This window comes from Mesoplodon bidens, assembly GCF_964165515.1.
Source record: "Mesoplodon bidens genome assembly, chromosome: X".
Taxonomy (NCBI): domain Eukaryota; kingdom Metazoa; phylum Chordata; class Mammalia; order Artiodactyla; family Ziphiidae; genus Mesoplodon; species Mesoplodon bidens.
The window spans coordinates 40,146,789-40,218,877 of NC_138163.1; the positions used below are offsets into that span (position 1 = coordinate 40,146,789).

Below are 72,089 nucleotides of genomic sequence, written 5' to 3' on the forward strand. Positions count from 1 at the left end.
TATAAAATCCAGTATAATTGAGGAATTAACAATCTGTTGACATTCACTAACAGCATTTGATCTACACTCAAAGAAAACCCTCAAAATATCTAACACGAGTTCATCTTATATATGTACATAATTCACTGAGGTTTTTCAGTTACAGGCCTACCTATTTACCTACCTTCATGCCCCCTCCCCCCAAAATAAGTTACCAGTGTAAATTAAAGAAACACCTTAATCCCTTACTCCTTTAATCTTCAGTCAAAAGGAAGACGAAAAGGAAATTAAAATGTATAAGAAATTAAGGCTTAAAATTATTCTTTTATTCCTCATTTGACAAGAACAAAAAGCCAGCAGTAGTATATGTGGTTCTTAAACTTTTCTGAGTCACAGATCACTTTTGATATTCTGGTGAAAACTATGTACTCTCACCCTAGAAAAATGCATACACACATACACGTAGAAAAATATTACATGTAATTTCAGCTTCCTACATTCTCTGAAGCCCAGGTTAAGAACCTTAATAAATGAAAAGTTTCTTACATAGTTAGGTAATATTCACCATCCTAGGCTGTGATAGTAAACCAGTTGTCAGTGATATATAGTCAATGTATAAACCTATTAGTGGATGGATCTAGAGACTGTCATACAGAGTGAAGTAAGTCAGAAAGAGAAAAACAAATATCGTATATTAACGCGTATTTGTGGAACCTAGAAAAACCTAGACACAGATGTGGAGGACAAACGTACAGACACCGAGGGGGGAAAGTGGTGGGGGTGGTGGTGGGATGAATTGTGAGACTGGGATTGACATGTCTACACTAATATGTATAAAATGGATAACTAATAAGAACCTGCTGTATAAAAAATAAATAAAATTAAATTTAAAAAAAGGGGATGGAGCACTTAGAACTCCCATGAGTTGTCAAAAAAAATCTACGAGTGATATAATATGTTTTCATTATCTTTTGGAAGCAAACTGGGATATAGGACTTTCTAATTTGGCTGCCCTCATTCTTGACAAGGTTCATAGGTTTATCTCCTGTAAGTATGTAAATAAGTTACCACCCATAAGTAGTAACTTATTCAGAGAAGACAAAATCATTCTACTTGATCTATTAACTAGAAGTAATCAAAGCTTCTGGATTCCATTTTCTAGATTTATCACTTACTGGCCATAGGATCCTTAGTTTTCTGTCTTACTTCACTATTTGTAAATAAAGAATGTAACCACTAAGTTCACCTAGAAAAAGTGAGCCATGAATACATGAAGTTTTTAGACACATGAACCAAAAGTATTAAGCTACAGTCATCATATTATATACACAGTCCATGTTTTTCATATATATGGCATTTCTAAAAAAGTGAGGCTTTCAATTTTAACACTGTCTTTTAAATATATTGATTTATTTTCCCCAGCTTTATGGAAAGGAAGGATTATGTACTAAGAAAACGTAAGCAAGTGATATTTAAAAACTTGTATAATAGAAAATATAACTATTTTCTAAATAACCAGTTCAAAATAAAGCCTTCAATATATTAGAAAAATATTATTTTTAATATTTTATTGTGAAATAGAGGCAGCTATGCGTGTGTTAAGATAATCTTAAAAGAAATATAATAATCACATTGCTAAACACTAGTAGATTCACATTTTTATATTACATTCCTGCTTAAATAGGAAAAAAAGCTCATCATACTATTACGAACCTAGTATATACGTTTTTCTACTCAACATTCAAATAAATAAAAATTTCCTCTATTCTAAAATAATCACGTTACACAACCACATATTTTTAAAAACTAGATCTCATTCTGGTTTTCTACTGCCACTAACAGTAGGTATTTCATGGTCAGTCTCTTTTTTAGGATCTACCATATTTTTATATCTTTCCCCACGATGTCTTTCCAGGTATGGCCCCCAGTTAGGAGCTGGTCTGCAGCAGCTTACAATGCGCTGAAAAGCAAAGAAAAAAAAATGAAGTTTTAGAGTGTTAAGTCTCCTTGCTAACCAAAATGAAATAAGAACCATAGAAAAGTAAAAAATGATCATCTAAATTCTTAATATACTGTCTACCAAAAAAAAAAGACACTCAAATGTAACCAATTGTTAATAGAATTGTATTAACTACAAAGCCAAGATAATTGAGTATGTAAATGATTTCAAAAGAAAGTGTTTTGTGAGCCCATTCAAGCAACAATATCACTTCGTATACTTTCACTGAATTCTCAGACATTTCTATCCTGGCCTTAGGGTGAGGGTTAAGTGAGGATCTAAACCAGTGTATGCCTGGGAAGTTTCAAGAACCAAAGAGAGGGTCAAACCATTGATCTAGATCCACAAAGCACTCACCTAGATCTTGAACCCAATCTGCCTGCTGAGCCTGCCCTGTCATTGTCCTATTGAGATGTCATAATCAACTCCCCTAGACCTCCATGGAAGAGGGATAACTCAGGGTCTAGACTGGGTTCAAGAAATTTACCAGAGTTTTTCCAGCTTTAACATGCTATTACAGTATGTATTATAACCAGATGAAGTTTTAAGGGTGAAAATTATAGATATAAAGGAAAAAGGTCATTTGCTTTGTGTCATCTCAGTAGAACTCAGTACGGGTATAGATACCATAACTTTTAAAGTATAAATAATATTAACATGCTTACTTGAAGGATGGTTCCTTCAGCTTGAATTATTTTTATAATAGCCATAATTGGAATCCAAATAATGCAGAAAATAATCATACACCAGCCTAGAGCAACTCCCCAGTCAGGGTATGGAATTTGGGCATAACTAGGTCTATGAAATTGTACCAATGACCAGATCAAGATTGCCTGTGAAAGTAAAATATGAAAAGAAAATGGTAAAGATTAAACTTTATTGCACTAATGATTTCATTTGCACTAAGTATTAGCAATTTGATTCCATTCCTTATCAAAAGCAATTAAAATGAAAATACATTCAAGCCAACTAAGATAATCAGGTAACTAGCCAGAAGATAAAATACTAAATGAACCAATCTAAATAACTTGTATTTGGCTCTGAATAGATTCTTCCAAAATTAGCACTTCCATATACTTATAAAAGATACAAATACTTGTACAACATGTATTTCAATAAAATACTGAAATACAACACGTATTTCACTTATAATAGCATGGTTTTAATCTGTTCTGTACTAGCAAGCATATCAGTCAATTCAATGAGAATGTAAAGTACACTTGAGTGAACATGCTCTGCACCTTGCTTAGCAGTTGTTTCTGTTATTTTCTACTACACAGAGTACCCCTTACTCCACACCCAAAACACACACGCATTCACACATTGGTACATAATTACCAAAGAACCCTTCACTTTCTTATTGAGAAAAAAAGAAGCTCAATATATGTGTGGGCAAAACAGTGACTCTTCAAGATGAAAACTAAGGCCAAGTTTTTAAGAAAGTGTTAAAAAAAAACCTACTAGAATGTTGCAGCATTAAAACTAATTATTTAGAAATCTATAAAGCAAACAAAACAAAATGAGCAAAAACTATAAAATCATCTAGTAGTTCCTCTAAATTTACCTGTCTTGAATTTTATAGATATTTAAGTTTAATTTTAGAATTAAATAGATTAACTTCTTTCATTTCATTACAGTAATTTAAGTTTATTTCACAATTACCATAATTTTACATAACTACAAGAGAATGGCTGAGGGATAGTGGAATCTAATATATATGACTTTATACAAAATAGATGATAATGTATATCATTTAATATCTAATACTTTTGCATTTTAAAGTAAATCCAGTTGTCAAACCTAGTAATCAGTGAAAATTAACTGGCTAAAAAGTCTAGCTAGATCTTCTAAGTTGGTAAAGCACTTATATTATTATGGAGACTTGTGGAGACTTGTGAAGTAAGGAAAACAATATTTAGTAGCACTGTGAAAATCATTTAGCAAGAATATGGAGCATACAAATATTTTATTTCAGCACACCCAGTTCCCAACCGCTCACTACTTGAACCTGACCTTATAATGTTAAAAACACCCTCTAAAACAAATTCTAGATCAAGTTATGTAATGGCCTTTTCTAGGAAAACCTTTGAAGCATGGGGGCAGTGAGAACCAAAGCATCCTCTCTAAGGCTTTGCCACTGCCCCACCCCCACCATTATCTCTAGTCCATAGAAATTCTCTGTCCCATTAAGTGTTTATTTTGGCATTCAGCCTTTTACTGTCCTGAGCTTTTATTTAAAGATATCATGTCTATATGTCATGTTTCTCCAAGAAGACATCTTTTGCTTTCCCCCAGCTCCTTAAATAGCACCAATTTTTAACATAAACTATTGCCTCTATTGACACACGTGAGTTTCTTTTAGTAATTTCAGATACTAAACACTTCCCATAAAAAAATATGCATTAACAACTGAGTGTTGTTTCTTAGCAATTAGTATGTTTAGATTGAATTCCTTGGAGGCAGAGACTGGGTCTTAAGCAGAGAGGTTAAGAACATTGTAGATGGCTCAGCATATTTTTTAGGGAGTGAACAAATGACTGGCTTTTAAAAATGTATCCTATTGATAATTTTTAAGTATCTAGGACCTTTAAGTCTATAGGAGCCTGGTTATTTTCTCAAATGGTAACTGTTTAAGCCTATGGCCTCAAAAATAATACTACAAAGAAAGGCATTGTAATTTAGGCAACTTGGAGGCGCCAGTCATGAAGTAAAAGTTGAAAATCATTACTTTATGACATTAATTTGCCTTACTGTATTCAGTGTGAATAATTCAAGTTTACCTTAGAAGTGTTTAAATATATATATATATATTATTGATACCAAATTCATGGCATGTTAATACTTACCGTCAAAAGGACAGGCGTAATGAAAAACCAGCAAACTCTCCACCATAGCCAGAATATCCACCTTTTTGCTCCAATCATCATTTCTATATCTTCAATGAATCTGTTGCCTCCTAAAAACAACAAAGAGTGCATTCAGCCCTTATTTATACTTTCATTCATTAATCATTGTGGCCCCAAGTTAGCTTTCTATGTCTAAACCTTTTCCAATACTACAGCAATGAAGAATATATATACCTTTAACTACCTTTTATTCATAATAAATTTTTGTCCAGTATATTACACTTAGCTATTACAGTAAACATAATGAGAAGGAATCAAACTAAGTCATTTTAGTAAAATGTGTAGATAATTCTATAGTCACTATTTACCATAAATCCAGATGATCCCTATTAGTTCCAGTATAGCTGCAATCAAAATGCCCCATCCAGCACAGAAGTGGTCAATCAGATGAACCCAGTAAATTCCAGCCTACCAAAAAAAATCAGTTACTTTTAAGTGTCTTTTTAATTATTTCTATGATTGATGAGGTACTCAAATTGAATCTACTAATTTGATTTTAACATATGCTCCTTGGTTTCACCTCTGCCAAAATGCGAAAAGGAATGTTTTCAAATGTAAACACAAACGTGGCTTTAAATATCTCAAACAGGATGTACCTTTTATTCTATACTGAGTCACTGTTAAAAAATAAGCATTTAGAATAGTTGATTATCAAAATGATATGCAGTGTGTGCTCTGTAGTAGCTGCCAAGAAATACAGCCTATGTTTAAAGTATATAACTTTATTGTAATTGGGGAAATTGTCCATTATTGGGCTTTTTCCCCCTCTGCAAAATATACTTACTATTGAAATTGTGTTATAATGGGGAAAAAACCTGGGCTAAAACTCAGAAAATCTTGATGCAAGTCAGACTTGGACTTGTCACTAAACATCCTCTTAAACCTTGGCTTCCTCATTTAGATTATAAAGTACATTCCAACTAATATTTTGTCTATGAAAAAATACTGTAGTATACCTGAGTCACACAGACGAGGCCAAGGAGAAACAAAATGAAGCAGCAACCCAAAGTGATGGGAACCCTCATTTTCTTCATCACTTTGGGAAATAAATCTTGAATCGTTGTTGTAATCGTTTCTTCAGAAGGGAAAAAATGACATGTCAACTCATATGCCAATAATTTTAATCACAGAAATCAACTTCTATTAATCAAACTTACAAATATGTGTTGAGAATATACGCTGGGCCCTACTTCTTACTTTTAAAAATCCACAGGGTCCTTTCTCTTGGCAGTGACCGCTCATCAGTTCTGATAAAAATCAAATGGAGCTCTATTTGTTGTTTTTAGTCTGTTTTATAAGGTTTTTCATTGGTAGCAATTGTAAGGTAACAGGTTCCCAAGGGCTGAGGTAGTTTGAAAGAGGGTTATAGGGAAGGAAGAATTCTAGTAAAACTTTTAAATAAGGTGAATATTTGAATAAATAACATGGAGACAGAAAGGCCTTCTAGGTTTAAGAAATAAATGTGTTCGTGAAACAGGGTACTGGCTAAAAGTAGAAGGATATATGAGTAAAAGGATTAAGAAACATATTCGAGATTTTTGGAGGGCTTTGAAAGTCAACTAGAGGAAGCTGGACCTTATCCTGTAAACTATTAAAATGGTTTATGTAAGAGCACAATATGATGAAATTCAGAATCTTTAGGTGTGTACCCTAGGGGAAATCCCTATGTGTACACAGAACCATGTGCAAGAATAGTCACTGCAGCAGTGTGTGTAATTTTTAAAAATTGGAAATAATCCAAATGCCCATCATTATGGCAACAGATTGTGAATTAATTAGCACTATATGTCTGTGTCAACATGGATTCATAATACATATAAAAAACAACTGTCAGAATGATATGTATGCTATGAAACTTCACATTTATGTGAAATTTTAAAAATTTATATGTTATTTATGGATACATATAAAATGTATACAAACATGGTCTGAATAACATACATAATCCATGGTGACAGTTGCTTCTAAGAAGGAAGAAATGTGAATTGTATTAGACAGAGAGACACAGGGGACTTCAAATTTATCTATAACAGTTTAGTTTTCTAAAAAATATCTGAAGCAAATATAAAATATTAATCTCTGCTCCTTTTGGGTGTCTGATACATGAGTACTTTGGATTTTTCCATATTTAAAACTTAGGTTAAAAAGAACTTTCAGAAAGATGATTCTGAGAGTAAAAGCTAGAGGGAGGCAACAAGGGTAAGAAAAGGATGTTTTTAAGTAGAGGAAACATGAGTAAAATATAAGAGGGATATGTTAACATTGGGAGTATTACTTACCAACGGAAGCAAACTGCGAGTCGAGACCCAAAGTCAAAAGCATGAAGAAAAATAATATGGACCAAAATGGCCCACCTGGGAGTTGAGCTAGAGCTTCTGGATAAGCAATGAATGCCAAATCAAAACCTAAGAAAAAGGAATGGCATTTTAATTTAAAATTAGTTGCCAAGAAAACTCACATATTTGAAATTTTCAAAATAAGATACTAGAAAAATCTCATTTTAATTTGGCAGCCCAATCCATAATATACATTCTTTAGCAACTGTTTGACTTTCACTTTTAAAAGCGTTTGACTGGGTTGTTCTACGATGTGATAATGTGAACATGTGATGTGAATTAAGCTAGTGAGATAAATTTTGTAAATGGTACATTTCTCACATAAGAAATCTTAACTATATCAATGATTTTGTTCAGCTGATTTTATTGATTTTTTAATTAATGAAGAACAATTGTCTTAAACTCCAGAAACCTAAATTAGGTCACCTTAGCCTAGAAATTCTAAAAAAATTACATTATCAAGAAAGATATGTTCATGGAATTAACTTTTTAGTCTTTAACTCTCTTTCCAAATGTTTACCCAAAATCACTATATGTAGTGCCATTTAATTATTTTTTTCACTGTACATTTCACAGCCGTGTAGTGCCATTTTATTTTTTTTATTGAAGTATAGTTGATTTACAATCTTATGTTAGTTTCAGATATACAGCATAGTGATTCAGTATTTTTTGCAGATTATACTCCATTATAGGTTATTACAAGGTAATGGGTTTAATTTTAGTGCCGTTTTAATTAATTTATGGATACCTGCAAAATTGTATGTAATGAAACTATAAATTGAATCTTATTTTCTATTTGTTTTTTTGTCTGTTTTTATTTTTGACTTATTTTAAACATTTTATCAAGAAGGCACATTTTTTTTATACAGCAGGTTCTTATTAGTCATCAATTTTATATACATCAGTGTATACATGTCAATCCCAATCGCCCAATTCATTCTATTTGATGTATGTTACCTTTAGAGACGCTTTATTAAAAAATTTCAGTCATGTTATATGATACTCAGTTTTAAGTATTTGAAGTTTCTCCAACCTCCCAGAGGACTGACCTAGAAGTCAGGAGAATTAGCTTCTAGCCTAGGCTCTGTCACTTCCTAATGATTCGATCTTCTGCAAGACATAACATTTCTGTGCATCAATCCACTCCTCTGTAAATGAGGAGCTGGATACTAGATGATCTCCAAAGCCCTTTCTAGTCCTAACATTCTATTCTCATTCATCAATCTCTCCATCAAATGATACTAACCATAAATAGAAATTTAATAAGAAAGTCCTACTTAAAAGAACCCTAGAATTCTGTTCCTGAGAATCTTTAGCCAGGTAATTAAGCATCCCTAGTTAATGTCTTTAAAGTTAGGAAGTTCACTAATCAGATTCCTTCCAAGTTGGACACAGCTGTATACTCAGTCAGTTGTGTTTCTATCTGTATGACATTTGTGCGTTTTAAAAATTCAGACCTAATAGTGTAATTTTACGTGGATTAATTTTTATATATAGTCTCTCATATATTCATATATACATATTAACACACACATGTATATATATGTATGTGTATATAGATATACATACACGCAAATGAAGATAATGCATGTAAAGTGCATAGCATGATGCCTGATACTTGCAATTGTGCAGTAAGTAGTTCCTATTAAGGACTAAACAAAATTTGGAAAAGATATTCTTAAACAAGTGTTCTGGAATGTACCGTTGTTTCTCAGATCATCTAAGAATTATTAAATCATTAAAACAATCAAGTTATATAAGATGAAATGAGAAAGAAAACACAATACCCTAAATCTTGAGTGCTTTAATTGCTGTAAAATATATCAGTGTTTCTTAAATGACCTATATTGAGTTAATCAAAGTTAATAATATATAGCATTACATACCTGATTTTACAACTTGAGAGACTTCCTTTCCAGATATATGAGCCATGTGTCCCAATATAGAAAAAATAGCAAATCCAGCGAACACACTAGTGAGGCAATTTGTCAAACAAATTACAATGGCATCTGAGAAGCAGTTGTTATTGAACTTATTGTAAGATGACAGAGCAACTAAACCACCCCAAGCCACTGACAAGGAATAAAATATCTGTGTGGCGGCATCTTTCCAAACCTACAAGAGAAAATAATATTTAAAAACACACTCTTAATTTTTCATTTGTATAAAATATTTCGTATATACAAATGAATAAATATTCATACAAGAACAAAATAAATACCCAAGTACCCACTACTCAGCTTAAGAAATAAAATGTTACTAGTCTATTAAAGCCTCCCTGTGCCCCTTCCTGATCATATCACTCTTCCAACCTCAGTGGTAACTGCTATCCTGACTTCTGTGTTTATCATTTCTTCAATTTTCTTTATATTTTTACTAACCTAAACAATATGGCATTTAGTTTTACATGTTTCTGAGTTTATAGAAAAGTTTTCTTAAAGCATATAAACTTAGACAACCTGCTTTTTCCATTCAGTAGTGTATGAGATTTATCCATTATCAACTTGAACCTTATGAAATTTCAATTCTGTAAGTCAAAAATGAAAGAATATAGGCAAATTCATATGGTTCAATTAAATGTATGTAGTTCTGAACATTTTTTCCCACTGCTGTATTGCCCCACTAAATATTGCCAAATTATGCTCCAAAGTAGTTGCATCACTTTGCACTCCCACCAGCTGGTATGAGAGTTCCCATTCCCCTACATCCTTGCCAACACTGGTCAGAATTTTTAATACTGTCCAAACTAGTGGCTGTGAAATGAGTTTTGATAACCCTAAGTACTTTATAAGGTTTAGCATGTTTTTATGTGTATATATTTATTCCATAGTCTTTTCCTGTGAAATTCCTGTTCATACTTTTTGCCAATTTTTTGTTTGGGTTATTCGCCTTATTTGAGCTCTAGGAATTCTTTATGTAGTTCGGATTCTAATCCTTTAGCTGTTATATATGTTAGCTTTTTTCTCCCAATTTGTGGCTTACATTTTTCACCTCTTGACATTGTGTCCTTTGACGAACCAAAGATTTTGTTTTAATGTAGCTGAAGGTATTCATCTTTGCTTTCATGTATTGTTCTTGATTTCTCTGACTTAAAAAAAGAATCCTTGGGCCTCCCTGGTGGCGCAGTGGTTGAGAGTCCGCCTGCCGATGCAGGGGATACGGGTTCGTGCCCCGGTCTGGGAGGATCCCATATGCCGCGGAGCGGCTGGGCCCGTGAGCCATGGCCTCTGGGCCTGCGCGTCCGGAGCCTGTGCTCCGCAACGGGAGAGGCCACAACAGTGATAGGCCCGCATACCGCAAAAAGAAAAAAAAAAAAAAAAAAAAAGAATCCTTAGCCCAAGGTCATAAAGCTACTATCCTATATTTTCTTCTAAAAGACTAAGAGTTTTGCTTATATCCTTAAGTTTTCAGTTCACCTGAAATTGATATTATGCATATTAAATTAGAAATCCCAACACACTGTTTTCTAAATGGACTATCAATGATCTGAAGATAATTGATATTATCAATTATGTCCAAAGATAATTGATATTTTCAATTATATCATTTGGATATCAATTTTATATCAGTTGGATAGTCCATCCCTTTCCCACTGACCTGCATCCCCACCTCTGCCACATATCAAGTTCCATATGTCCATGAATCTGTTTCCGAGATTACTATTCTGTGCCACAGGTCTGTGTGTCTATACCTAGGGTAACACCACATTGTTTTTATACCTATAGCATTATAATATTGTTTCATATCTGGTAGGACATGTCTTCCTCACTTCCTCAGAAACACCTCACTTTTTTGCCTTTTCTCCTTTGCATAAATTTTAGAATAAATTTTCAAGTTCCATGGAAACTGTGCTGGGAATTTGGTTGGAATTCTATTTACTCCACATATCAACTTGGGGACAATAAAAACATTAATTCTTAACAAGGGTGGTACTAGGCAGTTTTTGAAGAATGATGATACATTTAGGCATCCCCTCAGTCATCCAGTACCCTCATTCCATGTTTTGATTAGAGCCCCACGTGGCTGGCCTCATCTCTCCATCTAATTCGACCCCTTTATCATTCCCCCTTTCACAATTTACCCCTCCTATGTCTCTGCTAAAGGACAATAACAAATCTTAGAAACTAACCTAGGTAAATCCATTTTAATAGTAAAATTCTGTAGATATAACATTACCCCAAAGAACAATCTAACTGTGAAGACTTCACATAATAGGGCTGGCATATATGTAGGCAAAAGTGTGTTTTTAGTCCATCTGAAAACAGGACTGGTCAGTGGAAGGCAGGCCGTATAGCATGGTGACTAACAGTTCTTGCTCTGGAGTCAAAAAGAATGAAGCCTAAATCCAGTACATCTCACTTTCATTGAATTTGATTTATTTAACATCTTCAAGCCTGTTTCATCATCTATAAAGTGGAGATGATGATGATGATAATAACAGTAGTAATAATTATGTGTCCTAGGAAGGATGTGAGAATTCAATGAGATAACATATGTAAAGCAATTAGTAGGATACTCAGTGATAGCTATTATTGTTTTTATGGAAAAGAAACATAAACTGATACTCGGTTTCTTTTGTGGAAGTTAAAAACAATAATTTTCTCCTTGAAAGATATGTAATCTATTTCCAATTTCAATTGAAATAAAGTCGTTAGGAGTGAAATAAATACTTACTAGGTCTTCAGAATACAGCTTGATGTTAGATTATTATTACATTTTATTTCTCACATGATTTTGTTATATAGAAGTGAAATATATATATAATATATACACTGGCAGGAAGCCAGTAGGAAGTAAAATGGGTGGATAAATAGATGGATAGATAGACAGCTAGATCACAGTTATTTCACTTACGTATAACAAAATCATGTGAGAAAAAAGTGCTCTCTTATTTCTTAGGCAGTTGTACATATTAAGAAATGAACAACAGGCTTGTGTTGGTCTCTCAGCTGCTTTGACTTGATACATTATGTATGCATATGTGAGTGGGGGGAAGGAGGCTGGAGGTCGTGTGGCAGGTCTGGGTTGTGTAAGAATGCTACTGCATACCATGATGTACCTAGGCTGCAAATAAAAATGAAATATAGTTCCAAACATAGTTATAATCTCTGTATCTACCCATCTCATAGCTATATACAAGATTATTAGTTGAGTGATTAGGAAACCTTAATTCAAGATGCAAAAGCAGGCTAAGTAGATTTAATTAAATGTGACTCTTCTTGGGTCTCAACTTCATCACTGTAAAATGACGGAGTTAGTAAAACAGTCACTGGAGGCCCCTCTAGTTATAAATTTCTATGGTTCTCTACTCTCCTAGAGATATCAGTAGAGTTCAAATACTTAAAGAAAAGGAAAAAATATATACTTATGATTGCATGTTTAGAATATGGATTGGAGGGGAATAAAAAACATCTAAGAAAAAATTCTCATTGCCAGCAAACCCAAAGAAGGCATGAGGGTAGTGTTTGTGTTGGGGAGAGGAGGTAGGATGATTAAACTGTATGTTTCATAAGGAGCTTTAGGCTTAGCTCTGATGTTTTAAAGCCAATAGAGACACCGAAACACAGACCAGTATAAAATAGTCATATAAAATTTTCTGGATAGTTTCATGGAGCTATAAAGCCCAGGTGATCTGAGGCTTGTAAAAGCCACTTAAAGGAATATCAAAGGGGCTTTTCAACTGTGCTCCAAGTTATGAGGTTTAAAGAAAATGGAGGGTCCACTTCTTAGGGAAAATGTTGCATCTACAATAATATAGTATTATATAACAGCAATAATTAAAATGCTTGTGTGCTCATATTTATATAACGGTTTACCATTTCAAAGAACATTAACATATTTTATCTTGTTTAATAACCTAACAGAGGGAAGATGGTGAGTCCCAACTTCCATTTTATTTGCTTCTCATCCATTACCAAAAATGGTCTAGTTGGAAAGAGACTAACAGACAAGATTAAAAGATATGAGGCCCAAGATAAATGAGGAAATCAACAGTGGCCTACGGACACATCAAACTATGTTAATCTCTAGCACATAAACAATAAAAGTTCATGGTTCTAAGATAATTTAGGGTTTTTTGGTTAATTATTGAGTGAAAATTATTTGGACACGCAGAAGGTAACTGAAGGCCAGAGACTGACCTCTCAATTTTCAAAAAGGTAAAGGATGGATTTCCATGACTAAAAACTGATAAATTTAACTTGCTTACCAGAAATGTTCTACAACAAATAATTAAATATCCAGATTGTGAGTATTTAGAAAGTCACAATTGCTGGAAATTAGCATGAGTTCCACAAAGAATACCATAGCAAACTAAAACTAATATCCATTTTGGCTAACACTACTAATATGGTAGATATTATAGTGTTTCTTGATTTTAATGTAATATCGTGGGGTTTTACCTGACCAGAAGCTTAATGTGTTCCAAGAATGTGACATGACTACTAAAAAAGTGAAAGTGTTATTAGCCTGTATCAATAGAAGCATAGTATATAGAGTACACTTACTGACAGTGCTGTCTGCAGTCAAAATTGTAAAAGATTTTATGTACCTATGATACACACAGCCATTGTCTGGAGATGGACTAATATTATAAGGGGTTACCAATTCATATTCATGGCACATATTTATGTGTCTGGTACAAGTAACAGTTCTGTTTATGGAATGCTTCATCCATTTCAAATTTATGTTCTAACTTCATAATATTAACTTTTGATACTAACTTTTGAAGACAATTAAAATTTATATTAGACCATTAAACCATCAGCTATAATCTTTAAATCTACTACGAGTTTATCTGATAAGTCACATAGCCCTAGTCATCAATTTGTGGGTACTCATGCATGAAATATTCTTTTTCAGATTAATAAGCCCCAAATCCTTTTGGTCAAATAGAATCAGTTTGAATAAAATGACTTTGAAACTCCTATTGCTAAAAATGATTGTCTCACTTCCAATAAGAGAGCATTAGTGCCATGTTAAATAGTTAAATCAGACATCCTAGGGGACGGAAACACTAATAAACTTAAGTACATATTCTTTTGCAAGCTACTATATTATGACACTCAATGGCAATCAAAGATTTTCAATATCGGCTTTTAAGTTTTACCTCCTCAGATAATTTGAAATCCAAATTGTCTTACCTCAGCTTCCCTAAGTTTTGTAAAATTTGACTGTGCTCCAATATAGTATGAAATGCCTTTTGATGCACCATCCAGAGTTGCCCCTCGGATCAGCAGGATGAGCAAGACAACATAGGGGAAAATAGCTGTAAAATATACCACCTACCAAGAAGAACAACCAAAAGTTAATGTTATTTTTTTAAACCATGGTGTATAATTATATACAAATAAAGTTATTAGCCAGTTGAAATTAGTAAAATAAAGTATCAAAGATTTCATTAGGTTATTAATGTCTGATAATACTAATACCAATGTTGGCATAACTTTCTCTTTCTGTTCTCACCACTCTCAAATGATCCACTTTCAAAACACTCTGATGTATGAAGCAATATTTACCAGGTTTGTGTTGTAAATACACAATACATTAGCAACGGTGACTTGGAATCTAGATCGAGTGCTTTCCTAAATGTATCCTAATAAATGTCTGAGGGGACTGAATAGCACCTCTTGGTAAATTACTGCATTGATGTGGGAAGGGAAATGATTTTAAACCCTGCAATGATACTCAATCCCCAAGGAGAAGGAAAATCTCCTAGTAGGTGTCCAAATCCCATGAAAGTTGATTAAGTGAATACTTAATCGACACTTGCTATTATTATCCTTAAAGCTACCATTAAGAGAGTTTGATAGCACACATATATACGTGTGAACTGCTTGTGTCCTAGATAATACATGGTTCCAGATGAGCAGACTGCCTTTGAGGCTGGCTTTTCATTAATGTGGATGATTTCTTTGGTCCATAGATGTCCTATGTTTGATAATATGCCCAAGGAGATGATTTAAACAAGTCATCCAGAGACCAATAAAAATTAATTGCGTGGCTAAATGGCTTTTAATGGATTCTTTCAATATTAACATCAAAAAGGAGCCAAAGGTTTCAAAAATGTGCAACTGCAACATTATTTTGGAAAGTTTCCACTGACTTTGTGATGTTCGCTGTGTTTTTCTGATCTAACAGCATGTCTCGTTACAATGTAACATTAATTGACTGTGCTAGATATTGTACCAGAACACAAAGATAGTATCCACAGTTATTCCTGTCGTCTGTCTTTAAGGAAATTTCAGTCTAGTAGTTACAAACACATACACATTTACTTTTCTGAGTACTGTCCAACTGCTCACAGAGAAAATTTCATACTGTTCTCTGAAATTGCCACCATGTTCTCTGAAAGTTTAAAAAATAAAACAATGAAGTGGGAAATGTTTTTCAGAAGAGGACTCTGCTGAGACAAGGTTCTGAGTCAATTTTGGCAAGCTTTAAGAGAACAATGGCATAGTTTTTTTCCTTCTCTCTCTAACAAGGGGAATCCTGACACTGTCACCCTATATAACATATATAACAAGGATCTAAACTTTCCAAACCAAACATTGCAATATATGATTCCATTCAAGATGCTTCTTTATTATAGTAGGACAGAAATACTCCCAAGCCTCAGAATGCTGTATCAGCTAGAAGGGCCCAAGTTTAGAGAAACTGCACACATCTAGTACTAATTTTTGCTTGCTTTGTTTTATTTTTAATAATAGCAGGGTTCTTATGTATTTTCTTAGAGCGAGGCTGCCTACTTAGAAAGCTTTTCACACATTTGAATGTTCCCATCATAGAAAAAACATGCATTTGGTACTACCTGGCATTGAACTACAATGAAATTGGAAAACAGCTACATCACTGTCTAATGTGTTTTCTAAATTACCTTCCCAGAAGACTTGATTCCTCTAAAGAGTGCTGCTCCAACTATGAGCCAGGCCAGAAGAAGACAAAGTGCTAAATACCACACAATGACTCCAGTCTCATCCAATCCACTTGACCGTTGGAGCGCCACTTTACTGAAAACACATAAGCCCTTTGATGAACACACAATCACTTGTCTTGATACATTGAATTTTTAAATATCTTTCATCCAGGGAGAAGCTTCATGAGTACTTTATTAATACATCAACGTTGTGTGAGTCTTTTATTGATACAATTGTATGGAGGGGCAAACATAGTTCAGTGAAAAATTAGGCTCTGAACTTTCTGGTCAACTGCAGCCAATCCAAAGTTCCAAACCCTAGAATAAAAGACCCACTCATTCCTTTAGCTATGATTTTCCCCTAATATTTCAAAGCTCCTGTATGGAAAGAAATTAACCTTACATCAGATTATTTCATCTTACTCGTTACGGTAGTTTTTTCTCAAGTTCAAATGATGGAGAAAACATTTAAATTGTATTAAATATTTTCTTATTCATCATACTTGTAGTTATCAAACCTAAATGGTCCCATTATGTATACCTTTTTCAAAGGTATAATTCCATGATTTCCACTAGGGACATATATGGATCTAGGATTTTAATTCTTAGCTTGATATTTGGAACATTTCAAGGTCTAAATTTTAAAAGGGTCACAAAGAGCAACAACATGGAGCTGAGGAAGAGCTCATTACAGCAATAGTCAAAGAAGTTATGTAAGAGTAAAGGGTAGGTATACAGTAAGGAGATAACAGAGAGCTCATTTAAAATTAATAAAAGCAAATATAACCCCAAACATCTATTTTTACCATATGATGACAATTATAAGCAAAATGGATAATGAAGAATCTCAGCCTTAAGTAGCAATTTTGCCCCCAATATTACTCATCACCCAACTGTTTATCATTAGAACTTGCTCATTAGAGTCTAAAAGTTGCATATTTTTCCTTCACAGCAATGCCCTAGCTTATAGCTAATAAACACTGTATAAATCATCACTGAGAACATTGTGCCCAATTCATAACTAATTTATAAATGACAATCTATTAACTATGAGCTAATTTTGCAGGCTACTACTACTCACACAGGCTAGGTAAACATTTGAGTCAAACGAAGTATAATTTGCTCTGACTTGACTCCCCTCTGCCTTTTTTTTCTACTTATATGAGTTAAGAAAAGAGCGGATCAATATTTTATGGTTATAAACATTTTTAATAACATCCGTTTAAGATGTAGATAATTTACTGTACTCACTTCCAATATTGTTCACTGGGAAGCTGCCCTGGCTGATAAACTTCACTTCCATTGATGCAGGTAAAATTGTTGGCGTCTACCCAGCTTTTATTCACTTGGAAGATTTCACCTAGCTTTATACTCACATTACAATGTGTCACTAAAAATTAGAAAAAAGAATACATACACAGACACATACTTAGTTTTAGAAGAGTACTTACCTGGAAAAAAAAAGTTTTAATGATGAAATATTTAAAGTACTGTCTAAATTGTTACTTGGTGAAGGTGGAGTAGAAATCTTACAAATGGAATAAGCCATGCACATTCAGCATCTGAAATCCTCTCTACTACTAAGCTGGGGGTGAGTATGAAAATATCTGCCTTTTTAAGTTGTGGTTCTATTTAGAGTAATAACAGCTATAGAGTAACAATCATTTCAGTTGGGACTTAGTGCTCTAAGGAACTTTTCATATGTGGACTTATTTAACCTATATAGATAAATGACACCTTTAAATTCCTAAGAAGTGTTAAATCTTTATCACTTTATCCTCCAATATACACAGGCAATCCCAGTGGTAATAGTCTACAATATGGATGCTACATTGTCCCAAAGATTAGCAACACTCAACCATCAACTGAAACACTACTACTTTCATAAATAGTGCTTTTCTCTCTTACCACTTTCCCATTTCTTCCTTTTCTTGATGCCCACAACTTAGGCCTGCAAGAAGTACTCCAAGTAGTGGTTTAGCCTTACTGGGTGCCCTCAGAAATTAACATATTGCATTAATCAATTTTCAGGTTATACATGCTTTATTCTGCTTTTATCAATAACCTATGGCTCACTTAAAATTGAACCTAAATTGGTTAGAAAATGATTTAACCCTTTAATCTTCTTAGAAAATATAAAAGAATGATGCAGAGTTAATAATATTTTTTAAATAAATAAATGAATTTTACCTATAGGCGATCTGCTACAGGTTTTATCTGCCCAATAAGAACAAGTTTTCCATGGTAGTTCACGTTGAAAAGAAGCAAACATGTAGTAAAGACTATGGGCAATTATGACATTATAATAGATTGTCACAAAAATGGATATCAGGACCATTGTAATCCCCACACCTGGAAAAGAGAACAATTAAAATAAAAAACAAGTGAAATTTGTTTTCCTAATTCATAAAGCTGCATCTCAATTTCCACAAAATCTATTTTAAAATGAGAAAACTGTTTCAAACAATGTTTTCTCTCTCTCTTTTTTTTTATGTGGGGAGGCAGTACTACTGTCTGAGTAGCTTTCTTCTCAAAATTATTTTGATGATTGACTTTCTGAGACAGTTTTTTAGTTGATCAGAAAAAGGTTCTAAGATCAAAGACCTGAATTAAGCCATCAAATTCACATAAGGGAAAACCATGTTTATTATTCTTTCTTATTAAGTCTGTAAATTCTGGTCAGAGTGGATACTACTAAAAAAAAAACTATTCAAAGCTCATATCCTATGGACTCGCTGACCAATACTTCCCTCTTCATCTATAAACCAGCATTTTTTTAAACATCTTTACTATAATTGCTTTACAATAGTGTAGTAGTTTCTGCTTTTTAACAAAGTGAATCAGCTATACATATATATATATCCGCATGTTTCCTCCCTCTTGCGTCTCCCTCCCTCCCACCCTCCCTATCCCACCCCTCTATGTGGTCACAAAGTACCGAGCTGATCTCCCTGTGCTATGTGGCTGCTTCCCACTAGCTAGCTATTTTACGTAAACTGGGACCAAGTGAGAGAGTGGCATGGACATACATAAACCAACATTTTGACAAGTAGAAGATAAATCCTCTGAATGAATGTCCTAAAAGGAGAGTGTACAGCATTTCTACAAGTGCATGTAAAGAAAATTCAATAACTCAGTAACAATCCAAATTTAAACTTCTGAAATTTCTTTAACTCAGTAGTTTCAAAATACAGCAAGCATATTGAATGTAACTCCTATGTTAAGACTAGCTTTTGTGACAAAGCGAGAGAGTGGCATGGACATATATACACACATATATACACAACGTAAAATAGATAGCTAGTGGGAAGCAGCCGCATAGCACAGGGAGATCAGCTGGGTGCTTTGTGACCACCTAGAGGGGTGGGATAGGGAGGGTGGGAGGGAGGGAGACGCAAGAGGGAAGAGATATGGGAACATATGTATATGTATAACTGATTCACTTTGTTATAAAGCAGAAACTAACACACCATTGTAAAGCAATTACACTCCAATAAAGATGTTTAAAAAAAAGATCACATATATATGGAATTTAAGAAAAAAAATGTCATGAAGAACATAGGGGTAAGACAGGAATAAAGACACAGACCTACTAGAGAATGGACTTGAGGATATGGGGAGGGGGAAGGGTAAGCTGTGACAAAGCGAAAGAGAGGCATGGACATATATACACTACCAAACGTAAGGTAGGTAGCTAGTGGGAAGCAGTCGCATAGCACAGGGAGATCAGCTTGGTGCTTTGTGACCGCCTGGAGGGGTGGGATAGGGAGGGTGGGAGGGAGACGCAAAAGGGAGGGGATATGGGAACATATGTATATGTATAACTGATTAAATTTGTTATAAAGCAGAAAGAAAATTAAAAAAATAAAAAATAAATACTTTGTCGCATACCACACGACCAATTAGTGGCAGAGTGGGGATTTGAACCCATTCCCTCTGAAAAAAAAAAAAAAAAGATCTAAGAGACATATCAACAAAGAAAAAAAAAAGACTAGCTTTTGAGGTAGCTTCCTTAATATTCCAGCACTATATTCTATTCACCTCGCTATAAATACATTTTTGACGTTACACTGAAGCCTTTACAAGTAGTTTTCAGCAGCTAGCACATACCAAAATGATATCCCATCTTCAAACAGAAAGGCTATTGGATGTTTAATAACAATGAAAGCACTTAAAAAAAAAAACTCTCCTAGTGTCCTATTCCATTAGGAGCATCCAAGAAAAAATAGTGACCTGCCCTTCAACTTTTCTGAACGAGGCATTGTAAATGATATGCAAAAGCGAGAAGACAAAGACCGCATAGGAAGTAGAAAAAAAGCCAGAGCCATAAAGTTAATGCACAAGACTGTGTGCCAAGAGCATTCAAAAGGTGAAAACAGGAAAATAATGACACCTTTACAACTCTCTCATATCCTTCTTAACCCCTACCATATCTGCAGCCCAAGCTAAAGAGAAATATAAATTAACATTTGATTTCTAAATTCGACAGTGTCAAATAGTCAGAAAAGCAGCGTATGCCCTTTTGCCTTTCATATGAGGACAGCTATACGCAGGAATAGACCAATAAGCACAATAAGGAAAACATTTTAATACCAACCTTGAAACAATGGTAGAATCCTCCAAACTGAAACTGGACCTAAGCTAGCAAATTGTCCCAGTGAGCACTCTAGGAAGAACAAAGGTAAACCAGCCAGTGCTAGCATAATCGCATAAGGTATCAAGAAGGCACCTAGAAAACACAAAAAAAGAACAAAAGCACTCTTATATGCCCAAGTCTTGATGGCACTTTGACAACTAGCACAACATTTTGAAATCATTGTGATATAGTGGAGTCAGAGAGTACTGGGTTTAGGCTCCAAATTTACTACTGTCTGTGAGAAAATAGTTGATTCTCTAAATCTTGGATTCCTCATCCATGAAATGGGGATGCTAGTATTACCTAATGAGGTTGCTGTGATTATTAGAAACAATAGCCCGGGGCTTCCCTGGTGGCGCAGTGGTTGAGAGTCCGCCTGCCGATGCAGGGGACACGGGTTCGTGCCCCGGTCTGGGAGGATCCCATGTGCCGCGGAGTGGCTGGGCCCGTGAGCCGTGGCCGCTGAGCCTGCGCGTCCGGAGCCTGTGCTCCGCAACGGGAGAGGCCACAACAGTGAGAGGCCCGCGTGCCGCAAAAAAAAACAAAAACAAAAACAAAACAAGAGTCCGTAAAAAGCAATCCAGAGAAGTTGAATGATCACAGGCTTTGGAGCCAGATAGCCCTAGCTTTATATCCTGGCTCCATCATCTACCAGTTATGTGACCTGGGGCAGTTTACCTAACCTCTTAACCTTGGGTTCCTCATAAATGGGAAGAACAATGCCAACTCATCAGTTTGTGGTAAAGGTTAAATCACAGAGCCTGTGTGAAAACACTTGGCGAAATGGGCAGGCACATAGTATATTTTTAAAGTTAAGTTCCCTCCTTTCTCCTTAAAAAATAAACAGTTTTTAAGACTTAGGGTTCAAATGTTAAATGTGGTTCAAAGTGGAAGTTACTGCAGCTAAGTTTAGTATTCTCCATATAGTCATAAGGGTCTTCACTCAACGTTAATAAGAAACATTATTTTTGGTAGAAGAATCTGAACAATTGAGATGCATTCAGAATTAACTTTCAATTTCATAAGGACTAATTCTCCTACATTTAGATTATTCAGGCCCATTTTGGGGTTTTTGTTTTAAACCTTTTATTATTTTACTTTTTTTTCTGCCCGCTTTTAGGGCATAATACTATTCATTAGAACTATGACCCAATTTTTGGTAGAGGCAGGGACAGAATATTAAGCTTATTGTTCAAGTATTCTTGAAGTCTTAAAGTTTAATAAGAAAATGTAGAGATAAGGGAATAAAAATAGGCTTTGGATTATGTACATTTCATATAGCCATGTTACATTTTTTTCCTCATATGTTTTTCCCATTATGGTACTATAACATCATACCTGGGAATTACATTTTTTCTAACCCTAAAAATATATTCTACTAAAAATGGGAGACAATCGGGCTTCCCTGGTGGCGCAGTGGTTAAGAATCCACCTGCCAGTGCAGGGGACACAGGTTTGAGCCCTGCCAGGAAGATACTACGTGCCGGGAGCAACTAAGCCCGTGCGCCGCAACTACTGAGCCTGTGTGCCACAACTACCGAGCCCGCATGCCACAACTACTGAAGCCTGCACGCCTAGAGCCCGTGCTCCGCAACAAAGAGAAGCCACCACAATGAGAAGCCCACGCACCACGACGAAGAGTAGCCCCTGCTCGCCGCAACTAGAGAAAGCCCGAGCACAGCAACGAAGACCCAACACAGCCAAAAATTAATTAATTAATTAATTAATATTAATTTAAAAAAATTAGGAAACAATAAAGTACTTGTTATATACAAGTCACTAGTCACCAGAACATAGGGACAAATATGTTTTTAAAGATGCTGCAATGTACATAACATCATTACTATGACTACTAGAAGTTTAATTCCCACCAATGATAAATATGAAGAAAAAGTAATACAAAATATCCCTGTTTAAACACAACAATAAGCAACGCTTTGCTAGCCCCATGTAAATAGGTTTTTAGACACACACAGAAAAGGATTTTCCTCAATGCTGTATAAGGCTTTTCACCCATTATATTATTTCATTATTAATAACAACCATAACTGGTAAATTATCACTCCAATATAGTGGTCACCAATTGTTAGTCCTGTTGACCTAGACCCTAAGGTAGTCTGATACTTCTCTTTCATAAACTGTTAAAAAGCTCCTACAGATAAAAATGACTCCAGATCTTAACAAGTCTTTCAAGCCTGACCATAATTTTAAATCGAATCTATTAACATTTGACAAATTTGAATTTCATGTTCCTCTTTTACCCTTGGGTAAAAGAGAAAGAAGCAATTGAGAGAGACTAGATCATCTATTACCCAAATGATGTGATCTTTAAAACCTGAGAGCCAATATGATATATTAATTTTTAGAGGAAGTGGTGAAGGAGGTAATAGCATACAATAAATAATGCCATTTTATTTCAGCTAAGTTTAAGAATTCTCTATTAAATCTAGTTTAATATGGTTCCTGGAAATTTATAGTAAGTACTGGGCCTATGTATGATGTCAACTCACAGGGAATTTCCTATTCTAAACTTGAACATAAGAAGCTGGAAAGGAGCCTGAATGCTTCTCTCCACCACACGGACCTTAGGACATAGACACCAAAAAGACTGTGATTCCTGAGTCATCTTCCAGCTCATATTTATACCAAACCCATGATTAAACAATGTATGCTCTAGATAGGGTAATTTATGTCTCCAACACTTAAAGTGTTTGATAAACAGAGCCCCTTTCTTAACTCTCCGAAGGCCAGTGTGAATGTTTAATATAACCAATTAATAAGGAATATAAGATTGAAATATCACCACACAAAATCCTATTGTACCAAGAAGAATACTTATAGTGGCATTGTTTCACTGGTAACCAATTATGAAATATAAGGGGATGTCACCTTTACACTTCTAACAGAACCTGTAATTACAAGTAAATAAAATATGGTAAGTGAAAAGTGGTTTCAACATTACTAGAAGATTGTGCAATTCATTTTGTTTCCTTTTGTGTGTCACTTCGGACTTATTTTTTTCTCCTTGTTCTAATGGAGTCTTCCTTAGTGATCTATGAGGTATAAACTGCATTATTTTGCAGAAATTAAACACCTAGCCTTGATCTACATTCTATCGCATTTTCAAAGGACCTTCTACATGGTCAATCCAATTTGAAATACATGTAACTGAATATTGCAGCTTAAAGTACAAAACCTTCAATTACTTTTTAATCAACTCCTTCCACACTTAAATTTCCAAAATGTAATGCCTGATTTTATTTAAGCAAACAATTTATTTGAGCTTCTTATGAGAACGAGAATTCCCTGCCTTTTGCTTAGGTTCAGCTATAAATTAGGCAAAACACAACTTGAGTGTGAACAGATTATCATAGGAAGGTGTAAATTAAGAAGACTAAGTCATAGTTGAAGATGACATGGGATTTCAGATCAGAAGCTCAGAAGTACTAAATATACAACTTTTATCAAGTTTATATCTGAACATCTTGTGAAGCCAGCTTTCCAACGTGAGCTAGAAACTCATAGTCTAATAATAAAACGCAGTATGCTCATTTCCCATCCTCCCACTAACCCATATTATCATATACCTTTCCTCAGTTGTTATAATATCCTCAGAGGCCATAAAACACCGCACTTAAAACTGAAGAGGAAATAAATTGGGGGGGGGGGGAGAAATACCTCCGCCATTGTTGTAGGTCAAATACGGGAATCTCCACACATTCCCCAATCCCACTGCATATCCAACCATAGATAAAAGGTAATCCGATTTTTTGGACCAGTTGCCACGGTCCTGATTCTCATCATTTTCACCAATATGGAAATTCTCAGATGAAGCCGTCACTTTCTAGAAAAGGGAAAATATCAAGAGCTTGTTGTTTTTTACTATTAAACAATCCACAGACGCATAATTTCACAAATCCACAGAGTGACAGTGAGACAGAGACAGAGAGAGAGACAGAGAGAGATTGAGAGAATGAACCCTGAAAACCATAGCCAAGGAGGACACTTTCCAAGGCTGGGGAGATTTCTGAGGATGGCTGCTTTTACTTTACAACGTTTATCCCATGAAATGAAAAAAGCTCTGTAGGTGGATATTTTTACTACTTCTTCGGGTTAGATCATGCAAATTTTGGTGGAAAGGGTACATGTGGCACCCAGCATGAAGGGCAAATGAAGGTGGGAAAATAAAATTTCAAATACAAAAGTCTTAAAGATGAATTAGGTAAAATCAACGCTCTTGAAATCAGAGGAGATATTTGAGAAAAAGGATGAAATATAGTTTCTACTAAAAAAAAATTCATAGACTCTTTTTCATACTGGCTGGTAGTTTTGATGTTTGGAGTTGTCAGGGAAGTTTAACTTCCCTCCATATCCTGGAGAGTAAAACCATTGCTTTTCTGAAAGCCACAAAATAATATTCAGAGACAAATTCTCCTGTCCCACCAGGTGGAGCAGTGCTCGCTCCACTTCAGAGGACAGGGGAGAGTTCCTCAGGTCAGATAAGGACAGTACATTTTCTCATTTCCCTCCCGCATATGGACACAGTCTGGAGAGGGACAGAAAACACAACAAGGTGGTGGGCACACCCAAGGCAGAGGATGAGGTGACCCTAAGACTTCTAGCCACCAGAGTAAGAACTGCTCTATGTTTCCTCTACTCTATGGGGACATCTTGGGCACACATGAAGGCAGTTGAACAGAAATGTGGAAAACAGGGAACAGCTGCAGAGAGCAAAATCTGAGACTTGCCTCCCCTTGTGTTCCCTTCCCAAGCCCTCCACACCTCCCATAGCTCCCAGACTCCTACCTCCTTCCCTCTGCACTTGAAGAAGCTTGGGCACTTCAACTTGTCCATGGTTCACTGGCTGCCTGGGCTGCTCTGCCGGTCTCGCAGTCTGGCGGAGCTTGACTGGTGGCAGGTGCACACTCCCCCGTCGCTACCTGCCAGAGTGAGCCACGATGCCCAGGGGTGGGACCATTTATGGAGGTAAGCTCTCTCCTCCCCCTCCTGAGCACCCTGTCGTGTCAATTACTGGAAGGGACTAAAGTGAGGCTCCGGTTTTTCCCCAGGTAAGCTGGCATGTAGCAATCCCCTGCCCCGGGCCCCGGGAAAGGGCTGGGCTGTGAGAGAACAGAGCAGTCAGAGCCGAGATGACTGACAGCCATTGACTCAGAGCCGTGCGGTACCTTCGCAATCTTACCTCCTTTCTGGGGTTCCCTGCTTCTTCGTAACCTCCTCTCTTAGTCTGGTCTCTGTCCTGAGGCCAAGTGCTGATCTCCACTGGGGCTGGAGGTGGGGAGGGCATGGTCTGTGGGGTCCATTCCGTTCCCAAGATTCTCCTGAACAGACTGTACTTTCCTGGGCTCCGGGATTTCCCAGAGTTTTGCCCCTCACTAGAAAGCACTTGATCCCCTGGGGCAAACACTGCTCCCAGAGGGAAAGCTCCAGAACTGGGCACCTTGAAAAGCAGCAGGTTGAGATAAGATTACTCACCTGGCTCTACCTGAAAAGAGCAACTCTGAGCCCAAGTCTCAAGCACTTTTTTCAGCCTTCAGGACAACGTTGTCTTTTACAGGGATTGATTTCAAAGAGGCCAAACAAAAGAAATTATTGAGCAGGTTTACGGGAAATTTTAACCCTAACCAAAGACTTCACTTTGCAAGAAAGGCGAGGCCTAGAAAGTAAACTATGAGGAAGCATCCCAGCTTGGCCAGGGAGGAAAGTAGTATTATAATGCTATTTACCAGTGTAGCACCTTTTCATCAGAAAACTCAAAGGATTTAAACTCTATCAGACAAATAAAAGATGATGGCAGTTCTGTGAAGCACAGTACAAATCACTGCACACGGAAGAACCAGCCTCGAGCCAAATCCTGTATCCTATGTTGCAGGTCCTTTGTTCTTCCATTTGCAATACAAACATACCCTGGGGAATCTGAGCAGGTGAGGCAGAGGAAAGTCCACGAGTGAAGTGGGAAGGTAGTAAGGAGAAAGTATCAGTAAGTTTCATCTAATTTTGTCCTGAACACAGCACAGGCTGGTGTGTGTGTGTCTGTGTGTGCGTCTGTGTGCATGTGCGCATGTGCACGTGCATGGACCGATTAGCGTTATATGCTACTGGTGTAACCTAAAGGCTAAAACGAAGGAATGACATTAGCCTGTCTTGGACATAGAAGAGAAGAGAGGAAGGAAGACTTATAAACCTCTTTATGAAAGAATGAGCTAAAAAGCAAATCTAATAGCATTTACCAAACTATCAAAGTCCCATATCAAAGTTCTGTTTGCATGGGGCACTGGAAACAGAGGGTAACCGTGGGAATAGAGACTAGGAATTTATCTATGCCAGGGGCAGGTGGTAAGCAGAGGAAACGACCAGCAATTTTCCCCGCCTGTTATACAGTAGAGAAGCTTCTAACAACTTTGAAAGTTTAAAGGTGTAAACTTTAAGATAGAAGATATTTTAGAGAATGTATTGTTTGTTTACGTGCTTGCTTCAGGTATATTATTCCCATTGCCATGCGTGGATTTCCATGACATGGCTTCTTCCTACCTTTTCAGTATCATCTCTTGCCATTCTCTGCCTCAAACTCTTGAGCTTGTGTGTCCTTTCCTGTGCATGCACATACATGTTGTTACTCACCTCTGTGCCTTTGCTCATGCTGTTTCTTCTTCTAGAAATTCCTGCCTTCCTCATTTGGCTAACTACTACTCATCCTTTAAGACTCTGCTTAGGTGTTACCTCCTCCAGATCTTTCCACAATGGTTGCGCCTCTATTACTACAAACTGGGTTTAGATGCCTCTCCTCTGGATTCCTATGCTATTCAATACTCATTTTACATTGTGTGAAATTATTTGCTTACAGTCCTCTAGACTGCAAATTCTCTGAGGGCAGGGAAACTGTCTTAATCATTCCTGTATTTCCAACGCCTAACACAAAACCTAACAGACACAGAGCAGGCACTCAGGAAATGTTTATTAGAAAATTTGACTCAGAAAAGGCCATTTAATAACTTTGTGGTCAAAGAAGGGAAAAGACAACTGGTCTAAAATCCATCCCCAAAAGATCATAAAATACCAGGAGCTCATTTTCTCTTCTTTGGGGGTCTGACTTATTCACTGATGAACAAACTGTGTTTGTGAATTCTTTTATTTATTTGGGACTTGAAAGAAGTGTAGAAATTGAGTGGGAATGTTAGCACAAGTTCGTGTGCCCGAGGCACAGTGAGGCCAAACAAACCGAAACATCAGAGTTTGGAGTAGAGAAAGGTTTATTGCAAGGCCATGCAAGGAGATGGGTGATTCATGCCCCCAAAAGCCCCCGAGCTCCCCGAAGGGTTTCAGCAAAGCATTTTTAAAAGCCAGGTGAGGGAGGGGGGGTCACGGGGTATGTGATCAGCTGATGCACAATTCTCTGACTGGTTGATGGTGAGGTAACAGGACTGTGTCACAAGGGTTAACATTATCAGTCCTTAGGCCTGGGCCCATGTGCTCATGGTCATCAAATAGTTGACATCTTCCATTTGGTGGGGGGTTTTCACATCTGTAAAACAACTCAGGAAATGTGCATTAAATGCTGTTTTCTAGGTATTTCAGAGAGGAGCTAAAGCAGAGGATATGGGGGAAAGACCTGTCCCAGGAAGGCCCTGTAGGGTCCTGCTCGGTTACAGGCATGAGAGAGAGGAAACTACATAAACTCAGTCACAGGGTAGGAATGAGCATAGTATGGGAGAACATGAAATGAATCTGTTTGTTGGGGTTAGAAATAAAGTTGGAGAGAGAAGGTGTGACCATTCACGTGCCTTTAAACGCAGGCCTAAACCATGGTCTGGTAAGCTATAGTAAAGTGATTGTAAACTTGGGAATCACACATAGCACACTCTATTTTTGTTGTTCAAAAACACCTCAAAATTATGACGAATGACCTTCAAGCATCAAGTTGTGCAATGCTGGACTTTAAACTATGGGCTGTCTCCTCCAGGACACACATACCTCAGCCATGAATCTGCTTAGCCTAAAAAAAAAAAAAATCATTGACAGAATTTTAAAGATTTATTTAGTAGTAAGTCATTAGCAACTAAAAATCAGCTCCTAACTATGACTTTGTCCAGGAAAAGAAACATTAAAATAAAAACTGATCCAGTAGTTATATCCCACATTCTTTCCTCTTCTTACTGAGATTAAATTTATGTCACTATCCATGGAAGTCCCTTCGATCTTATTTTTAGTCACTAAGTATAAAAGGGTATCATTATCTAAGGCTTTCTTCTAGCTATTTGGATGTGAAAATTTTGCACAAATCAGAAGGCAGTTGAACAATCTCACAAACCCAGTGCCTTACTGAGTAACCACACTGTCTTCTAGACTTCATCTGGAAGAACCCTATTAAACTTCACCAGCTGAAAGTATAAGAGAAGGAACCCTACTAGTCTACCTACAGGAAAAAGAAATATATTTCTGGTCTTCCCTGGTGGCACAATGGTTGAGAGTCCGCCTGCCAATGCAGGGGACACGGGTTTGTGCCCCGGTCTGGGAAGATCCCACATGCCACGGAGCGGCTGGGCCCGTGAGCCATGGCCGCTGAGCCTGCGCGTCCGGAGCCTGTGCTCCGCAATGGGAGAGGCCACAACAGTGAGAGGCCCGCGTACCGCAAAAAATATATATATATATATATATTTCTGGAAAAATCCTCTCATAGTAAATGTGTGTTTATGAATTATCCCTTTAAAGTTTATAGTTTCAGACAACCACTTTATTCAAAAAAATCTGACACCCATAGTCAAAACATTAATAATTTCTGAAAAAGTTTCATTCAATCCTAGGAAGTAAAACATACTTAGGAAAGGCAATCACATAGATTTCCTTGCTGCCAGCCAAAGAGGTAATGATTCTCTAGCTATGTCAACTAGTGAAAGGACAGAGAAAACGTTTACTAGTTTCCTACAGAATACTAAAGGATAACATGCCAGAGACCCTTGAAAGGAAACAAAGTTGCCTGAGGCATAATTTCATACTGGTGCTTTCTAAACAGGAACAGTGAATCTGTTAAATTTCATGATTTTTTTTTAACATTCGCCATAGCATATCATACAGCTTTTCTTAGTATTATGTGTACAAATCGTAGGTGTACAACTTGATGAGTTTTCACAAATATAACACTCCCATGCACAAAGTTCAAGACACAACAGTGCCAGAAGCCCAGAAGACCCCTCCTTACCTTCCTCCCGTTTAACTGCTATCTTGAATTTTAACGCGGTAAATTAGTTTTGCCAGTTTTTGAACTTTTCATAAGTGGAATATTATGGCATACACACCCTATGCTTGACTTTGTTTGGCTCAACATTATATTTTGGAGACCCAACTGTACCATAACACAGATCTGTAGTTCATCTATTGTAATTCTGTATAGTATTCCAATGTGTGAATATACCACAATTTATTTATCTGTTTTACTGATGACATTTGGTCTGTTTCTGGATTGGGGCTGTTTTGAAGTGTGCAGCTATGAACTTTCCTGCAACATTGTCTTCTGTACGTGTTTCTATTAGGTATAGAGCTAGAGTGAATTTTCTGGATCACAAGGTATACCCTGTTCAGCTTCAGTAGATGTTGCCAAGCAGTTTTCCTAAGTGATTTTCCAATTTACATTCCTACCAGCACTACCCATAGATTTTTTTTAACATGTTTATTGGAGTATAATTGCTTTACAATAGTGTGTTAGTTGCTGCTGTATAACAAAGTGAATCAGCTATATGTATACATATATCCCCATATCTCCTCCCTCTTGCATCTCCCTCCCTCCCACCCTCCCTATCCCACCCCTCTAGGTGGTCACAAAGCAATGAGCCGATCTCCCTGTGCTATGTGGCTGCTTCCCACTAGCTATCGATTTTACATTTTACCCATAGATTTTTAAAGGTCACATGGAATAGAATGGGCTGTGGAAGGAGCAGAAGGAAGATGGAAGGAAGAGGGTGCTTGGTGGGAACAGAGAAGAAATAATTATTTACCGAGTGGAGTACTGTGTTAAGTGATCTATATTTATGATCTCATTTAATTCTCATAGAACCCCTTTGAGGTAGAAACGAGTATAACCCCCATTTTACAAATGAAGAAACAGAGGCTTAAAGAAGTTACACAACTAGTAAATGATAAGTCTGATATTTGAACCCAGACTTTGTGACTCTAAATACTGTGCTCTCGGACCACTTTACTATGAGAACATGAGGACGAGATGTTAGAAAATGCTTTATCTGTGGCATTCCTGCTGCATAGGGCTTGGTATTCCATCAGCATTAATGGCGATATGGAGTAATTAGGCACCAATAGACCCTCCATATCCAGTAGAACAGTACACATAGGTGAAACTCTGCTTAATTTCATCTTCAGTGAGATTGAATAAGCTTATCTGTATTCCCTCCCTGAAGGAGAAGTCACAACTTAGACAACATCTCTGCTTCCTTCCCAGCGGAGTCTCACATTGCCAATTTTCAAGGGTCATCACTGAGAGATTCGGATTCAACTGACTCACAGTGGGGATGATCAGTACTGGGTGTTCAAGGTGAGGGCTGGATTTCAGTAGTGAGAACTTCAAAACAAAGAGAGACACACATTGTTCTCTAAGGGGTAACAAACACATAGGATTTAGAGCCTATGGAACACTTAGGTGCGTCACTAACCATCCCATACAATGCAGATTTTTCTTCAAAATATCATTTACCAAAGCACTTTTTAACATAAGAGATATCTGAATCACACTAGGCAATGGAGCTAATGTGGATTTTTTTAAAAATAAATCAAGAATGTTCTCTCCCAGGACAGAGAAGGTCTTCCTTCAGGACACCAATATTTACTTTTTCTATCACCCTGAAACTTTGATTATGTACCCACTGGAGGTACTCTTTAAATTGTTAGTAACAATGAATAAACCTTTTAATTTGACTTAGTTATCTGATACTATTGTAATGAGGCATTAAAGGAGAGAAATATTTAGTTTTCACACTTGATACACTGGTACTTCTTTTAAAATCATTGCTGTAAAGTATGCATACTGCTAGTTTGCATTTACAATAATAAACTGTATCAGAACTATGTGCTATAGCACTTAAATATCAAGTCCTTTAGAAATCCAGGTGCCTAATCTTTTGCTTTCCCACCTAAGGAAATCATTTATTTCATATGAACCACAGAATAACTAATCTTGTTAACTTCTTAAATAAAAGCAAGCATTAAAAAAATCGTTTCAGTATGAAACTTAACTGAAATCCACCTGCTAGGGTCCTTTAAGAAGATAAAATCAGGGGCTTCCCTGGTGGCGCAGTGGTTGAGAGTCCGCCTGCCGATGCAGGGCACACGGGTTCGGGCCCCAGTCCGGGAGGATCCCACATGCCGCAGAGCGGCTGGGCCCGTGAGCCATGGCCGCTGAGCCTGCACGTCCGGAGCCTGTGCTCTGCAAAGGGAGAGGCCACAGCAGTGAGGGCCCGCGTACCGCAAAAAAAAAAGAAAAAGAGATAAAATCAACTAAAGAACAGTTATGATAACACTATCTATTTTGATGTGCAGGAATTCTCAATCTTTTATTCTAATTAATAAAGGTCAAATTGGGAGTTGACATTACAACATATTCTAAAGAACTGGAAAAAGAAGGGCTATGAACAAAACCAATCATGTGTATATAGTATAGGATTTATTTCTTCTTGCTTGGCTGAAGTTCTTTAATTTAAAAGTGATGTGCAGTAGAATGTCTAATATGTGAATAATATAATGCAATTCTTTCTTCCTTCACCAGGCACAGCGATGTTCTAGCTTCTTTTGCTAAAACTGATATCTGAGGCCTCCTTCATCTTGCACTTTCTTTTATTGCTGAATTTCATGGCAACTGATTTGTTTGTGTTTTATTACTGTCAAACAGTACTGTTACTGACAACAATAATGTTATTGCCTCTAACAACAATAACAATAACCAGAACAACAGCAATAATATCAGCTACTCTTTGAATAGCTGCCATACGCCACACACTTTATGCTATTTTCAATCCTCACAACAACTCTACCAAATAGGTACTATTCTTATCTTTATTTTTACAGATTAATAAACAGGCACAGAGAGATGAAATAACTTGTCCAAGGTCATAGGGCTTGAAAATGTAGGGGCTGATATTCAAACCCAGTTCTGTTAACAAAACCTAAGTAACAAAACCAGTAATCATACTATGAGGCTTCTCCTTCCCACCTCAGCCTTTCTTGATTATTCTATAACTTCTTTTCCTCCTCTCAGCATTCCACTCTTTTGTTGTTTATTTTTATTTCTCCTTCCTTTACACTGTATCATGCCTAACCCAGTCCTTCTTACAAATTGTTTTCCCTTTCTTGGCAGTCTCCCCTCCTTCTATCCCTCCCCTTTCAGTCAGTCTCTCTCTTTTTTTTTTTATTAGTTTCTGCTTTATAACAAAGTGAATCAGTCATACATATACATCCGTTCCCACATCCCTTCCCTCATGCATCTCCCTCCCTCCCACCCTCCCCATCCCACCCCTCCAGGCGGTCACAAAGCACCGAGCTGATCTCCCTGTGCTCTGCGGCTGCTTCCCACTATCTATCTACCTCACGTTTGGTAGTGTATACAGTCTCTCTTTAAAACACAACAAAGGGTAATTAGTATTCATCACCAGCCTGAACAGATAATGCCTTAAACCTGCCAGATATCTCACTTCTCCAAGCTCCAGATCTCTTTTGGGAGAGGAGTGGTTATTCAGTGTATAAGCCAGTTGGATCAGTTCCATGAACTTCCTACAACCAGAGATCAGTTATGTAACCAGTACCAAGACCTCTGCCAATACACATAGGAGGAAAGGCTTGTAAATAAAATGGAGTTCAGCTCCATAATCGGTACTCTTATAGTTATTAACAACTGTGGGGTACAGCAACCAGTCACTGGTGGTCAGGATTTCAGGCTGCCCATGACCCCGTGTTATTGGGATGCTGTTGTTTTCAGGCTTAGGAGTGCTGATACACCTGTCTTGTAATTACATGACACCAGTTAATGCCTCAGTGTGGGTTACAGACTGACTCATTTGTTTAGATCTTTTGTGTCTAGAAATGAAAGAGCTATATGATTAAGACTTACTGGGAAATATTATTGAAAATGCAGGAAAAATTAAAATACCACCTCTTATGTAATACCTTTTCATTGAATCATTTTACAAATTTGAGTTGCTTATTCCAATGAGGTATGCTAAGTGAAATAGGTGCAAAGTGTATTAGTCCTAGTTTTCTAAATTGTTAAGAGAAAATCACTCACGCTGCTGTCTCATAAATTCTTGATGTGCAAAAAAAGACTCTATGGAGCTAGAAAAAATGGCAGCATTCTATGATATAAGTATTAAATCTTATTACCTATTCTGACTAGGATGTCCTTTAGGAAATAGAAAATACTTATATTGATACCCAGTATATTGAACAGTGGTGGGTACACATGTAACTTTTTTCTGATTATTGCCTTTAACCACAGTGTGTTGAATCTGTGTGTCCTGACCCTTAAAAACACCTCAGGAATAAAACTGTCATTATTTGCAGACGACATGATATTTTCTCTAATCATCAGGGAAAGGCAAATTAAAACCACAATGAGATATCACCTCGCACCTGTTAGAATGTCTATTATCAAAAAGACAAGAAACAACAAGTGTTGGCAAAGATGTGGAGAAAAGGGAGCCCTTGTACACTGTTGATGCAACCACCATGGAGAACAATATGGAGGCTCCTCAAGAAATTAAAAATAGAACTACCATATGATCCAGCAATTCTTCTGGGTATTGATCTGAAAAAAATAAAAACATTAACTCGAGAAGATATATGCACCCCTGTATTCATTGCAGCACTATTTACAATAGCCAAGATATGAAAACAACCTAAGTGTCCATCGATGGATGAATGAATAAAGAATATTATATGTGTATATATATATATATATGGAATATTATTCAGCCATATAAAAGAATGAAATCTTGCCATTTGCAATAATATGGATGGACCTTAAAGACATTATGCTAAGTGAAAGAAGTCAAGCAGAGAAAGACAAATACCACATAATATCACTTATATGGGGAATCTAAAACAAAAACAAACAAACACAATAAGCTCATGGATACAGAGAACAAATTGGTGGTTGCCAGAGGCAGGGGTTGAGGATGGTGGGCAAAGTGGGTGGTCAAAAGTTATAAATGTCCAGCTATAAAATGAGTAAGTTATGGGGATGTAATGTACAACATGGTGACTATAGTTAAGAATAGTGTATTGCACATTTGAAAGTGGTTAAGAGTAGATCTTAAAAGTATTCACCACAAGAAAAAGTTGGTAACTATGCCAGGTGACAGGTGTTAGGTAGACCTATTGTGGTGATCATTTTGCAATATATACAAATATTGGATCATTATGTTGCACACCTGAAACTAACATAATGTTATATGTCAATTATATCTCAAAAAATAAATTAAAAAAGAGGAAAACTATAACACTTAGCACATATAACTTTTTACATCTAACTTCTCGTATGATCCTCCCAATAACACTATGAAATAGGTAGCAAATGTATCATTGACCCCATTTTACAAAAGAATCGAAAACACAAAGGAGCATAGGATTCTCCCAAGATACTGTGTTTTCAAAGGACACCTATGTGAGTGGCAGAGCCAGGAATGAACTCTGGTTCCCTGCTTCCCAGACCTGTGCTCTTTGCTGGAGCCCCACTCTAACCCTCACTTTAGGAGCTCTGTCTTATCCTTGCAACTAAACTGACCTTTGGGACCTAAGTAATGAAATCTTCTTGGACAGGGTTGGTCCAAGACAGAGAAGCCTTATTCAGTGTGCCATCCTACTATATTAAAGCAACATTCTGGTAAAGAAAGGACAACTTGGCACATATACTACACTAGGTGCTTTGGGGCAGCTGTGGGTAAGGAGCTTGCAGTCTTTCTCAGGAGGGTGTTAGAGAGTTGAACAAGAAAATGACTAATCAAGTGCTAAATTGTGAGTACAGACTTAAGTGCTTAGATGATTGGACTAGCTGGAGAGAGTGTCACAGGAGACTTAGGATAAGCCTTGACTGACAGGCTTAGGGTTTATGGGAAAAGATAACTAATCAGGCAGGAATGAGCATAAAGCAGCATAATACAGGTCTGACTAAAGCAAACAATTTTGTGTGGCTCAATGTAGTGGGATTACCAGACTGCAAGGTTCATGAAGAGGGGACCTCATCTTGTTCATCGCTGTATCCCTGGTGCCTTGAAGAAGGCTTGGAGCATAGCAGGCTCAATAAATATGTTTTGCTTGCTGAGCCTGAGAATAGAGATGCCTGAATCTGGATTCCACCTTGCAGGTAAGAGGGAGCCTTTGGAGTTATCAGTAATAGAATCACTTGAGCATTTTACAAAGTGCCTCTAGAAGTACTTCAAATTTTAGTTTGTATCCAGGCTTCATCCTACATTCTCATTCTATCTAAAGATATCTCAAAGTAGATAAGGGCAAAACAGCAGTCCCAGTTCATGAAATGAGGCTAAGGAATGACCAAAGTAGTATTCATTTTTATTTCTTTGGCTGTCGTCAGAATCAAATTTATTATAATAGTTGTGTAATTTCTTGTGGCTTGAAAATCTAGATTTAAATTTATTTGCACAGTTGATAAGACTATAAATTGGTATAAATTTTCAGAGGGCAGTTTGGCAACATGTATCAAAAATTTGAAAAATGTTCATACCCTTTGACCTGGTACTTCTTAATGCTAGGAATGTAGTCTAAGGAAACAAAGATATGAACAAAAATTTAGCATAATCGAGAAAAACTAGTAATGCACCAAATAACTAAATATTTTGTGAATGTTTCAGTTAATTTTATATAATTCAACCAAGAAAATTTCTGTTGTAGAATAATTACATACAAAAATGTAAACATGTACTCAAATAGACTGGAAAAAGTCCGGAAGAAATTATGCTAAAATATTAGGGAGGGGGGTTCTCCAGGTGATGAGATAATAATTTATATTGCCAATTATCACATATATTTTTTATAATCAGAGAAAAACTATACTTTCTGTATTTATTTTTTAATCTATCTTCTCATCCTTTCTGCAGAGGCAAAAGAAAAATAAATGAAAGGGGACAGAGAAATGGAAGTGACAATAAATTCAATGTAATTGAGGAACATATCAGTAGGTATTATGAACTATGCCTAGGTACCCTAAGCCCATTGTTGGAGTAATCCTGCAAATTACTCCCTTATCTTAATGTTCTTGCCCCAGTATGACTGTTCATGCAAATAACAACAGAAAAAAGGTAAAAAAAAAAAGAGCTCAATTCAGATGGTTGTCTGCTTTCTAATGTCCCAGGGATGGGAGAGTGGTATATGTAGCTCTAAGCCTGGGAATCTCTTCGAATTCTAGTCTAAACCTCTATTCTTCTGCTTCCTGCCCTTAAAGTTGGTGTAAAATTTAAAACAAAAAATGAAGGAAATGGAATCTAGCAACTTTGACAGTGTTTACTTCCTCCCAACTTTGCAGTAACTGGGAGTATTAAAAAATATGACTACTGGGCCTCCCTGGTGGCGCAGTGGTTGAGAGTCCGCCTGCCGATGCAGGGGATACGGGTTCGTGCCCCGGTCTGGGAGGATCCCATGTGCCGCGGAGCGGCTGGGCCCGTGAGCCATGGCCTCTGGGCCTGCGCGTCTGGAGCCTGTGCTCCGCAACGGGAGAGGCCACAACAGTGAGAGGCCCGCATACCGCAAAAAAAAAAAAAAAAAAAAAAAAAAAAAAATATGACTACTAACCTCAAACAGGCAGTTCCCTGAGCTCACGGGCTCTAGAGCCCAGGCTCAGTAGTTGTGGCACGCGGGCTTAGTTGCTCCGCAGCATGTGGGATACTCCCGGACCAGGGCTCAAACCCGTGTCTCCTGCATTGGCAGGCGGATTCTTAACCACTGTGCCACCAGGAAAGTCCCTGGAAAAATCACTTTTTAATATAACCTTGAAGTCAAATTAGTGGTGGTTTTGTTATCTATCTCTTAGTTACATTTCTCTGTGAATTCCACTTGCATCCCAAATCTCATCAGAATGTAATAAAAATTGCAGGACAAATGTCCATGTGAAAATCTTACTGGCAGCTAATGTGATTTCAGATGACCAAACAAGCCACTAAATAAATATAAAGTGTAATTCCCTAATGTTTCGTGTATTGATTTTAATTAACTTCAGTCAATTCCTGTGAACGTTATAGGAGAGAAGCCTAACATTTCATGAGGGGTATCATGTGGCAGGGAGTGAGTGCGCTTCTCACCTTACATGAATAATCTCTTTTAATCTTCACAAAGCTCTTAGGTGAAGTTCTCACTGTGCTGTTTTACCGATAAGAAAACTGAGGCTTAGAGAGTCTAAGTAACTCTATTCCAACCACTAGAAAATGGCAGAACCACATATGAGGCCCAGGTCTATCTGACACCACAGCTGGAACTCTTTCCACTTCCCCATGTGAAAGGTAAGTTGAAACAGAGATATCACCTCCTATGATCAATAATGTTCACCTTTTTGCTACTTTTTACATTACTTTTACTATGTTTGATTCTATTTCCATCCAAAACCCTTCTACCGTCAACTAGTACTACCCCAGGAATATTCTGAAAATGAATCAATAAGTGATTGCAGAGCCCATTAGAAGGCTAAATACAGCCACCCAATAACACAACACACCTGTATAAAGTATATGACCTTGAAGCTGCTGTAAGAATGACTTTGTCTCCAATTTTAATGTTGTCTATTAGTTTATCTGTAGATGTGCACTTTCTTATTTCACAATATTGGGAGAGAATATGTATCCTCAGATACCTTCATTGTAAGTCTTGCAGACGTCTACAAATGCCACACAGAATTTAATCTGTACGTCAAAGTACAAGTTACTAAATATGAGGTCAGAACTAATCTAATATATGAATCAACTTCTTTCAGAGCATCTCTGTCCCTCCTCTTCCCTTAAAAGGAATGGCTTACATTTCAAGTGTTTGTTTCTTGTTTCTTTGAATAAATTATTAACCACTTGTATGAGAATCCTATAAATGTTTGGGAAACAATCTCTGAGACGATTCTTTTGTCCACAGGAGCCATCCTGAGTACGCTAAAGCTGTTGGAATTTACAAGATAGCGCCTAGTTACAGAACTGGTATTGTCCTAGATAAGCTCATACTAACAAGCCTTGTAAGGCAATTTATGATTATCCCTCCAAGTCAGGGTTTCTCAATCTCAACACTATTGACATTTTGGGCCAGATGGTTCTCTTTTGTTGGGAGGGATTCCTGTGCTCATAGTATGTTCAGCCGCATCCCTGACCTCTACCCAGTAGGTGCCAGAAGCAACACTTCCCCCCACTCCAAGTTGTGATCATCAAAAATGTCTCCAGACACTTTCAAAAGTGCCTGAGGGTTGGGCTTCCCTGGTGGCGCAGTGGTTGAGAGTCCGCCTGCCAATGCAGGGGACACGGGTTCGTGCCCCGGTCCGGGAAGATCCCACATGCCGCGGAGCGGCTGAGCCCGTGAGCCATGGCCGCTGGGCCTGCGCGTCCGGAGCCTGTGCTCCGCAACGGGAGAGGCCACAACAGTGAGAGGCCCGCTTACCGCAAAAAAAAAAAAAAAAAGAAAAAAGTGCCTGAGGGTGGAAGGTAGTAGACAAAGTCTCTCCCAGCTGAGACTGGCTGCTCTCACAACAATGTCCTTAAGTGAGGTACTACTTCTGATTTCCACTCAGAGCTTGAGATTAAGGTAAAGAAAAAAGAAATGGCTATAGAGAGGAAAATGCTTGACTTGGGAAGATGTGGTCAAGAGGGTAGGGTAGGGTCTATCTACAAGGACATAAAATATTAACCTCTTCCCTACTGGATTGTTTTAAAAAAGAATCAAGAGAGTTATATTTGCCCTAATAGATAACACATATATTTGGGAAATATATTGGAATGGTTAAGAATTTAGTCTGTACAGCAGTATGAATCTTTATGGGAATCCCAGCTCTGCCACTTCCTATCTGAATGACCTTGGACAAGTTTCTTAAGCATCCTATGTCTCAGTCCCCTCATTTGTAAAATGGGGACAATAATATAGCACTTTTTTCACTGGATCGTTGTGATGATTCACTAATAGATTGAAATAAAGTGCCTATTAGGGCAAAACAAGGAAAGCACCCCAAAAAGGTAACTCCTTTTAGGTAAGCAACATAAAAAGACTCTTGGAAAGTTGTTTGGGGACTTCCCTGGTGGTACAGTGGCTAAGACTCTGCGCTTCCACTGCAGGGGGCACGGGTTCGATCCCTGCTTGGGGAACTAAGATCCCACATGCCACGGCCAAGAAAAAAAAAAAAAGAAAGTTGTTTGACTAGTTCTTTTTCCACCTTGATATTTTGATTTTGGAAATACAAAAAAAAAAGGTACTATACCTATTTTAGTGAGCTAACCCATAGAAACTTTCCTGAACAATTTCTCTAATAATCTTCCTGCTTAAATGGAATTTTAGCTTTCTTATTTTTAACAAGGAAATTATTTCCTGAATTTTTAATCCACGTATGATTATTAAAGAATAGGCTAGAACAACAGCGGAACCACCAAAACTGCCCAAAGGACCTGCACTTCTTATGCACACATGCACCCGGAACTAGAGAGTCCCAGCCACTCTGGAACCACTACAAGGATTATTCAAAGTTTGTGAAATAAGAGACAGTGCAGCAGAGGCTGGCTGGATTTTGGCCAGTAAAATCATGTTAGACCTGTTTGGTTCATGTGTGATTGAATTGGCTTGTGACAAAACATTTAACTATGAGGCCAAAACTTTGACCTTTTCTGGATGACTATGAAAAATTTACCAATTGAATCAAAAACATCGAAGACCAAGCTCATGTACCTCTCCCTTAAATCACAATAAATTTAATATCTAAGGTCCAACTACAAAGTAGGCAGCTATGCCTTTGAAGAGAAAATGAAGAGGGAAATTGATTTCAATGCACATAGAGATTTAGCAGTCAGAAGTTCTGTTATAAATATCTATATCTTTCAACTCCCCCTTAGCTACCAAGTTTAAGATCCCTAAGAGCCATGAAAATAATGTGAAAAATGTTCTGTTCTTGTCAGCCTCCCTAAATCTCCTTTAAGTTTCAGAGTCAATATTAACTCAGCCAACTACCTCAGTGCTTCAAGAAAGAGAACTGTTTACCAGCAGAGAGAGATCTACACTGAGACTTTGACAATGGCCTCTTGCACAGACCTTGAAACCTAAACGCTTCTGCTGACTGGTGTCATGATTGTAACTAAGGAGAACCTGAGATATTTCTCTAGCATTTGCCTCTCTTGTCAGCCTGATTCAAATCTGTTCAACTTCAAGACATAGTACAGACATAGTATAGACATAGTATAGAAACTCAGGGTCTGGACCATACTTTCCCAATGTCCCTGTGTTTCTTTCTACATTACTCCTACCCCTGATAAATAAAAGTGCAAAGCAGAAAATCAAAATCATCAATAATCCCATCCACCAAAATGTAACATTTGGTACATAAATAATTTGAAACTTTTTCTATGGAGATAACATATTTTTTAGAAAAGCAAACAAAATCACTTGATAAATTCTTTTAACGACTGTTTTTCCTTATCTATTATATATATATCATTTTGAAGAGCAACATACTTACAGACAAATGAACAAATTGTAAGTATACAGTTACCTGATTTTTCACAAAGTGAACATTCCCCATGTAATCATCACCAGGGAAAGAAACAAAATATTACTGGTTTCCCAGTGCTTTGTGCCTCCTCCCAGCCACACTACCCATGCCAAAGGTAAAACACTATCCTGACCTCTTCCACCGTTCACTACTTTTATGTTTCTGAACTCTTTATAAATGGAATTATAGACTATGCACTTGTTTTTGTATCTAGCTTCCTTCATGTTTTATTATAAGATTCATCCAAGTGGTTGCATGTGGCAATAATCACTCACCCTTATTATTGTATAGAAGTCGATTGTGTGAGTGTACAACATTATTTATTCATTCCATACTTGATGAACATTTGGAATGTTTCCAATTCTTGGTTATTATGAATAGTGCTACTTCAGAGTATTCTTGTACATACCTTTGGTGCATTTTATGTTCACATTTCTCTAAACATAATTAAAAGTGCAATTGCTGGGTCATAGGCTATGTTAGCCGTTTTCCAAAGTTGTGTAAGTTTACACTCCCACCAGCAGTTCATGGGCATCCTAGTTGCTTTACATCCTTACCAAAACTTGTTATTATCTGTCTTTTCCATTTTAGCTGTGCAAATGGATGCCTATTTGTGTCTCAACCTGTTTTCAATTTGCAATTCTCTGATGATTGATGATGCTGAGTAGCTTTTCATAAATTTATTGGATATCCCATTTTGTGAAGCCTGGTCAAGTATTTTACCCTTTTGTCTATTGAGTTGTCTGCCATTGTTGATATGTAGAATCTTTAGATATTCTGGTTACACCAATTTTGTTGGTTATATGTGTTATAAACATCTCCCAATCTGTAGCTTGTTTTTTCATTCTCTTAATGATGCTTTCGATTAACACAAGTTCTTAATTTAGTGTCCAATTTTACAGCATCATCTTTTGTTAATAGCATTTTTGTGTCCTGTTTAAGAAATCTTTGCCTAAAGTCAGTAAGATATTGTCCTGTTTTTGCTAGAAACTTTATTGTTTTATCTTTCTCATTTAGATTGGCAGTCCATCTGGAATTGATTTGTATATGGCGATATATGGAGGTGAGATTTCCTTTTTTTCTATATCTAACCAAATAGGCTATGAATCTAACACAATTTATTGAGAAGGTCATCTTTCCCTGATGCACTGCAGTACCACTTTTGTCATACATGGAGTAACCATATATGTGCAAATGGGTTTCTGAACTCTCTATTCTGCTCCATTGCTCTATTTATGTAATTTTGTGCCAACATCATGCTTTCTTAACGCTTGTAACTTTATAATGTCTTACTATCTGGCAGTACATGTCCTCCATCTTTATTCTCTTTGTCTTGATTATTCTTGGTCCTTTCCATTTCCATAAAAACTTTAGAATAAGCATTTCAATTCCCACAAAACACCTGCTGCAGTTTTAATTGAGCCTGCTACAGAATTTATAGATCAATTTGGAAAAACAGATATCTTTACAATAGTGAGTCTTCGAAACTATGTGCCTGGTATATACCTCCATTTATTTAGGTCTTTTTAATATCTTTCAGTGAATCTTTGTAGTTTACTGTGCATTGATCTGACATAGATTTCATTTGATTTCTCCTAGATATTTGCTATTTTTATGGTATTTTAAATGCTATATTTTAAATGTTCATTTTCTATGATTGTTTCTGGCATATAAATACAGTTGTATATTTGATCTTGTAGTCAATGACCTTAATAATTCACTTATTAATTGCAATAGCTTTTTAATAGAGTCTTTTGGATTTTCTACATACACAATTTCATCTGTGAATAATGACAGCTTTATTTCTTTCTTTCCAATACTTACACCATTTTTTCCCTATCTTGTTGCATTGGCTAAGACCTCTGGTACAATGATAGATGTGCATCCGTATCTCATCCCCAATCTTGGTGTGTACTAGGGGGAGAGCCTTTCAATATTTTATTGTTAAACATGTTTCCTGTAGGCTTTTGATATATACTCCTTATCAGACTAAACAATTTCTCCTCTCTTCCTAGTTTTCTATGTTTTATTTTTTAATCTTGAATGGATTTTATCAAACATCTAGTGAGATAAAATATGAATTTCTCCTTGATTCTGTTACAGCAAATTACATCCATTGATTTGAAAATGTTAAACCACTCTTGCATTTCTGAAATAAAAATCTATTGGGGATATATTATCTTTTTAAATATAACGCTGCATTTTATTGGATAATATGTTAGGATTTTCCATTATACAAAATTTTATGGGGCTTCCCTGGTGGCGCAGTGGTTAAGAATCCACCTGCCAATGCAGGGGACACAGGTTTGAGCCCTGGTCCAGGAAGATCCCACATGCCACGGAGCAACTAAGCCTGTGCACCACCACTACTGAGCCTGCGCTCTAGAGCCCGCGAGCCACAATTACTGAGCCTGCGTGCCTAGAGCCTGTGCACCACAACAAAGAGTAGCCCCCGCTTGCCACAACTAGTGTGCAGCAACTAAGACCTAATGCAGCCAAAAATAAATAAATAAAATAATTTTTTTAAAAAAAGAATATACCTTGCTAAAAAAAATTTTTTTGTGTGTGTTGTGAGTATATGACCATGTCAATAAATATGGGTCTATTTTATCAATTTGAATGACTGAATTTGTTCTCATATTGATGTACCATAATGCAGATTGTTTTCAAATTTTGCCATCATAAACAGCATTGTGCTGAACACCCTTGTCCGTACATATGTTACTTGTACCTGTTTTCCAGAGGACTAAGTAGCACTGCCTTCTTGGTGTCATTTGAACTCAGCAGTAGCTTTGTAAGTATCAATCGCCAAGAGTCAGAACCCAGATTTCCTGGTTGCTTTCTACAGGTTTCCTGGGTAGCAAAAGCTCCCTAATGGAATCTTGAGCTTGCTGCTATTGGCCCTGCTAAAGATTGATATCTATCCAAAGGACCAAAGACCTGGGAAGTGAAAAATCAAAACACCTTAGTGTTAAAATGGAAGACCGGGCTTCCCCGGTGGCGCAGTGGTTGAGAGTCCGCCTGCCGATGCAGGGGACACGGGTTCGTGCCCCGGTCCAGGAAGATACCACATGCCGCGGAGCGGCTGGGCCCGTGAGCCATGGCTGCTGAGCCTGCGCGTCCGGAGCCTGTGCTTCGCAACGGGAGAGGCCACAACAATGAGAGGCCCACATACCGCAAAAAAATAAAAAATAAAAAAAAATAAGGAAGACCACCTGGGAAAATACTTTATGACACAATTGAATACGGTCTCAGGAAAACTCAAATAAGTAATGGCAAGAGCAAGGCAAATGACATCAGAAACACTGGATTCACATACCAATTACCAGCTATGTAATCTTAGGCAAATTAGTGCTTGCTGTAACCAGGAGTTTCTTCACCAATAAAATAGAAATATATTAATATTCGAGGATTGTTAAGAGGATAAAATGAGAAGCACATACTACAGCATTTTTTTTACAGAGTAGGCATTCAATAAATGTCAGTTCCCTTAGTTTCTCTTTAGTTAAGAGCCTGTTTTAAAAAATAAAAGAAATACTCTAGAAAAGATTTGCTAGTTTTTCTTCGAAAAGGCTCAGAAAAAAAATGTCTTTTCCTACACCAGGATCTTCCCTTAAACTTTAATACGTGTAAACAAATAGAACACTTCCTATTCTTTTTTTTAATAAATTTATTTGTTTTATTTATTTATTTTTGGCTGCGTTGGGTCTTCATTGCTGCGTGCAGGCTTTCTCTAGTTGTGGTGAGTCAGGGCTACTCTTCATTGCAGCATACAGGCTTCTCGTTGCGGTGGCTTCTCTTGTTGTGGAGCATGGGCTCTAAGTGAGGGGTTTCAGTAGTTGTGGCATGTGGGCTCAGTAGTTGTGGCTTGCGGGCTCTAGGGTGCAGGCTCAGTAGTTGTGGCACGCAGGCTTAGTTGTTCCGTGGCATGTGGGATCTTCCCCGACCAGGGATCAAACCCATGTCCGCTGCACTGGCAGGCGGATTCCTAACCACTGCACCACCAGGGAAGTCCCAACACTTCCTAGTCTTGAAAACTGCCTGGTGAAAAAAAAAAGGATCTACATTATTAATGACATCATTTATTTTGTATGGTCATCAAGATGTCCATTTAAATATCTTTTCTATGTGACTTAACTTGTCTTGCAAGGCTAAAAAGCCAGGGTGAAGTCCTAGTTCAGAAATGACTAATTAGGATCAGATTAGGTACTTCTTAGTTATGAAATAATTGAGTCATGTTCTCAGTCTACACCTTTTGATCTGAGAGTGGTGACATAAAATTAGCAGAAAGCACTTGGGGTATGATGCATTGGTTAACTATTTAAACTCACTGACACTTATGCCAGAGATACCTGATCCTTACTGGCCACCATAAGTCTGTAAGGCAATGTCCAGACTCTTCGCACTTCCACTCCTGTTCCTACTTTTATCCTCTGGAGCTCCTACAGGAGTTACTGTAAACCTTATTTATGTGACAGTCTTTCAACTATTTAAAGTCAGTGCTTGGGTGGGGGAGATAAATTAGGAGTGTTAGATTAGCAGATAGAAACTACTATATGCAAAATACATAGGCAACAAGGACTTACTATATAGCACAGGAAACTATATTCAATATCTTGTAATAACTTATAATGGAAAAGAATCCAAAAAAGAATATATATCTGAATCACTTTGCTGTATACCTGAAACTAACACAATATAGTAAATCAACTATACTTCAATTTAAAAAAGCCCTGAGGAAACCTGAATAAAGTATTTAGTTAATAATAATGTAGGGCTTCCCTGGTGGTGCAGTGGTTGAGAGTCCGCCTGCCGATGCAGGGGACACGGGTTCGTGCCCCGGTCTGAGAAGATCCCACATGCCGCGGAGTGGCTGGGCCCGTGAGCCATGGCCGATGAGCCATGGCCGCTGAGCCTGCGCACCCGGAGCCTGTGCTCTGCAACGGGCGAGGCCACAACAGTGAGAGGCCCGCGTACCACAAAAACAAACAAACAAACAAATAATAATAATGTAAAAAAAATAAAGTCAATGCTCATTTCACAGTGCACTTTTCAATAAGGATTATTATATAAATCCAGTTTACAAAAGAACAATAAACTTATAAAAGCACAAGTAGAATCCATTTTCAAGAAATAATTCATGATATCTGGTCCTACAGGATGGGTCATTCCCATATTTGTCAAACAACCCAAATCAATATTCCTGTAAAATAAGTAGTCAGTCTTTTAAAATCATGATAAAGATGAATGCTTGCTAATATCTTTTTGTATAGTACCAACACTTGAATATCTGTACAATTTTTAAATTTCTTAATAAATGCTGATTTGTCAAAATGTTGAACTGACGATTTCAGGAAAGGAAAGGAGAGGTTATAAGTGTCCTTCTCCCTTTTTAAGTTATTTTTGCTACAGAGTAAAGAGTAGTCCAGGCTGTAGGAAAACTGCTGAAGTACCACTGATGCTGGGAATTACTCTTCTCCAAGCCAAAAGTGTTAGAGCTCAAAGCGACCTTTAAAATCACTAGTACAACCCCCTTATTTTACAGATGAGGAAGCCTAGCCACGGAGAAAGGAAATGGATTTAAGGTCATTCAACCAGTCAGAAGTGAGACTGACTTCCCAATCTGAATTTAATGCTGTTTCCACCATTCTTTGCTACTTTCTGTTGAAGGCAGAAGAGCTGTTGTGAGATCCATAAGAATCTGAAGGTTTTATATCTCAGTAAAGAAACACAATAGCCAGACTTGGCTTGTATGGTCTGGCTTTTGGTGACAAGTATACGATGGACATGCTTCCTGAGAAACCTAACTAAGGAGATCATCCTATCTACCATACTCAGCAGCCAAGTAGCTTGGACTTCAAGATTCTTGGGTTAAGAACTGTAGGGAAGGACAGAGTTTGTGAACTTCCAGATCATCATTCAAGGCTGACTACAGTGTTAACTCACGCATGCTTCCCTTGCAAGGCTGCCTGGGGTATGAAAAGCCACTTTCCCAGAGAATTGATTTACAATTGTATTGGTTATTCTCCTTCTGCACCATCTTCCCAGCTCCCTTAAACTCCCTTCTCTGCCCCATGGGATTGCACCAGCTCCTGCCTGGTGCTCCTCAAGCCCCTCTGCAGATCCCAGCTCTCCCTGGACTGAGGGTGAGAGCTTCCCACTGCTGTTAGCCACTGGGTACCTTATCATCGCTTCTTGGTTCCCTTAACCCTGCCTACACCTCTGTAAATAGACCTTTCATTAAATTTTATTCAGAATCCAAGTTGAGTATATGTCCCATTTCCTGCTGGAATCCTAGCTGATAGACAAAACTCTGTACATCTTTCCCATATAATACCTCAAACTGTAATGAGGTTTTGGGTTGCATCCCTTAGGAAGATAAAAACAGGTACACTGTGACCCATACAGAGAGTTGGCCTCTCAAGATTCCTTCTTTAGAAATCACTAGCTATCCCTATTTGCATATCCTTACCTCCAGTATACTGCTGTTGGCAGAAAATAAACATCAAATATCAGCTTTATATAAATAGATTAAAAAAATCTGTAAACAACTGAGAGCACCAGTTCCGCACATTGCAACAACAGGCTTCCATTTTAATAAGGCTTGACTACAATGCAACCATTTAAATATCTCATCAAAACTCATTAAAGTAGAATGCATCTGTGTAGCTACTTCCATCAAGAACCATTTTTAGGCAGTAGCTGGCAAAATCGTTTTTTATGAAAACTGTCCATTGTATTCCCAGAAGGTGCTCCTGCATCTCTAGGAACTTTGCTGTATCTCCCCCATGCTTTAGTGTCATGGAGAGATAGGGAGAGGCCTCAGTATGAACCCAAAGTTAACCAAGACCAAGGAGTGAATAATTTGCTTCTTCTGGACATTAGGGACTTAATAGAGCTATTTTGCCACAAGAGCTAAAGCAACAACTACACACACGTACAGACACACACACCCACCAAGTTCCATTAGGGATCCTCTACACCCTCCCTGTCTACTTTGAAGGTTTTTTTAGTGACATGTCTCAGCAAAAGCCCTTGTCACACAATCATGGAATTTCTGACTTGGGTATTATATATTGTGGAGACTAGCTCTCTAATCAGTTCATAGATACTACCGCCAAATCACTCCTGACCCCCTCAACACCTTGTAATTACTCCAAATCTTCTACGTGGGCTTTCTTCCAAACCATTGTAACCGTTTCTTAACCCATAAAGTCCCTTTCCTGAGTTTAAAAAGTAAACAAACAAACAAACAAACAAAACCCCTTCACTTCGGGGTCAGACTGAACTAATGCTACAGATACATTTCTGAGTGTATTCAAATCCCAGGGAATTAATACCTTCATTCATTCAACAAATATTTATTCAGTACTTTATATATAAGACACTGTTCTAGGCATTGAAGACACAGTACAGTTAATAAGATAGACAACAATCCTTGCCCTCATGGGGCTTATATTCTAGGCAGGGGAAGATAGGCATAAAACAAAATGAATAAGCTATATCAGTCATTAGAATGTGATGAGTGCTGGAGATATAAATAGAGCAGGGGAGAGGCAGAGGGAAAGCCAAGAGGGGATAAAATTTTAAAAGACAGAATGAGCCAGGCAGATATCACAGTGCTCTAAACACAGAGAACAGTAAGTGCAAAGATTCTAAAGCAAAACTATTCCTGGGGAATTCAAAGAACAGCACAGAGGCCAGTGTGGCTGGGCAAAATGAGCAAGGAAGGGACTAGAGGAGATGCAATTACAGAAGTAGGGAAGTTGGAAGATGTATGTAAGGCATTGTAGACCATTATAAAGACTTTGACTTTTACTCTAAGTGAGATGAGGAGCTTCTAGAGGGTTGTGAGAAGTGACATGGTCTGCTTTAATGTTTTAAAAAGATCACTCAGGGGGGCTTCCCTGGTGGCGCAGTGGTTGAGAGTCTGCCTGCCGATGCAGGGGACATGGGTTCGTGCCCCGGTCCGGGAAGATCCCACATGCCGCGGAGAGGCTAGGCCCGTGAGCCTGCACGTCCGGAGCCTGTGCTCCGCAACGGGAGAGGCCACAACAGTGAGAGGCCCACGTACCGCAAAAAAAAAAAAAAAAAAAAAAAAAAAAAAATCACTCGGGAAGCTTTGTGGAGAACAGACTACATTGTACTAGGCAAGTTAAAAGACTATTATAATAATTCAACCGAGAGATGGTGGACCAGGGAGGTAGCAGTAGAAGCAGTGAGAAGTAGCCAGATTCTGGATGTATTTTAAGGGATGAGTCAACATGATTTCAAATGGAATGGATATGAAATGTGAGTGAAAGAAATGGCTCAAAGCTTAATGACTAGAAAAATGGAGCTGCTATTAATTGAGATGGGAGAAACTGTGGGAGGAGCAAGGGTAGCTGAGGTGGGAATGGAAGATCAGGAATTCAGTTTTTGATGTGTTGACTCTGAGATGCCTATTGTACATCCAAGTGGAGGCCTTGAGTGGGCCATTGGATATTTGATTTGAAGTTTTCTGGAGAGATCTGGGATAGAGAGAAATTTGGGAGCTGCCAACAGATAAATGAGATTTAAAGCTACGATATGCGATTAGATCACCAAGAAAGTGAGAACAGAGGAGATAAAAGATATGAGGATGGAGACATTGAGAAGTATGACATCCCTTCAATGTTGAGAGGCAGGATAGATGGGAAGGACCCAATAGGAAAAATGAAGTAGAAGCAACTTTCATGGGGAAATAATATCAGAAAAGTGTGGTGTTCTGGAAGCCAAGGTAATAGAGTGTTCCAGGGAGGCGGGAGTGATCGACTGATCAATGTTGCTGAAGGTCAAGTGAAATGAAGGTTAAGAAATGACCATTGGTTTTAGACTGTGGAGGTCATTGGCAATTTTGATAAGAATAATTTCAGTTCACAGTGGCAACAAAAACCTAATTAGACTTGGTTTAAAAGAGGATGGGACCAGAAGAAATGGAAATAGCGAATATTGGCAACTCTTTCCAAGATTAGAACTAAAGTAGTGACAGATGGATTAAGGAGGCTTCTCAGGACTTTAGGTTACAGAATGGGCTGCCAGATTTAGCAAATAAAAATGCTGAACACCCAGTTAAATTAGAACTTCTGATAAACATATAATTTCAGATAAAATTCCAGGTAGACTGTTCTTAGCATAAATACGTTTGTCTCCTGAAAACAAAACACAACCTAAAAGTTGAGAATTACGTTTTATTTGGTGGACAAAACCGAGGACTTAAGCCCAGAAGACAGCCTCTCAGATCACTCTGAGGAACTGCTCCAGGGAGGTAAGGGAGGAGCCGGGATATACAGGAGTTTTGCAACAAAAACCAGGTAGTCAGAACAACAAAAGATTACTGTTCAGACATCTCCACTTAATGAATTTAGCGATTTTCTTTATGGGAAGTTACAGGAGTCTGGACTCATTGAAATCATTCCTTTGATAGGCACCTTAGCGATCTAGGGCCAGTTTCCTGCTCTTCTCCGTTCTGAATCCCCTCAGGGTGCACCGCTGTGGGTGGCTGCAGTGACTGCTGGCTTGATGGCCATAACACCCTTTGTTTACTGATATGGCAGGCAGTATTTTTCATCCATACGTTCAATGCAATATTTGGGATATACTTACACTAAAAATTATTCTTTGTTTCTATGAAATTCAAATTTAACTGGGCATCTGGTATTTTAGCTAGCAACCTTAGCTACAGATAAACCCTAATGGGGCGGCGGGGTGGGGTGGGGTGGGGTGGGGTGGGTTGGGGAATGTAAATTAAAATTTTTCTGCACTTCCAAGTCTGTCTAGACTTCTAAAATGCCCCTGGCTTCCTGGGCCACCTCAGAGAACAAGATAATGGAAGGTCTGGAGCATGGAACTCTGAGGACACAGGCAAAACTAATTAGTAATCTCTTCTCACCAGGGCCCCTTTGAGTAAAAAAGTAAATCAACTAATATTGCTCAAGGCTACTCTCTGGCAAGAAGTTTAAGTGTACTCAGTCAATCAGTCTCAGACAATCTCCAGCCAGATCGAAATGGACAAAGTGGTTTTCCCCATGCAAAGGGATTCACCAAAATAGAGGGCAAGGGTTATAGACTAGGATAGGAGAACATTTTCATTCTGTGATGGATGACTAAAGGTAATTTAGGTTAATAAAGGCATATGGGCACCAAGTGGCATTTAAATATTACATAGATAGTAACTACTACAAATATCAGTTGAGGTAACAAAGTTGCCTTCAGCAGTTCCTATGCATTGAGCATTGTGCTAAACTGAGAGGCGTGCAGCACTGAATAAGACAAGGTCCATGCCCTCAAGCCCTTCACAAAGAGTTGCAAAGCAATAGAATAATAGAATAATCCTAGTTGTTTCCACTATATCTTTTTGACTTGTCTCCTACCTTTCTCCCCCTTTCTCATTTCAATCCAGCCCACTGGGATGGCCTGCTCCACTTCTGGGTCTTTGTATCTGCTGTTTCTTCTGCCGACAATGTCCATCCATCAGATATCTCTGTGGTTCATTCCCTCACCTTTTTCAAAACTTTGCCCAAACATCACCTTACCAGAGAGGCTATCTATAACCAACTGATGGAAAATAACATCCATCACTCTCTCTCTCTGTCCTCTGTTTTTTCTCCACAATACTTAACACCCTATGAAATTCTTTTCAGTTGCTTGTTTAATTGTTTATTACCTGTCTCCTCCAACGAGACTGTAAACAACGTGAAGTAGATACTTGGTCTGCTTTGTTTATTACTGTCTCACCAGCATGAACAATAGTGCCTAGCACCAAGTAGGAGCTCAAGATTTGTTTAATGAATGATACTCTCAGTTTTTTCTAGGAACTGTACTAGGCAATTTAGACATATGAACTCATTTAATTTAATCTTCACTACAATCCTATAATGTGGGTAGCATTCTTCTCATTTTTTAGATGAAGAAACTGAAACACAGAGGTTAACTGAGTGTGGTAGGCAGAATAATGCCTCCCTCTGGAAGATGTTCATATCCTAATCTGCCATCTGTGATTGTGTTATGTTACATGGCAAAGAGGTATGAAGGGTTGCAGATGGAATTAAGGTTGCTAAGCAGTTTGCCTTAAAATAGGGAGATTACCCTGGATTATCTGGGTGGGTCCAATGTAATCAAGAGGGTCCTTAAAAGTGGAAGAGAGAGGCAAAATAGAAGGTCAAAGTGGTATGATGTGAGAAGGACTCAAGTTGCCATTGTTGGTTTTGCAGATGGAGGAGGGGGCCACAAACTATGGAATATGGGCAGCCTCTAGAAGCTGGAAAGGCAAAGGAACAGATCCTTCACCACAGCCTGCAGAAAGGAACAAAGCCCTACCCACACCTTGATCTTAGCCCAGTGACACTGATGTCATACTTCTGTCTCCCAGAACTGAGAAACAGTACCTTTGTATTGTTTTAAGCCACTAAATTAGTGGCAATTTGTTACTGCAGGAATAGAAAACAAATACACTAAGTTACCTAAAATCAACTAGATTGTGATAAAGACATATTTTAAACCCAGCTCTATCTGACTCATATATTAAGCACTGTTTCAGACAGCACAAAATGCCATGAGAGTTCAGTGAAAATAGGTCGCTTAAAATTGGAACAACCAGGGAATGAGGAAAGGTTTCATGATAAAGTTAGAATTTGAACTGGGCCAGAGTGGTGGAAATTGAACAATATGGTGACAGTACTTTCTGAATTAAAAACTGGGTCTGAACATGATAGAGGTATGTGAAATAAGCCTATTACAGAAAATTAGGGCTGCACAGCTGCTAAAATCATAATAAAGATCACTTTATCAAAAAAAAAATTGAACTGGGCCTTGAAGGATTTGTAGGGCTTCAAATGAATATATCAAAACAGCCCAATGTCCTTTCATCAAGAGATGAATAAACAAATTGTGGTATGTTCATACAATGGAATACTACCCAGCAATAAAAGAAGAAGCAATTACTGTACTTACAATAATGCATAAGCCAAACAGACACTTTTTTTGAGGGAAAGAAACCAGACAAAACACGGTGCACACCATGTGGTTGCAATTATATGGTCCAACAGCAGGCAAAACTAATCTTTATTGTTAGAAATCCAGAATTGATTTCTGGGGCACAAAAGAACTTTCTGAGGTGATAAAAATGTTCTTATTTTGCGTGGTAGTTATATGGATGTCTAGAATTTTCAAAATGGATAAAATTAAACATTTAAATTTCTTCTCTTTATTATGTGTGAATTATACCTTTTAAAAAAAGTTCAGTACAGACACCAAAGGTATCTTTCAAAGAAAAAGCATGACCAACATCTGAGAAGCTAGATATGTGCGTCAAATTTAGGAAACAAAAATTAATGCAGTTGGCTTAAAGAAGTTCTCAATCCCAGGTGTGTGTTAGAATCACCTGGGGAGCTTTTACACATACAGATGCCAGTGCTGACCCAGAGATTCCAATTTAATTGGTTTGTGGTGAGCCCCAAGCATCAGTATTTTTATAAGCTTCCCGGACAGTTCTCACATGAAGTCAGATTTGAGAAGCAGAGGCTGAGAGCATGGATGTTGTAAATAGACAAATTGTGAATGTCCCGGGACACACACTAAGGAGTTTTAGTTTACTTAGATGGGGATACAGACATACTGAAGGTTTTTAAACAGGAGGGAGAAAGTAATTAGAGCTGTGCATTAGGAATATTCCTCTCACACCTGTGTCCTCTGCAGAGTAGACTCGGGGGTGGAGAGGTGAATTAGAAGCCTGGTCCAATGATCCAGGCAAGAGATAATATGAGACAGAAACAAATTGGCTGCTTTGGGAATGAAAGAAGGGCAGATGAATTTCTTCAGCCATTCAGCCAGTGAAATTATTCATTTATCTAAAGAGATGGATGAATGGATTAGATGGATGAATACATTCATTTATGCAGATAATCAACATGAATTTACCAAGCATTAATCTGTCAGTCTCTAGAAATAAAGTGGAGAAAGCCATGCCCTGCCCTCCTCAGACTTACATTTTAATGGAAGGCACTAACATTTTAAATGTCAGAGGTATTTTTGTTATATGAGGGAGAGATTGAAAGAGGAAGAAAAAATTTAAGGATGATTATGGACCAAAATAAGGAAGTCAATAGGTGGAAAGACTCTTTTCAGATAAAGAAGGGAAAGGAGAAGAGTTCATTTTGTCTTGTTTTTACTTGTTTGTATTTGTGGGGTCTGTGGAATATCTAGATATGAATGACTGCTAGATAATGGAAGATTTCGAGCTAGCTAGAGCTTAAGAGAGCAGTCTGGGATAGAGACATGGATATTAGAATTACTCAAGGAAGTGATGGGGGTTAATAACTGTGAAAGTATAAAGAAAGGAAAGGAAAGGAAAACTAAGCCCTCAGGAATGCTTACCTCAAAGATTTCCATAGATAACATCAAATAAAGAGCAAATAAAGAGTGTAGTGATATGGAAGCCAAGGGAGGGGATTAATGATGTAAAATTCTTGGGTGATGCTGATAAACTGGATAAGCCTGTTGAATTTGAAATTAGGAAGTCACTAACAAAGCTGCTTCATTAGAATGGGTGGGGGTAGAATTAAGATTAGAAGGAGGTGAGAGGCATGCAACATTCAAAACCATCCCTCACAGACACCTCAGCCTCTTGTTTCTGGAATGCCCCAGATCCTCTTTCATCTGGTTGTGAAACCTTCCAAGGCATGTCTTCAAATCTGGAAAACAGAGGAGGGAGCATTTAATGAAAAGGGCACATTCTCTCAATGGCAAAATATCTGGGTTCAAACGCTGACTGGCACTTATTAGTGCATGACTGTAGAAATTTTACTATTAAAAATAATGCTGGGCTTCCCTGGTGGCGCAGTGGTTGAGAGTCCGCCTGCCGATGCAGGGGACGCGGGTTCGTGCCCCGGTCTGGGAAGATCCCACATGCCGCGGGGCGGCTGGGCCCGTGAGCCATGGCCGCTGAGCCTGCGCGTCCGGAGCCTGTGCTCCGCAACGGGAGAGGCCACAACAGTGAGAGGCCCGCGTACCGCAAAAAAAAAAAAAAAAAAAAAAAAAAAATAATGCTGTGGAGGAATGACGTCAGCAAAATGGTGGCATAGGAAGTTTTGTTATGGAACCAAACTTAGGTCTGCTTGCCAGCACTCAATAAAGCTGATCCACTGACGTCGGGTGGTGGTGAAGGAAAGTACAGCATTTATTGCAGGGTGTTAAGCAAAGAGTTCAGGACAGCTATTGTTCAAAAAGCCTGAACTCCCCAATGTGTTTCAGGAAAGCATTTTTTAAAGGCCAGGTGAGCGGGGGGGGGGGGGGGTCACAGGGTCTGTGAACAGCTCATGCACAGTTCTCTGATTGGTTGATGGTGAGGTAGCAGGGTGGTGTCACAGGGGTTAACATCATCAGTCCTTAGGCTCCAGGAGGCCTGGGGCTATGTGCTCATGCTCATCAAGTAGTCAACTTCTTCCATTTCGTGGGGGTTTTAGCATCTGTAAAACAACTCAGGAAAGGTGCATCAGATACTGTTATCTAGGTAGTTCAGAGAGGAGCTAAGCAGAGGACATGGAGGAGGGTCCTGTCCCAGGAAGGCCCCATAGGGTCCTGCTCGTTTAATTTTACCCAGGCACCTGCTGGCTCCAGAGGCCCCAGACAGTTCCCATGACATCAGACCCCCAGCAGGCTCACATGAATCAAACAACCTGCCCACCATGGCAACTGCATACTCCAGCAGCCCCAAGCACTTCACATGGCTCTATTCACCCTCAGCAGGAGAGCTCCCTGCAAGCTGCAGGAACACAGGCCCCCACTACCCCTCCATCAAGCCCAGGTAGCCCAGTGTAGAGAGAGACTCCTTAACCATGGGAGAAGGAGAGTAAAGTGAGTGCCCAATTTCACTGCAGACCCCAGAACAGGCCACCCCAGCACCAGACCAACTCCCACAGCCTAAGCGGCTCCCTGAGGGCTCCTGCTAACCTAAGCCCCTCCTCGCCCTGGCCCTCATAGGCTCCAATGGCCTCAGGAGGCTCCAGCAACCCCAAATGATGTCCTTGGCACAGGCTTCTGGTGGGCTCCTGTGACTCCAGACCCTGGCTCACCTTGGTGCCTGCCTACTCCAGTGGCCCCAGGTGACTACCACAGCAGGGCTCCCTGCAGGGTCCCAGGAACTCAGTCCCCCATCTTACTCCCCTACGTGTTGGCTCCAGTGGCCAGAAGCAGCTCCTATGACACCAGGCCCCTGGCAGTCTCACCCTGGTTCCTGCCTACTCCAGTGGCCCCAAGCACCTCCCAAGGCCCCAGGCAGCTTCCACAGAAAGCTCCCTCCAGGCTCTCAGGAATCCAGGCCCCTGTTTCAACCCAGCACCTACCTTCTCCACCGGCTCCAGGCGGCTTACCTGGTAGGGTTCCCTGCAGGCTCCTGGGAACACAGGCCCCTGTCTCACCCTGGCACCTACCAGCTCCCATGGCCCCAGGCAGTTCCTGTGGCCCCAACCTCCCAACAGGCTCCCACAAATTCAGTTCCCCAGTTCACCCTGGAGCTTGACAGCTCTAGAAGCCCCAGGCAGCTCCCATGGCTCAAAGCAGCTTCACTGGCTCCAGGCTCTCAGAGGGCCCCTGCAAGCTCAGGCTCCCAACACATCCGGGTGCCAGTCAGCTCCAACAGTCCCGGGTGGCTCAGCACAGTTGGCCACCACAGCTCCAAGCAGCTTCCTCAGCTCTAGGCTCCTAGAAGGCTCCCATGAACCCAGGCCTCTGATCCCACTCCAGTGCCTGCTGTCTCCCCTGGCCCCAGGCAGCTCCAGTGGCCCCAGGTTTCTGGACTATTCCAGTGCAGGCTGCCACATGGGGCATCAGGTCCCAAGTGGGCTCCCATGAATCAACATTCTTGGCTCACCCTAACATCAGCCAACTCTCATCACCCCCAGGGGCTCCTGGCAGGCTCCAGTAAACCCAGGCTCCTGGTATGACCCAGCACCAGCCAGCCCTTGCAGCCCTGGGTGAATCCTGTATTCTTAGGATCCCAATCAAAGCCCATGAACCTAGGCTTCAGGAGAGAACCTCTGAACCCAGGGTCCCAGGGGGGCCCAGCACTAGGTTGAGTACTACTTTCCTGAGCTTTCAACCCACCCCAACACCAAGCTGCCCAAGGACTCCAACAGTAAGCATGCTCATGGACACTGCCAGACTGCCCACCCAGAATTGCTGAACGAGCTGACTGGTGAAGGGCTTTCCTGCTAAAGCCTATCTGTAAAGACTGGAAGATGCATCCATGTCCTCAGATGCACAGACACCAAGGAAAGGCCACAATTATTATAAATGATTAACCAAACATGACATCATAAAAGGAAACTAATAAAATTTCAATGACTGACTCCAAAGAAATGGCGATCTATGAATTGTCTGACAAAGAATTCAGAAAAATCCTCTTAAAGAAATTCAGTGAACTACAAAAACAGAGATAAACAGGTAAATAAAATTAGAAAAAAATGCATAAACAAAGTGAGGAATTCAATAAAGAAATAGAAATTATTAAAAATAACCAAGCAGAAATGCTAGAGCTGAAGACTAAATGACTGAACTAAAGAATTTGATGGAAAGTTTAAACATCAGACTCAGCCAAGAAGAAAAAAGAATTGGTGAACTAGAAGACAGGTCATTTGAAATCATATAGTCAAAGTAGAAAAAAGAAAAAAAAAGAATTTTAAAAAAGTGAAAGAAGACTACTTGAATTATGAGATACCATTAAAAGAAGCAATCAATGCATTATTGGAGCCCCAGAAGGAGAAGAGAGAGAGAAAGGATCAGAAAACTTATTTAAAGAAAGAATGGCTGATGGTGCCAATAAAATATTAAAGAAGAGCCAAGTGGTATTAAGGACCCAGTTAAGGGCAGCATGAATTTTCATTAAGCCATGTTAGCATGGCCTTTACTTCAACATTCTTGGAATTCTTGATTGAGAACAGAGTAAATGGTGGCTGCCCAGGTTTGGGGGTCAGCAAAGAAGTTTGGGATAAACTCAAGAGGGTCAAAAATTATAGGGATTAGTAAAGCACTGTTGAAATGGTTCCCCATGGGGTCCAACTGAGGAGAGTGGTGAAATAAAGCCAATCAGGATGATTAAAGTGATTACAGACCATGATGAGGACAACAGGAAATAAGCAAATTGAATGTATTCAGTAGATGAGAAGGAGTGGGTATGGGGAAAAGGTCATAGTGAGTTCTGGTTCCTAAATAGAAAATTTTTCTTCCTGTCTTTTCTATAAAATATGAATTCTGAAATTTCCCAATACCCTATTTTACTTTATGAGAAAGAATGTCTTTAGGTAATGTAAAAATGAATGTGGCTCCAGCCACATTAACTTTCTTTCACATTTTCAAATATGCTATACTCCCTGTCACCACAGGACCTTTGCATATACTACCCCCTCTGCCTCAGTCAGTGCCACCCTCCCTCACCTAGTTAACTCCTATTCATCTTTCAATTCTTGGTTTAATATGACTTCCTCCAGGAAGACTTCCTCCAGGAAGACTTCCTTGACCTCTCAGGCAAGGATATGTTTTCATGGTGCTATGTAGCTCTTTTTCCAAGACTTATTACACTTGTAGTTCTAAACCTATTTGTCTGATTATTTGATTACTATCTGGCACAAAGTAAACATTCACTAGACATTTAGTGAGTAAATTAATAAATTAATGTGATCTTTGAAAAAATATGAGCTATAACAAATTAATTTCCCTGAATTGTTTTTGGCAATAAATAAGAGACTTTCTCTTATTTTTTAACTTGTAAAGAAGTTAATTTATTTTTAAATGAACATAATAACACGACAACAAAAAAGTCACCTAGTAAAAGTTCTAGAGTCACATGGGATCCACATTAATGATTCAGAAGCATGACTTATAATCAGTATGTCAATTAATCCACAAATTAAAAATATACCTCTGGGCCTCCCTGGTGGCGCAGTGGTTGAGAGTCCGCCTGCCAATGCAGGGGATACGGGTTCGTGCCCCGGTCCGGGAGGATCCCATATGCCGTGGAGCGGCTGGGCCCATGAGCCATGGCCGCTGAGCCTGCGTGTCCGGAGCCTGTGCTCCACAACGGGAGAGGCCACAACAGTGAGAGGCCCGTGTACCGCAAAAAAAAAAAAAAGTATATATATATATATATATATATATATATATATATATATATATATACCTCTTATAGAAATGGCTGTTCACACAGTTTTGATACAGTTTCACTATTCCTTTAATTTACTTAACACAGCTTTCTTCAAAGATACCACAAAAGTAAACTCAAGCTCAGTTTAACAAGGTATGACTATTATAAAGAAAGGCCTTTAATTTCTCTCTGGCTTATTTTCTTTATCAGGATGAAGCCACATGTAAGGTAAAGTCTATATAGGAATCTACATTGTTTGGAAGTTTGTGCTAGCTGAATTAGGAAGATAGTCTTAAAAATAAAGGAGTGGTCTAAATTGGTGACATTCATTTTAACTCACTGCTATAGGATTTACTCATTGCCCCATCTACGATTATTTAACTACATATTCCAAATGCTGAAGATCAAAATGAGGTAGAATAGTAAATATTATCTGGTCCTCTTTTAAACAAGAGATAAAAATAATTTTTAAAATGTTTGCAGCTAGCAGATTGGAAAGTCTAAGGGACACTGCAAATAATGGCACAGTGTATGAGCTATGTGGCTAGGTGAGCAAATTATTCCCCATTAATAAGCAAGGTATTTATACACCACATTAATAACTTAGTCATAACACATATAACTGATACACCAAAATCAATTTACCAAATACTATTTAAAATCAGAAAATGTTAAGGTATTTTCCAAAAGTCTTAATTTGTCCCAAAAAAGGATTATTCCCTCCAACAAAATCTGTGCAAAATAGAGAATTAAATTAGGTTTCTCCAAAGTGCCTATATAAAACCAAACCAAATGTCTTCACACAGGCACTTATAGAGGAGTATATATGATGCAAAAATTAATCAAAATAGTTTCAGTAAATTACAATATGTAACAAATGATTGGACATTGTTCTTCATTTGCTAGAGTTAAGTAGATGATCTACCGTTAACTATTTGAATTTTGCTATTTAAGATGTATCCTGAAGTGTGTTTGTTTTAACATCCATAAAGACTGTACTACAAAATACAAAATTTTGCTTTAGATTCTGGACCTGACAAATACTATTATGATTCCTTTATTTCCAATTAATATCCAAGTCCAAAGAGCTCAAGTAAGAAGTAAAGAAAGCTCATTAATTATAGAAAATATTTTTTTTCTTATTTTTATTTTATTTTCGGCTGCGTTGGGTCTTCGTTGCTGCATGCAAGCTTTCTCCAGTTGCGGCGAGCAGGGGCTACTCTTCGTTGAGGAACACAGGCTTCTCATTGCAGTGGCTTTTCTCGTTGCATAGCACAGCCTCTAGGTGCACGGGCTTCAGTAGTTGCAGCGCATGGGCTCACTAGTTGTGGTGCGCAGGCTCTAGAGCACGTGGGCTTCAGTAGTTATGGCTCGTGGGCTCTAGAGCGCAAGCTCAGTAGTTGTGGCTCACTGGCTTAGTTGCTCCACAGCATGAGGGATCTTCCCGGACCAGGGATCGAACTCTTATCCCCTGCATTGGCAGGCAGATTCTTAACCACTGCACCACCAGGGAAGTCCAGCTGGTCTCCGAGTTTCTCCAGGCAGTTGTGGAGGATAAACAATTTTATTCTTCTTCTCCCGTTTTCGAGATATTTCAAGAGAAGCACTTGTGTGGATATGTGATTGGGGTAAAATGCTGTGAGATGAAAAAAGCTCCAAGGCCAGCTTCCCCCTCAGATTCTGCATCCATAATGCACATGCAATATCAACACAAGCCATCAATTCAGACTCCCACCTCACTCCCTCCTTCGAGACTTTCCTGTGTAACAGAGGATTATACCATTTAAATTATCTCCCTAGATCTCCTTTTTGAGAAATGCCTTCAGAGCTTATGATGTAAGTTTTTTTTAATTTAGTTATTCTTTGAGGGTAGAATTGAATTTGGGCAATAGCAAAAGTTATAATTTACCTATTGTGCCTTATGGAAGCCCAAAGTATTAGAAAGGTGGCTAAACAAGCAGGGTAACACCATTTGGGTCCCAAACTAAGCCACATTCTTAAAATGAGACTGAGATTCTTGTGTGGCTTATAACCTGCTTCTAAAGACAATTAGCAAAGGAGTTATACACATGATTAAACGTTCCCATGAGGCCATCCAAGTTCCTGGTGCACTGTCTTTTAAAAGTTATATTTCTTTAATGTTACTTATACTTATCTGCTTCACTTGGGACCTGGGAGTTAAATGAATGGTGAACATTAGAATGTATGGCAGATCTCTTTATTTTGTTGATGTATTTGGAAAACTATAATTCCTCCTATATTACCATCACCAATTACCCTTGTTCTTCAAGCTCCTCTAGACTAGGGGCAATGATAGTGCAGGGCTTCCCTGGTGGTGCAGTGGTTAAGAATCCGCCTGCCAATGCAGGGAACAGAGGTTCGAGCCCTGGTCTGGGAAGATCCCACATGCCGCGGAGCAACTAAGCCCGTGCGCCACAACTACTGAGCCTGCGCTCTAGAGCCCGCGAGCCACAACTACTGAAGCCTGCGTGCCACAACTACTGAAGCCCGTGTGCCTGTATTCTTCACGCTACTCTAGACTAGGGGCAATGATAGAATCGCAATAATAGTGACAAAGCATGGCTCTGCCTCTGCCAGTTCTGTAGAAATGACAACCCCCTACCCCATTAAGACATCTTTCAAATATTTCTCAGAATACACAGGGAGTATTTCCTATGTACCCTGTAGCTACCCTATGGTCTTCACGATTCTCCTTCCACCTAACCTCCTTGCCTGCTCTAACTGTCCTTGACCAGGTATCCTGTTGTCACTAATGCCAAAAGGTCACAGCTATGCCTCTGTTGCTCAGCAAAGGACCACTGATGCTGATGCCTGACAGTGGCACTGCTTCCAGTTCTGGTGTCTACCCATATCTACATCAAGTCTGCCACTGTCCACTTTGGAGGGTGCTGATATCTACAACAGGGGCACTGGCTCCTGCTGCTGCTGCTGAAACCACTGGCATGGTCTTCTGTCTCTGTAGGAGCCCCTGGCACCATGACTGCTGACACAGAGCATTCTCATCGACCTAAGAGATTGGAATGAAAACAGCCCTTTTAGCTTTTATTCAATTTCATTGCAGCCTCTCAGGCTAAGTCTCAGGCAGGAGCCCAAATGGCTGGGCCAGAGGACAACCTACATTTAAAGTGCATCTACTGAGTTCAGAAAACCAACTCGTCTCAAACCACGGACCACCATGCTTTTAACCAAGTAAGTGTGCATCTCACTTTTTTTTAGTTAAAGTGCATTCTAACTTTTGGACATGATGGGTATGTTTACAGCATAGATTGTGGTGACAGTTTCACCAGTGTATACTCATCCCCAAACTCATCAAGTTGTATAGATTAAATATGTACAGCTTTTTGTATGTCAATCATATGTCAATAAAGTGGTTTAAAAGATAAAATAAATTAAAATTTATAACATCCATTCTATCTCACAGTTCCTTTCAAATAAGCCCCCTGGTGGGCACATTCTATCAGGCCTGATGACCTGCTCAGATGTACATGAATTCTCAGGGAAAAAAAATGTTTCTGCTACACATTTAGAGTCACATAGTGGCATCAGAATGTTATTTCAGACACGTGGAAGGAGAAGGGAAGGCATCTGATTGGTGAAATGTTATAAACTATATACCCTTTCAACAACACTTCACTTTAAAGATAAGGGAGTTAATATATACAGCTTACCTAAGTGCTATTAGGCTCTGGGGCCAAGGAAATAATTGGTAGATTATTTACACATGGTAAAATCAAGGCAACAAAACAAATGAAATTGCATTTATATAAATCCACCAAAACTCTCCTTCACTTGTTCTCAGCTTTTATCTATTTAATAATACTCATTCATTGTAAAAGAATGTAAGTAATGTACATTAAGTGTGTTATATTTAACAACCCTTGTTATGGCTGTGCTTACATAAAATCTACAGATACTACTACTACTAATAATAGCTAATATTTATCTAGCCAGCACATACTACTTGTTAAGCACTATGATGTATGTGTAGATTATTTTGCTCCATTCTTATAAACCTTTGAGATAGGTTCCATGATCACTCCCATGTTACATATGAGGAAACTAAGACTTAGAAAAAAACAAGTAAACTTCACAAGGACACAAAGCTGATAAAGAAACGAGGAATCAAACCCAGACAGTCAGACCACAGAGCCTATGCTTGTAACAATTTCCTCTCAGAGTTGATGGGTACTACTGAGGCCTGAGGTACAAGAGCAAAAGGTGATGAGCTCTTACCCTGATGGCCTAGAATGGATGATTTCCAGACTTTCATTGGCCTGCTATGGTGGATTATTTTATTACAGATTGATGCTCCCACTGAAGACAACTAGAAGACATATTAAAAAATTTCTTGGTGACATTTCAGAGGTGCCAAGACAACTAGAACTTGAGGGAGCAAGACCTCAGTTGAGCACAGAGAGTTGAACCAACAAGCAGCTTTTCCCTTCAGGGTATTTGCCTATTCTAGGTGTAGACGACAGACTGACAAGGCAGAGGGCTGTAGTTAACAGGCAGAGATGTCAACAAAGGTTTTGGGAAAAAAATGGATTTGGGGCTGTCAAAGGAACCAAGACTTTAAGGACCAACATCCCAGATAGAAGAGAGACAAAGAAAAGTGAGCCTGACATTCTGCTCTTTTCCATCTTGAGGATTTGCTGAGTTCATCACCTGTGCAGGGCAGCAGGCTAGGTAAGAAGTAGAAACTGCTGAAAAGTGGAGCCAAGTTTTCAAGTAATTTCTTAGCTCTGCTTTCTCACAAAGGGGGGGAGCTCCTAATAAACAGAGCTGCTCTCAGTTGAGATCCACAAAGAGCTGCACTCCTGGCCTCTAAGGGCAAAATTGAGATAGACTGAGACTCAAAAAAATATCCTGCAACCAAGCTCAGTCCCTGATTGGAAGAAGGTGACCTGTCCTTAAATAGCCTGAGCACTAGAGGTTAGGGTGAACCTGCTCTAGAGGAAGATAACATCATCCAGAGTCTCTACAATTTTTCATATACAATGTCCAAGCCCCTTTTCATTCAGTGTCCAGCAATTTCTCAAACATAAAGTCTAGCATTCAATCTGCTAGCAGAGAAATCATCCCTTATCAAAAGACATAAATTCAGGAAAGGTTGAAGAACAATGGAAAGATTCATATCTTGGTAAATGTAAATTAATATTGACTATACAAAAAGTTAATAATGAAGTCTTGCGTGGTCAAAAATATATGTATGTAGAGTTAAAAAGCATCACAACAACACAAAAGACTGAAAGGGATCAATGAGCTTAAGCTAGTACCAGGTCATGACATTATCAAGGAAGGGGTAAAAGTACTAATTTATATTAACTGTATGAAGTCAACAATTTGTATTGCAATCTCTAGGTAGTGGCTCTCAAAGTTTTGGTCTCAGGGCTCCTCTACACTCCTAAAATTTATTAAAAACCCTAATGAGCTTTTGTTTTGTGAGTTATATTTGTTGACACCATATTAAAAATTAAAACTGATGTTCAGGTCTTTCATATTCTTGCACTATTTTGTCTACTTATTTTATTGTTTATTGAGTAAATTATCTCCCATTATGAAAGTAGTTCTCTGTATTTTTTTTAGTTCCTCCAGATTTGTATTCTATTTATTCTGAAGCAATGAGTATAAATTGGGACAACTCTTGGAAAACTGATTGGCAGCATGTACTATACTTGAGCATAATGTATACCTTATTATCCATCAATACCACTCTTAGGTATTTACCCAACAAAAATGCATATATGTGCAATCAAACACTTGTAGAAATATATTTATAGTTACTCATTTAAATAGTCCAAAATTAGAAACAACCCAAATATCTAGCAACAATAGAATGGATAAATAATTTGTGGTATATTCATACGATGGAAAATTATTCAGCAATGAAAAGTCATAAACTCCTGTTACACAAAAAAACAATGTGTATGAATCTCACAAACATAATGTTGCATTAAGGAAGCTGGACACAAAAAGAATATGTATTCTATGGTTCTATTTATGTAAAGTTCAAAAGCTTGCAAATGCAATCTAAACTGATGGAAGTGCAAATAATGGTTAAATTTGGAGGTGGATAATCACTGGGAGAGGGTATGAGGGAGGCTCTGGGCCTCTGGTGATGTTTTATGACTTAAATTTGGTGATGATTACCTAGGTGTGTTTACACTGTGAAAGTTTCTTAAGCTGTACACATATAATTTGTGTACTTTTTTTGTATGTTTGTTATGCTTTGATACAAAAGTTTAGGGGAAAAAAATAAAAATCTTTATCTCCAGCCCAGACTCCTCTCCTCAGCTCTAGACATCTCCACTAGGATGTTTCTTGGGTAACTCTTAACACATTCAAACCTGTACCCATCATTTTCCTTCCCTTCTTTCAAATCTGTTCCTCCTACGATATTGCTAACCCAAGTGAATGGCATCCCTACCAGCCCATTTACCTAAGACAGAAACATGGGACTCAACTGACTCTCCTCTCTCATAATACCCTATGCAGTGTCATTCAATTTCTCAACAAAGTCTTTTCACGTCTTACCTCCTGAATCTATCTGGAGTCTGCTCCTCTTTTCCATTCCCATTTAGTTCCTTGCCCTACATTCAAGTCTCAGCATATCTCATTTAGACTTTCGAAAGCCTCCTAAACTGATCTCTGAGCCCCAAGCATGTGGTCTTACTAATTCACTCTCCACTCTTAGCATGAGTGACCTTTCTAGAACACAAATCTGATCATGACATTTTCTTACTTAAAATCCTTCAAGAACTCTCCATTGCTTTCAGCACAGTGACAAAGCACCTTACCATTGCCTAAAAAGCACAACCTATCCCCAGCCTAATGCTCCAACCTCATCTTGCATGACTGTTCATGACCCCCTCCCACCAACCCCAGAACTCTCAAGCCACTTTCTCATAAGAACCTTGTCCTTTAGCTGTAGTGAACTACAATGTGCTTCCCAAATTCACTCTTCTTTCTTCTTTTGTCTTCTGTGCCTTTCAACTTATTCTTTAGTTGGGCTGAAACATCACCCCTCTCCAAAATCTCAACATCATTCTCCCTTCTTCCAATGTTCAGCTAACTCTTAGTTTATCAAAAACTCTGCTCTTCCTGAAAGGCTTTCTTTCTCCCTAGTCTGGATGAAGTGCCCATCTACTGGACTCCGTAGCCCCTGTAGCATTTACCGTACTGTTATCATTACCATATGTTCACATGCCTGTCTCTTTCACCAGACTGAGCTCATGGAGATCATACACAAATTTTGTCTTGAAGATCACTTGACTTCCAGCATCTAGGTCAGTGCCTGGCACACAATAGGTTCTCAATAAATGTTTGTTGTGCCTCTGTTACTCCCAGGCATCTATCGTGTGTCCCTCTTTCCCAAGTGCCATGTTTTTTACTTTTAACTTTTTGGAGTGCCGAGGTGGGAGACATTGTGTTATGCATTTTATAAACATTGTTGTATTTAATCTTCTCAATTACTCTATGATGTAAGTTCTGCCATTGGGTCCATTTTATAGATTAGTGAGCTGATGCTCAGAAAAGTTATGAAGCATTCTTGACCCACCCCCAGAAAAAAACTCCACTTGAATCTGATTAAGACTCTAGCTATAACTGTCAACTTACAGAAAATAGAGAGAGCAGAGGGACATGTTAAAGTACACCATGAGGATGAAATCAGCAAAACCCAGAATCTGGGAAACTCTGAAGAATAAACAAATCAGCACCTTCAATATGTAAGTTTCAAGAACAAAAAGGGAAGTGGAAGGAGAACCCATAGATTAAAGAGACTTAGAAAACATACAAACGATCATAATATGTAGATCTTATTATCAGAGTTCAAAGAAACAAATATGGTATGTGTCATACAATTTGACATTTGAATGCTTATTGGGTATTTGATGACATTAAGGAATTAATGTTAATTATTCAGGTGTACTAACTGTGGTTCTATTTATTTAAAAATTCTTATGTTTTAGAAAATCATACTAAATATTTGCAGATGAAATGACATGATGTCTGAGTTTCAATTCCAAACAATAGGGAAGGGAGACAGTGGTTGAGGGTATTAATGATACAAGATTAGCCATGAATTGATAATTGTTGAAGCTGAGTAATGGGTACATGGGAGATCATAATACTATCATCTCTGCTTTTGTATGTGTTTGAAATCCTCCATAATAAAAATTTTAAAACAACAACATCTAAAGAAAATTTGATAGAGAACCTAGCTCTTCACTAATACAGTTGGTTATCTGTGTTTATAGACATTTAATGCCTTTTGGATATTTTTCTTCCATCTAGATTGAAGCCAATAGACTTCAAGTGCTAATGAGTTACTTTTAGCTCTGCAGGTCCAAGAACTTGTCAATGAATTTGTAAGCACCCCCTAAAAGCTAACAGATAATAGACTTCACCAAGCCATATTTTAACTCAACCTTTACACCAGGTGCCCACATGCTTCACTAACCTCCGGCCCAAGCATACCTCTTAAATCTTTTGATCACACAATGCCTTGCCTAACATATTGATTCTTTTCTTAGGTTAAAGAAGTACGAATGAAGTATGAGTAATTAACAGATGACTAGATCTTTTCCCCAGCTTCCCCTTCAGTAATCCCGCAAGCCAGCTACATGAACAAGATAGCATCCAAAGAAAGAGTATAAGGAGTCAGCAAGTCTGCACACAGTGAAAGATGACAAAGACTCTGACCCCCTCCCCAAATGATAAACTGAGACTAGCTTCCTCTTTTCCGCTTTAAAATCTTTTATGGCCGAGCAGAATCTTTGGAGCTGGTTCGGGGACAAAAGTCTGCCTTCTCCCCAGGTTGCCAGCCTCCTGAATAAAGCAACCTTTCCTCTTCCAACTAACACTTGTCTTTCAGGTGGTGAGCAGCCAAAACTTGAGTTCAGTAACAGATTCGGAATTTCATCCCAACTCATCTCAAGTCTCTGGTCTTTAGCAGAGAGGTTTTGACCTTGCAAGTATTGGTGTAAGTTATTTTAGTGAGTGAGTTGTGCAGTTGTTTAGTAGCAGGTGGACAAAATCTTTAGATAGGGATTTCTGCTGATATACGTTTATGGAATCAATGAAGAGTCAGCTCTTACCGTGGGAGGATGATAATTAAGACACTATCCCAACTTCTCTGGCAGCTGATAATATAGCAATGAACACATCGTGCAAAGACAAAGCCACTAACTAGTATGGAGAATGTACAAGATCAGAGGGAGGAGAGACTATGCAGGGAAATCACCTGAAGGAATGCTACAATAATCCAGGTAAAATATAAGGAGGAGCTGATGGCTGGACAGTGATAGTGAGTAATGGAGTGGAGGGAATAAGTTCAGGGCAGGGATGTGCTCTCCCTAGATGTCATCTTCCTTGAGCCTCAGCAATATTGGCTTTCCTCAACACCCCGACTCACATACTTTAGTCTCCTTACTTCCTGTTTCCATGCAGGGTCCTGGAGTATGTATAGCCAACAGTGCTCATTTTGCTTTGCTAAAACATGTCAAGGCACAGAAACACTCTAGACCCTAAGGTATGACACTTCTCAGGGCACATTGAAGACACTTTGCCCCTTTTTGGGTGTAAAAGGCATCCCCTCGAAGAGCTGTGGCTACAGTCAGAGGAGTGGGCCTGTAACAATTGGGGGTCTTCGAGATCCCTAAGAGAATACCAACATTAGATAGCCATTGAAATAATACCTGCCACTGACCCCTTCCCCCAATCCCATGCAATTCACTGGCTGCTAAAGTAAGATGAAGTGATGCTGAGCAATGTAGTCTATTTCTAGAGCATTCCAAGGTCCTCACCACTTCAAGCCCTTTCAACATAAACATTGTAACTGGAAAGCTTTTCAGCAGGCTCTTCATCTGTCTCACTTCTCATTTTTCAGGTCTCAGATTAGAAGTCACAACCTCCAGAGAGGCCTCCCGTCATAACTCTAAATCAGGTGGCCCTAATCACTCTCTATCAAAACCCCTTTTAAAATATACTTTTTAGCAGCAATCCCCTTCTGAAATTAGTCTAATCCTCTATTCTACTTCTTGTCCTTTTTGTCTCTCTCCCCTGTCAAAACATCACCTTCCTAAAGGCAAAGAAACCATGTCAAACTTGTTTTTTGTTTTATCTGCTTTGCCTTGTAGTGTTCAGTAAATATTTGTTGAATAATTGAGTCAATATTTTGGTTTTTTTTTTTTTTTTTTTTTTTTTTTTTTGCGGTACGCGGGCCTCTTACTGTTGTGGCCTCTCCCGTTGTGGAGCACAGGCTCCGGACGCGCAGGCTCAGCGGCCATGGCTCACGGGTCCAGCCGCTCCGCGGCATGTGGGATCTTCCCAGACTGGAGCACGAACCCGTGTCCCCTGCATCGGCAGGCAGACTCTCAACCACTGCGCCACCAGGGAAGCCCAATATTTTGGTTTTGTGATTAACCTTTGTAACTTAATGGGAGCCATCACCAGTTCTGCCTTTGACTAGCTTCTTAACAATGGCTCAATCAATAAGATATTCAATGTTTGCTTCTAATCATGATGAGATCTGTGAGGTCTTTGCATTAAAAGCCTTGCTCTTCAAAGTGTCTACTGAATTCACAGTACTATAGTCTTCTGAATACTTATGAAATAAATCTTTGGTTGAGCTATTTGCCATATGTCAGTGGTTGTTCTCGGCCAATGGTATCCAAAGTTGCTTTGGTTACCATTACAACTTAGGAATATTAAAGAATATATAGAATATAAAGACATTCGAGAGTTTATATTCTAAACTCTCCATGGGCCCAGCACATAGCTCAGCAGCAAAGTAAATACATTGGCAGAGGCATTCGAAGTCCATAGTTCAGCTCATGCTTTCCCTCTGCTCAGCCTAGTCTGCAACTTTGCCATCTGGCTTCTACTTAATAAACAACAAAACACCTCAGAGAAGCTTTTATACTTAATTACTATTTGCATTTTGATTAAGGAACCATTGTTAAGAAGTAAAAAAGCAGAGAGAAGTTGTAAGTAATAACTGGTCACACAGTCCCAAAGCAGCTAGGAAAGTTCCTCTAGTGTGTTTCAGGCTTTGGTAGTTACCAAATCAGAGTCCCTCTCCCTCCTCTGTCTCCACTGAAATAGAGCAAAAGGGCAGAAGTGTTAAACCCTGCTATTTTTTTTTTGATTTGGCTATGGTCAGAAAACATACTTGATTGATTTATCGATTGATTGATTGATTTGGCTGCATTGGGTCTTCATTGCTGTGCACGGGCTTTCTCTAGTTGTGGCGAGCGGGGGGCTACTCTTCACTTTGGTAGGTGCGCTGGGCTTCAGTAGTTGTGGCACACAGCTCAGTAGTTGTGGCTCTCAGGCTCTAGAGCGCAGGCTCAGTAGTTGTGGCACACGGGCTTAGTTGCTCCGCGGCATGTGGGATCTTCCCTGACCAGGAAGTGAACCCGTGTCCCCTGCACTGGCCACCAGGGAAGTCCCTAAACCACTGCGTCACCAGCGAAGTCCCTAAACCCTGCTGTCTTAAGACTGAACCCCACAGAACATGATTTTTCTGATAGCCCCATTTACTTCTTAAGAGGCCACTCCTTGTTTTGAAAATTCTTTCCTCCCAGAGTACCCTTAGAAATTCCTGGTGCCAGGGACATAGAGCCAGTCTATTGGTCAACAGCTCAACAATCCAGCGTTAGTGTTTTGAGTTTGGGTCTAAGATCAAATAAAGCTGCCCTCCCATTGCCTCATCCTCAGGGCCCAGAAGGCTTATACAGAGAGAATAAAGGCAGGCATTCTAGGATCAAACGAGATCACATATTGAAATTTGTTTCAAAAAGTATAAAGTAATTACAAAGTAATTTGTTTCTGTAATGGACACACAGATTCTCCTAGGTAACACTCAAAATAGGCTAGCAGGTATTTGTATTAGATACATTGTAAGTCAAACCAGGGAAGAACTTAAGTAAACATGTGTGTACTTGGGTTTTTGTATTCTATTCTGGTTACAGAATCACACAAAATCAAAGGCCAGCTCATTGGTTGTCTGTGGACCAGCAACATTGGCATCACTTTGGATCTTGTTTTAAATGCAGAATTCCAGGCCCCACCCCACACCTACTACATAAACGTTCCGGGAGTCCTGCCTAAACTAGTGGATATCTTTAGAAACCATCTTTAGGAGAATTTTGTTCTTCTCAAACTTTAATGTATGGGAACTACCTGGGTACTTGTAAAAATTCAGTTAATGGTTCTCCCGTAGGTCTGGGGTAGGAACTGGCATCTCCTGTAGGAGCACTATTAAATATTCAAGAATGTCTTTTATGTTAGCTAACACTATAGAATAAAAGCACCTTCAAGTTGGTGCCTCTCAGAGAAGTACCTTTTCTTTAGCCCTGGAGTAAACTTGCTGTTGGGATGTGCTTGAGAGAAAACACCCAAGA

The 72,089-nt window shown here is 38.6% G+C and overlaps 1 protein-coding gene and 1 long non-coding RNA gene across 2 annotated transcripts; one reads left to right on the top strand and one right to left on the bottom strand.

Moving 5' to 3' along the window:
- Positions 1-1,637: 1,637 nt before the first annotated feature.
- On the bottom strand, positions 1,638-25,624 carry LOC308609507 (sodium- and chloride-dependent neutral and basic amino acid transporter B(0+); the record flags this gene model as incomplete). The annotated part of the gene is made up of 14 exons (XM_081223146.1): positions 1,638-1,939; positions 2,644-2,811; positions 4,825-4,934; positions 5,193-5,292; positions 5,841-5,959; positions 7,164-7,289; positions 9,107-9,335; positions 14,363-14,503; positions 16,096-16,228; positions 17,386-17,524; positions 18,325-18,486; positions 20,732-20,863; positions 24,449-24,614; positions 25,577-25,624. 14 exons carry the CDS (start codon positions 25,622-25,624, stop codon positions 1,793-1,795), a joined length of 1,920 nt encoding a protein of 639 aa, XP_081079272.1. The 3' UTR covers positions 1,638-1,792.
- Positions 25,625-36,110: 10,486 nt separating this feature from the next.
- On the top strand, positions 36,111-47,330 carry LOC308609508. The gene is made up of 4 exons (XR_014014297.1): positions 36,111-36,143; positions 38,126-38,289; positions 42,525-42,570; positions 47,053-47,330. It is a non-coding gene; the product is annotated as an uncharacterized lncRNA (long non-coding RNA).
- The last annotated feature ends 24,759 nt before the right edge of the window (positions 47,331-72,089 follow it).